The sequence below is a fragment of the Schistocerca serialis genome, chromosome 5 (assembly GCF_023864345.2).
Source record: "Schistocerca serialis cubense isolate TAMUIC-IGC-003099 chromosome 5, iqSchSeri2.2, whole genome shotgun sequence".
In the NCBI taxonomy this organism is placed as follows: Eukaryota; Metazoa; Arthropoda; class Insecta; order Orthoptera; family Acrididae; genus Schistocerca; species Schistocerca serialis.
The window spans coordinates 816,362,425-816,434,513 of record NC_064642.1 but is presented as its reverse complement, the minus strand read 5'-3'; positions in this window follow the sequence as shown (position 1 = coordinate 816,434,513).

Below are 72,089 nucleotides of genomic sequence, written 5' to 3'. Positions count from 1 at the left end.
CAAAGTACTGAATTATTTCTCAGCGCAACTTACCCTGCAACAGCATTAAGTGCTATTCAGACTGTTTCTGGCAACTCTGTACATTCACGTTTCATCACCGGCCAGTAGACGGGATGCAACGATATCTTTGTTGGCTTCCAATACTTGCAAACTTCTCTTTATCAGTCGCAATCCAATAGATTCACACATTCTGATAGTACAAATTTTCTTCCATTCTGCGTAATGCTTTTGGAACGCAAACAATGTTCTTTGAAAGCTCTCAGTTTTTTAAACAATTCTCTGCATAAATAGACTTTCGCCTCGCTGAGGATTTGTGTCCATGATTTTAGTTTAAAGTGTCCCACTTTTGACACCTTGAAACAGTACGTAACACTGTAATTCCTTTACTAACAAAAAAATTTATTTCATTATATTTCATGAATCTCATATTTTATTTTTCAATTTCAGTATTGCTTAAATGTTTTGAAGGAATCATCATACATCATTTGTAACTGATGTTTTATCAGAAAGGTGCCTCAAAACCAACATGCATTAAATTTATGAATTTAAACTACAAAGAACACAGGTAAAACAAAACAAGTCGCCTGTAGTGAGAAGTTCGTAAAATAAATCAATCGTACTGTGCAGATGGAATCTGTTGCCTAATTGAAAAACGACTCAACTTAAACAAAAATCATTGAAACGAGTTCTGTAGGTTAGAAATATCTATAATACCAAAGATATGCGTAACTTTGTGTTACAAAATCAAAGTGGTTGTGCCAAACTTACACTAATGATGCGACAGGGAATCATTCCATCGTGTAACACTGGTTAAAAATGGATAAAGGTAAGAGGGTAGATGGACAAGCGTTAGCTCGCCCTCTCGGATAAATCCAACGAGTAAAACGATGTTAACCTGGTATGTAGTCTCTCTCTCTCTCTCTCTCTCACTCACTCACTCACTCACTCACTCACTCTCTCTATTTGTTTAGTCGATTCCCACTAACCATGACCCCATAAACTAAGGCACGCTAATTTCTTCTGTGCTGCATTTTCTCCTGCAGGCGTTCCAGTTTCGAATCCATTACTGCGATGACCCCGTCGATCCATCTTATCCTTGGCCGCCCATTTCTTCTGCCTCCGATCTTGCCCAGTATTACCGCCTTTTCCATCGAATGGTGTCTTCTAGTAATGACCCCAAAGTAGGACTGTTTTTTTTTTTTTTTTTTTTGTTTGTTTGTTTGTTTGAGAATTATACCGTCGAAGCAACAGTCTGGTATTATCTTCTGTATTCGTACTCTTTGCAGTCCATGAAACTCTTAAGAATTTTCTTCCAATGCCACAATTCAGAGGTATATATTCCACGCCGTCCAGCCTTCTTGCGACTCAGGTCTTACGTCCGTATATCACAATTTACTATAAGGTTTTTTGTTTTAAAGTTACGTCTCTACTCCTTAAAACACTGTCGATGCTGTACCTCCCCCATCCTCAAAGCAACAACGGTTTCTTGTTTTGGTGGCTGCATTCACCAACACAGAAAATACCTCCGTTTTTTCTCCTCCTGTATGCCATGCAGTGATATATGCAGTTGCACAATTTTCGTTTCCTTGACGTTCTCCCTCGGACCAGCAGGATGTTTAACTCTCTTTCACCTTCTGCAACCAGTATGGTGTCATCTACATATGTAAGATTACTTATATCAATCTCAGCTAATTGAATTCCAGTTTATTCTTCATCATGCCCAGCATTCCTCACAGTGTCCACTGTTGAGCCAACTGACTTTCATCCTTTCCTGTCGCAAGGTTGAACTCCCCTTGGTAGCGTTGCAGGCATGTGTCATTGTAGGGGGGGGGGGGGGAGAGGGTGTAGAGGTGGAGCAGGGAACAATGGAAGAGAATCATTCTACGGTTGGGGGGGGGGGGGGGGTGGGTTACCAACGAAGATGGGACCAAGATTTATACTGACCCACTCCTGACGAAGGTGCGTCTTAACAAGATAACATTAAAGGCCGGCAGTATGAATAAGCACCATCCACCCTGTACACAAGCAATTGACCAAAATAACTAAAATCTTACATGACATTTTAATTATTCTTCAAAAAAAGTGTTCAGATGTGTATGAAATCTTATGGGACTTAACTGCTAATGTCATCAGTCCCTAAGCTTGTACACTACATGTTGTTGTTGTTGTTGTTGTCTTTAGTCCTGAGACTGGTTTGATGCAGCTCTCCACGCTACTCTATCTTGTGCAAACTTCTTCATCTCCCAGTACTTACTCCAACCTAAATCCTTCTGAATCTACTTGGTGTATTCATCTCTTGGTCTCCCTCTACGATTTTTACCCTCCACGCTGACCTCCAACGTTAAATTTGTGATCCCTTGATGCCTCAGTACATGTCCTACCAACCAGACCCTTCTTATAATCAAGTTGTGCCACGAACTCCACCCCAATTCTATTCAATACCTCCTCATTAGTAATGTGATCTATCCATCTAATCTACAGCATTCTTCTGTAGCAACACATTTCGAAAGTAGCTATTCTCTTCTTGTCCAAACTATTTATCGTCCATGTTTCACTTCCATGCAAGGCTACACTCCATACAAATACTTTCAGAAACGACTTCCTGACACTTAAATTTATACTCGCTGTTAACAAATTTCTCTCCTTCAGAAACGCTTTCCTTGCCATTGCCAATCTACATTTTATATCCTCCCTACTTCGACCATCATCAGTTATATTGCTCCCCAAATAGCAAAAATCCTTTAATACTTTAAGTGTCTCATTTCCTAATCTAATTCCCTCAGCATCATCCGACTTAATTCGACTACATTCCATTATCCTCGTTTTGCTTTTGTTGATGTTCATCTTATATCTTCCTTTCAAGACGCTGTCCATTTCGTTCAGCTGCTATTCCGAGTATTTTGCGGTCTCTGACAGAAATACAATGTCATCAGCGAACCTCAAAGTTTTTATTTCTTCTTCATGGATTTTAATACCTACTCCGAATTTTTCTTTTGTTTCCTTTACTGCTTGCTCAATACACAGATTGAATAACATCAGGGAGAGGCTGCACCCCTGTGCCACTCCTTTCCCAACAGCTTCTTCGCTTTCATGCCCCTCGACTCTTATAACTGCCATCTGGTTTCTGTACAAATTGTAAATAGCCTTTCGCTCCCTGTATTTTACCCCTGCCACCTTCAGAATTTGAAAGGGAATACTCCAGTCAACATTGTCAAAAGCCCTCTCTAAGTCTGCAAATGCTAGAAACGTAGGTTTGCCTCTCGTTAATTTATTTTCTAAGATAAGTCGTAGCGTCAGTATTCCCTCACGTGTTCCAACATTTCTACGGAATCCGAACTGATCTTCCCCGAGGTCGGCTTCTACCAGTTTTTCCATTCGTCTGTAAAGAATTCGCGTTAGTATTTTGCAGCTGTGACTTATTAAACTGATAGTTCGGTAATTTTCTCATCTGTCAACACCTGCCTTCTTTGGGATTGGAATTATTATATTCTTCTTGAGGTCTGAGGGTATTTCGCCTGTCTCATACGTCTTGCTCACCAGATGGTAGTTTTGTCAGGACTGGCTCTCGCAAGGCCGTCAGTAGTTCTAATGGAATGTTGTCTAATCCCGGGGCCTTATTTCTACTCAGGTGTTTCAGTGCTCTGTCAAATTCTTCACGCAGTATCGTATCTCCCATTTCATCTTCATCTACATCTTCTTCCATTTCCATAATATTGTCCTCAAGTACATCACCTTTGTATAGACCTTATATATACTCCTACCACATCTCTGCTTTCCCTTCTTTGCTTAGAACTGGGTTTCCATCTGAGCTCTTGATATTCATACAAGTAGTTCTCTTTTCTCCAAAGGTCTCTTTAATTTTCCTGTAGGCAGTATATATCTTACCCCCAGTGAGATAAGCCTCTACAGCCTTACATTTGTCCTCTAGCCATCCGTGCTTAGCCATTTTGCACTTCGTGTCGATCTCATTTTTGAGACGTTTGTATTCCTTCTTGCGTGGTTCATTTACTGCATTTTTATATTTTCTCTTCATCAACTAAATTCAATATGTCTTCTGTTACCCAAGGATTTCTACTAGCCCTCGTCTTTTTACCTACTTGATCCTCTTCTGCCTTCACTATTTCATCCCTCAGAGCTACCCATTCTTCGTCTACTGTATTTCTTTCCCCCATTCGTGACAATCGTTCCCTTATGCTCTCCCTGAAACTCTGTACAACCTGTGGTTTAGTCAGTTTATCCAGGTCCCATCTCCTTAAATTCCCACCTTTTTGCAGTTTCTTCAGTTTTAATCTACAGTTCATAACCAACAGATTGTGGTCAGAGTCCACATCTGCCCCTGGTAATGTCTTACAATTTAAAACCTGGTTCCTAAATCTCTGTCTTACCGTTATATAATCTATATGATACCTTCTAGTATCTCCAGGATTCTTCCATGTGCACAACTTTCTTTTATGATTCTTGAACCAAGTGTTAGTATGATTAAGTTATGCTCTGTGCAACATTCTACCAGACGGCTTCCTCTTTCATTTCTTACCCCCAATCCATACTCACCTACTATGTTTCCTTCTCTCCCTTTTCCTACTCTCGAATTCCAATCACCCATGACTATTAAATTTTTCGTCTCCCTTCACTACCTGAATAATTTCTTTTATCTCATCACACATTTCATCAATTTCTTCTTCATCTGCAGAGCTAGTTGGCATATAAACTTGTACTACTGTAGTAGGCGTGGGCTTCGTGTCTATCTTGGCCACAATAATGCGTTCACTATGCTGTTTGTAGTAGCTTACCCGCAATCCACCGAGCGAGGTGGCGCAGTGGTTAGCACACTGGACTCGCATTCGGGAGGACGACGGTTCAATCCCGTCTCCGGCCATCCTGATTTAGGTTTTCCGTGATTTCCCTAAATCGTTTCAGGCAAATGCCGGGATGGTTCCTTTCAAAGGGCACGGCCGATTTCCTTCCCAATCCTTCCCTAACCCGAGCTTGCGCTCCGTCTCTAATGACCTCGTTGTCGACGGGACGTTAAACACTAACCACCACCACCACCACCACCCGCAATCCTATTTTTTTATTCAGTATTAAACCTACCCCTATTTGATTTTGTGTTTATAACCGTGTAGTCACCTGACCAGAAGTCTTGTTCCTCCTGCCACCGAACTTCACTAATTTCCACTATATCTAACTTTAACCTATCCATTTCCCTTGTTAAATTTTCTAACCTACCTGCCCGATTAAGGGATCTGACATTCCACGCTCCGATCCGTAGAACGCCAGTTTTCTTTCTCCTGATAACGACGTCCTCTTGAGTAGTCCCCGCCCGGAGATCCGAATGGGGGACTATTCTACCTCCTGAATATTTTACCCAAGAGGACGCCATCATCATTTAACCATACAGTAAAGCTGCGTGCCCTACACGCTGCGTAACCTAAATTATCCCAAGTACAAACCCACACACCCATGCCCGAGGGAGGACTCGAACCTCCGCCGGGAACAGCCGCACAGTCTATGACTCCAGCGCCTGAGGCCGCCCGGGATTAACCGAAGCTGAATGTATAAAACATTTGATGAGCCCAGGAAGATCATAAACGCTTATGCAAACGTTTGTGGAGGATGCAGTGTCTGTCGAACGTTCGCCAAAAGAAGTCCATTCGTAAACGGTCGGCGGAATTGGGAGTTCTAAACTCTACATTACAAAATCATATCAGGAATGATTATAAGCTAAAGGCATTTAAACCTTCGTTTGCAAACGAACTGCATGGTAACAACATCCGAATAGTCATTAGGCTTGTGTGGGTGAATTCTTGATGTCTTAGCAACTCTTCCTTCAAGTGACAGATTGTTTTTCTTTGACAAGTGTGCAATATGTCGCAGTGCAAGAGACAGAAAGGTTTCTGGAGTAAAGAAAACCCATATTTTTATGACGAACTAGAACACAACCCAACACATGTCCTGACGTTGGCTGCAATGTCTGCAACCCACTTGGTAGCTCTATATTTCTTCACCTCTTCTGTGAACCACACTGCTTATGTCACCATGCAACGCGATTGGTTTATTCCGCATCTGCAAGATCGGGAACTGCTCGGGCGTATGTGGTTTCAGCAGGATAGGGCACCAGTCCATTCTGTTATCGCTGTTAGAGAATGCTTCAATGAGATATTTTATTATAAACGGACTGGATGTTGTTCTGTCCACTCGCTTGTACCTTTGGAGTGGCCGCTTCGAAGTTGTGATCTGTCATCCTGTGAGCAATGCATTTTAAGGGGTTCATAAAATGGAAAGTTTCTGTCACACGTTGCGAGACAGATGTACTTAAGAATTTTGTTCGGCGAACGTTTACTGCCTTCATGCCAGAAATTTGGAGGAGAATTTCGCATCTTACATGTAAGAGAATCACACTGTGTTGTGAAAACGGTGGCGTACACAGACACTCCGGAATAAATAATTAAGAACAGTCACACAACCTCAAAGATGTCCTCTGTCATGTTGCCATATGAACACAGTGTCAACATCTAAGTATATACGGACACACCATAGGGGGTAATGCGACTTTGTGATCACTCATTGGTCTTCTGGGTAATCCACGTTCCAAAATTCGAATCTCAATGACGGCTCGGAAGTTCTTAATTGCCGAGAACATAAAACAAATTTTTCCACAAATTATTAGTAAAAAGGATTTTTCTTCACTTGTGAAGATTTCCAATCACACATTAACCATTTGGAATTAACATCGTCCCTCACGTATGCTTAAAAATAATATTTGACCGGGGAAAACATCTGAAAACCTATCACGAGCTTCTAGAATCCATTGCACGCAGAGTCGCCGCTGTATTGCTTTCCAAATGTGGACCAACAGGCTTTTAAGCAATTGATCATTATGTTTTTTCTCATAAGTGTGTAAAAGATTTTACCAATTGTTGAATGGCAGTTTATTCTGGCTATAGTAACGCATTATTAATCTGTGTCGCCTACCAGGATAACTGTCTAGGCCTGTACAGCACACGTCTTGGAGACTCATTCAAACCCCAGACAGGTGAGCCCAATGTTGCGCCGCTACTGCCGCTGTTAATCAACGGACGACCGCCTTCAGTAACATGAAATGTATTCGCAGTAGCGATTATGGGCAACCATCAGCTGTATAATGGAATGATTGTAATTGTCGTTGTACGGAAATTACTACAGATCAGAACAAAGCAGACTAGCAGGTGGGCATTATCTGAAGCTAATTCCACAGGTTCGAATACTGTAATGCGCTGGTGTCCCCCTCATACCGCAGCACTGCAGTTACTGCAACTGTCAGCCTGTGTCCCAGCTCGAGGTAGTTCCTGCTTATACGTATATAGGACGAAATTAGGCCTCCCTCGTGTGTGTGTGTGTGTGTGTGTGTGTGTGTGTGTGTGTGTGCTAAGAGATTCCTCCTGCTTATTTTTCGTTCAAATTCCATGAGCCGTGAACAACAGCTACGTCTCCTATCCCTAGTCTCAACAACTGGTTTATCTCGCAGTGTGTTTGCCGTTTCAACATGACATTGCCTTATCTGCCCGCCTATGAACGCCTAATGCTATTAGTTTTCTTTGGCTACGTGGTCTATAGCTGGGCTCGTGATATGGCTTACCGCCACACACTGCCTTTGCTATTTCATCATGGAACTGCTTCATCTGCCATCTTGGAACGTCGTAGACGGCTGGTTTGCTTTCGGCATTTTCCCAGAGTAGCTTATGATTCTTTTCTTTGTTGTTCCTGCTGCCTCTTTTCCTCTTTCATTGACTAAGCGTATCAAACTTAGTGAACTGAACGATGCTTTATCGAAAATTGTATCAATAATATGTGACAACTTTGCTTCTTATGCTACACGCAGTTTGTACAACAGAAATGAGTAGTGGTTGCTTCTGTGAGGGCGCGCTCGCACGCGATCGTACTGGCGCCACTTCTGCGCGCGTTCCATCGATTCTAGCCCTCGTCGTATCATCTTTGCTTGGTTGAGTGTTACCTTTGGGGCTGTGTAGTAAGGAGTGGTGTATGGAAGACGGATCTGGACGGGTGTGCCTGATTACCCTGCGTAATGACCGATGCAGAGAGTTGAAACCGTTGACCGTTAGTCTGTAGGTGCCCTCCTTTACCTGCAGCGTTTACCGTTGCTTCGGGTGAGCTGAGAGGGCAAAAAGCGGCTCTCGTCGCATGTATCGTGGTTACGAAATACATCAGTTAATTGTGGTGGCCTAAATACGCCGAGGTGTACTGAACCTCTTGTTAGCAGCTACCAGCAGGAGGGCAGTATTATCCAGTCCATACTTGGAGTCCTGAAGCTATTGTCCTCCTTCGCATTTATGTGAAATCATGTACGAAGACTATTCAGTAACTGCTCTACTTAAAGACTGTTAATTCTCGTGCGGTGCTAGCTGGCCAGGTATCCGGTTCTTTTATGCCTTTCAGTAACACCTTTTGGACCTGTGTGTGTCAGTCTGGAGGTTTCTGTAAGTGCCAAGCTAGTATTTTGCAATGGTAATCTGGTTCCTGAAATCACTGTTATCATTATTCGATACTACTGAGTGTGATTTTTCTTTGTTGTAGACGTTATGGCCTTCTTTCAAATGACTTTGTACATTTTTCCTTGTTATTTCTAGGAAGGTTAACTTGCAATGTTTATGAGCGGGGCGCTCCTGTGCTAAAGTTTTAATAGTTGGTATACTTGCGAATAATTTTAATTGTCCGTTTAAATACTACTGTGTATATTAATTTCTGTCAAACGTGTCTGCTGTTTGTCGTTTGGTACATGTCGACAGCTTTGTATAGGCAGCTGTTGTGCTGGTCCGATGCAGGAACGCGTCTTCCATCTGCTTCGGCGGCTTTCCCGTCAACGCACGAGGCCTAGGTGTTGGCAGGTCACACACGCTTCTGCGGATTTCTCATTTCCACCTCAAGCTGAGCAGTTTATTGCCATTCTTTTGGTATCATGACTTTGGTCATTTTGAGAAAGTAATTTGGTCAGTGTTTCTGTTGTTGTAAGATCATTGTAATTCACATGGTTCAAATGGCTCTGAGCACTATGCGACTTAACCAACATTATAGGTACTTGTGTCCAACGTTTGCCTCGGAGCAGGTCTTGAGCATACTGTTGCAGTGGAGAAATGGTTCAGATAGCTCTGAGCATTATAGGACTTAACTGCTGAGGTCATCAGTTCCCTAGAACTTAGAACTACTTAAACCTAACTATGTACATTACACACATCCATGCCCGAGACAGAATTCGAACCTGCTACCGTAGCTGTCGCGCGGCTCCTGACTGTAGCGCCTACAGCCGCTCTGCCACCCCGGCCGGCTGCAGTGGAGATGTACGCATTTTAACGCCCTTTATTTGATGTTTGTTGAACTTAAATTCAAGTCCTGCTGTGGGGTTAGTCCAAAGTTGTGCTGTTAGACGCGCAGACGCAGCCCTGCCGCCCGTTTATTTCATCGATTGTTCGTAATCGGTGCGTGTGAATTCCTAAGGAACCAAACTGCTTAGGTCATCGGCCCCTAGACTTAAACTCTACTTAAACTAACTTACGCTAAGAACAACACACACACCCATGCCCGAGGGAGGACTCGAACCTCCGGCGGGAGGGGCCGCGCACTGCGTGACATGACGCCTCAAACCGCGCGGCCACTCCACGCGCCTTTGTAATCGGGCCATCACTGTGTTGCACCGTTCACATGTTCTTAAACTACCACTTGTAATTATAAGTATAGTGCAAATGTCATTATGCATTGCGATATTACTTTAGAAACCTCAATTATCTGTATTAATTTAACGAGATTCTTGGTAACTGTTGGTTGGCTTATGAGAGAATTGCTATTAATTTTTTATTTTTATTTATTTATTTATTTTTTTCTTGAGGTGAATGATAAATGACGCACGGAGTTGGCCCACCCTTGCACATGTTTTCCTTAAGTTAATCCCGATCCTTGCTCTGAGTCTCAAAAATATCACACGACACGAACAAGACATCCAGCCGTGGGCCAGAGAGAAACAAGAGAAACAGTAAGCGTACAAGAATCCTTTTCAGCACCGGTTCTGTGCGTAATTTACCACCTGTCCATATAAACCGTAAATCTCTTTCCAGATTCTTTGCAGCATCATGACGTCTCAAGATTCTTACTTGAATGGAGACGAACTGTGGCTCACTTACTTGTGGGAAGGTTTTCTCTGCAAACGCCGGCGCTGTTGATAAGAACATCGACCCCTCCTAAATTCTCTTTGATCCATTTGAAGGCCCATAGAACATTCTCCTCGCAGGTGACGTCACATTGCAACGGATAGAGCGTACCCGGAGCGTCCTTCAGTTCTCGAGCCTGCAAGAAATAAACGACAGATTTGTCGAATCTGCACGAGACAGAAGAAAAAAAATCATTAGGAGATAGATCAAGTGTATCATTTAACAAAATTCCAATCTACACAAGTGAGTGTCGTAACTACATGAACAAAGGAGCTGTTGCCAAGAAGGATGATAAAATTTTTGTTTCTCTCCCCAGACCCTCGGAATTCGCGAAGACAGGTAGCCTCACTTAACTTGATCATATGTGTAAAGAAACTTACCATAGTCATTCAATGTTAAGCTTTTACCACTGACTAATCGAATTAAAGCACCAAACAGGTAACAACCAAAAACTTACATTTTCATAATTCTTCAAAGAACTTAAAGCAAATCGGTATGAGAAATAAACAATTTTTAGGACTTCAGTTGGTTATGTGTTCACTGTTGTACTTAGTGCACCAGAGACTAAAAGACCAGCTCTTCACCTGAACAGTAACCACAATTCAGATAGGATATCTCGCCGGCAGCTGTGACCGAACGGTTCTAGGCGCTTCATTCAGGATCCGCGTGACCGCTATGGTCGCAGGTTCGAATACTGCATCGGCCATGGATGTGTGTTATGTCCTTCGGTTAGTTAGGTTTAAGCAGTTCTAAGTTCTAGGGGCCTGATGAACTCAAATGTTAAGTGCCATAGTCCTCAGAGCCATTTGAACCATTTTTCAAATAGGATATCGACTATGTCAGGTGTGCCGCTCTACTGGAAGCCACATGCCCTGCTCTTAATCTATTGATGGTGGAAATCTTCCGCTTTAGACTAGAATTGTGGGGAAACAAGAGTGATGTGGTATGTGCTGTTAGATACTTCGGCCCCAGGTAGTCTGAAGTTGATGGCGCAACATAACGACTCTCTTTCAGGAATCTATTCATAACCTTCCATAAAAGGAAGACGTATGGACAACTTATTACAAAATATAACAACGTAGCAACATATCAGTATCACGTGCAGTTCCTGATTTTGTTCTGTTCATTGTGAATGCATTATAAAAGAAAGACAGACACAGCCATAACACAAAAACAGACATAAAGCGAAGTAGCAACGGAAGTAATAGTGGGTTCTTCACTGAGGGACACCGCTAATAAATATGGACTAAATTTCATGACACTATCACTTTCTCTGTCGAACAATGAAAACTGGTTACCCCAATCTAGCTACATCTACTGTTTACAACTACACTGATGGGAAAAATCGCAATATCAAAAAGTGATTAATGTAGAGTAATGAAATTTACGGAATGCATTTGTCTAGTTAACATATTTAGTCGATTAACATTAAGAGGTCATAGGTTAATGTAAGCGCGAGATAAACCATTCTAAATGTGAAATTCTTGTACACTGATAACCCGTGTAGCCACCAGACTGTCGAATGCAAGCATGCAAACGCGCATCCATTGTGTTACACAGGTGCTGGACGTCAGTTTGTGGGAAGGAGTTCCATGCCTATTGCAGTTGGTCGGTCAATAAGGGGCGGTTAATGCTGTTGGTGGATGACTCTGGAGTTTTTGTTCGATGACGTCCCATATGTGCTCGATTGGAGACAGATTCGCTGCTCCAATTGGACAAGGCAACATGTCGAGTCTTTGCAGAGCACGTAAGAGTAAAACAGCGGTATGTGGGCGAATATTATCCTGTTGGAAAACAACCCTGGTCTGTTATTCACGAATGGCGGCACAACAAGTCGAATCACCAGACTGACGAACAAATTTGCACCCAGGATGCGTGGGCTGTTCACGAGAGAGCTCTTGCTGTCGTACGAAATATCACCCCACACCATAATTCCAAGTATAGGTCCATGTGTCAAGCATGCAGACAGGATGGTTGCAGGCCTTCAGCTGGATTCCTTCTTACCAACACACTAAGGCAGAACCAACATTCATCAGAAAACACAACAGACCTCCACTCAGCCCTCCAACGAGCTCTCGCTTGATACCACTGAATTCGCAAACGGCAGTAGTTTAGGGTCAGTGGAGTTCACGCTATAAAATGTCTGGCTCGGAGCTGTCCTTGGGGTAATCCATTTGTAACGGTCTGTTGTGTCACCGTGGTTCAAAATGCTGCTCAAATGACTGCTGAAGATGCAGTGCGATGTGTCGGAGCCATACTCCCAAACAGATGGTGTTCCCTCTCGGTAGTGCCCCGTGATCGTCCAGAGCCCGGTCTTCTTGCGACCGTACATTCCCGTAACCACCGCTCCCAGCAATCATGTGCTGTGGTTATATCCCTGCAAGTCCTTCTGCAATATTGCAGAAAGAACCTCCAGCTCCTCGTAGCCCTATTACAGGACCTCGTTCAAACACAGTGAGGTGTTGATAATGGCGTCTTTGTCCCTGTAAGGGCAACGTTGACTAACATCAACTCACCGCGTATAATCTCAAAGATAACTAACCATTACGACCGCACGTATTTGAAGCCAACCCATTTTGGCTTCTCATAATGGTACTACTAGCGCAAATCTTAAGTGACAAGGGCGAATTGTGAATCGACATCATCTTTAATATGAAGACACACGCTTACCATCTTTCGTTTACGTCGCAAAACTCCTTGGTGTTGAGATTTCCGTCAGTGTATAGGACCACCTCTTCATCTGAGTAATAATCGCAATTTGAATAGGATTTTAATTATATCCGTTTTATTGGAATCTAAGTGGGTGCTCTTAACCCATTAATGGTGAAAATTTTCTTCCCCTTCAGACTAGAATCTTGGGGAAGCAGGGCTGTTGTGATACGTGCTAATAGATGGTTCTGTACCCAGATTCGTTGAAGCTGATGTAGCAACATAACGTTCACCATTCTGCCGTTGTCTCAGCTAACTGCAGTTGGTATTTGTCATAGTGAAGATGAAGTATTAAAGTCTGTAGCAGTTGTTGCTCCTGTCGGGCAATCAGAGCAGCGCGATATTCACTGAGTCTTCGATTTATGGAATTCTTGCGATGTAGCAAGATATCTTAGGAGGTCCTGCGCTAAATAGTTCGCAGTTTTTTCTCCAAACAGACCTGACAACGGGCAAGAGAGTAATTATGGAATCGGTACATATCAAGAGTCTGCCGACTTGTTTCATATTGTATGATCTGTCAGAAAGGAGGTAACATAGGTGTTAGCCCGGATTTTTCTGTGGGTCCCAGACAGAAGCGGCACATATTTATCTTTGCAAAGTACACAGCTTCTACAAGGATGCCTCATGTCGTCGAGCCCCCTGTGAACAACTATTTGCCAAGCTTTCCAAAATCAGTATCATTTGGACATGGTTGAGTCTCAAGTCGCTTGTATATATCGCCGCTTTGCTAACTTCATTATCTTGTACTGAATAACGAACGCGAACTGGGATATCTATTGCTTGACATCAAATTACCCCAGTTCAGGGTATATTCATATTGGATATATGTATACCAGGAACGTACAGGAAAAGACTATGTACAGCCCGAGCATGTTGCTATGAACTGGAGCCAAGTGGACTGTCTAAAGCAGAATCTTCGCCAGTTCGGTGCAGGGCTTACCTGAAGAATCCACGAGCTACGGAGACTCGTACAGTTATCCCAGTGTCCACCAAAGACCAGAAGCGGCCAAGAGGGAAGAGAGGGCATGTGGAACACATTTTGTTGAGTGTGACTCGAAATTCGCCAAGATCTCCAGATAAAAATTCGTAATCTGAAAACCCAATAACTGAAACCGATGTAATATCAAATATGGGACGTGAGGTTCCTGAAGTGTTAGTTGTCATCTGCCGGAGCGAGAGCTTCAAATAACTTTCACATAACACTATAATCTCCGTTCAACAGTAAAGGGAATGTATATGGCAAAGTTGGGACAGAAACTCTCCTCGTTGTTGGGTGCGCAAAATTATTAGGTTAGGTGAAATGCAAATAAAACGTAACTGCTAGTACACACAGACGAAAGTAACTAACGGTGGTCCAGTTAGCCTGATAACTGCATGCTTGCACAAGGTGTCAGCATTAGACGCGCCGTTCTTAAAGTCATTCAGCATAGCCTAAATAGAATTACACGGATGCAGCTCAACTATACCTTAGCAGAAAGGGGCTACTTTCATACAGCTAGTACAAACCAGGAAATGTTCACTTACATTATCGACTGTGAGAACAAGCATTCTTGTAAAGTAATGTTAAACCGCTCATCAGATAACTGCTCCGAAAAATTAGTTTCGCAACAATCACGTGAGAGATACAGTTTAGTGCTGCTGACAACAAGTAAAGTAGATCATCCTGAGTCCGCCGACAAAGAGACAGTGATTGGCGAACATGGTTAGCGATGTTGGTCACCAAGAGAAAACATTCCAGAATCATAGACGAGTTGTGGCTGATGTTCAAACTCACTATAGATCTCTACGTAGCTAATAAAAATACGATGATGCCCTGTTTTGGTTAAATAGTAAGCCTACATTTTGAAATTGCTGCAAATTGAATTTTGTTACACCCTTGCTAAGGAACAAATACAGTATCACTTAATACAGTCTCTGACTTATTGGCTCTCCATGCTCTTGCACTGTTTTGCATGATACAGTCGTAGGTCTTCTCATTCGTTGTCAGTTCCCGTCAAAGTTTACAGTATATTGATCACGTAGACTCTACCGACAAGATTTTCGGTTTGGAGGGAAATGATCGATTCAGTAATTCAGTTTGCAGTAACTGCACAGCTCACTCTTGTTTTCACATCATGCAGGGGCTCTTGACGTAATTGCTGAAAATTTAACAGAACTCCATGGTCGGTTATTCTTAGAGTTCATGTTTCCAACCTATTAGTCACGTGGAATGTACCGCTGTTAATATTCCAAGTAAGAAATGTTATTTCCAGCGCATGACATACATTGTCCCTCCAAATTTCTCTCCGATAAACTACCGTAGTTAAACTGTAAGGTCATAAAACAAAACATCGGTTCTTTGTAATACAAATATTACATAGCTTACCAGAGATGTATGACGCGTGCTTTTTACGAAGTTCAAGCCCGATTACGGTTTGGAAATTGTAGTATATTCCTAACAGTTCTATAAAATGATCGTCGGCAGCTGAAAATGCATACGAAGAAACAGCGACATCTCACGAAGAAATAAACACCACTATCAGTAGCCAGAGGAGGTGTAACAGTCTTATCGCAGCTTATCACTGCTCCTTGTAACGTTCTTCTTGCAAACTGAAGTCATGGTCCAATCAATGTTAGGTTGTACTGCTCATGTGCAGGATGCTATGACCGTTTCACCTTGAGACCACCTCTTTCCACTATTAAGGTGTTCATATGTAGCATCAGTCTACTTCCCTCCAGAACACACAGTTTCATTGATTTCGGTCTGTGCACGTTTCATGGTATTCATTCGTAATATTTCGTAATATTTCTAGATTTCGCAATTTTACATATTCCATATAGGTAAGAAAAGGGGGTCGCTACACTTTCACCTCCGTAATTACAACTACTTTTCAAGATCATCCAACCACCCGCTTCCCCCATCCGAAATACAAACACATGGATCATTGTATATAGGAAATGTCTTAGGATTTTTGGTAGGTTAGCGATTACTAAATGTTTTTGTACTAAATCTGAAGTACCTTTTGCATATACGTTCACACCAAGAAAATAACTCATTCCTTATTTTTTATAGGTGTACTTTTAATAATTCCCAATTTAATTTTTAGCTTATAACATAGACCTGCATCTTCATCATCTATTTCTTTCTCCAGCATGTAACTTGACAAATACAGAGAAATACTTTCTGGAATTCTAATACATACAAAATTTTCTTCCTGTAAAATACTAATTTTGTGGTTTCAACTATTAGCTCCGTTTCTTTCTGCAGTTCCTCTAGGCGAGAAGATTCGAAGATTTTAATTATTCCTCTTATTTTTTCCATTATACTTTTGGTAATGCATACTACATCTTCCAGTGTGTGTGCCGGCATCTCCTCGGCTCCACATTCTTGGGGGAATTCAGTATAGAACTTCAGTGGTAGGACAACCTTCGTTCTGGAGCACATTAACTGATATCAAATTGATATGCAAATTAAGTCGTGACAGTTCACTTATTTATGACATAAGCCTCTTGTTCTGCTAGGTGGTTTTTCATGTAATCTCTCCCCCTTCCCCACCCTCTCCCTATTGTTCTGTTAATTGCTTTATGGGGGCTGATTTATGACTCCCTGAGGGTAATTCATCCTTCTGAGAAATCTCTCACACCTCCCCCTCCTCGTCCTCCACCCCTCCAGGAAATCCCCTCAGGATACAAACACTTTCGATATCTAACTAAGGGATTAATAAATTAAATTGAACAATTAATTAACCTCTCCTCCTCTGGGAAAACTACCAGCTGCCTTTCCCTCCCCCAGATCCCTTCGCCTCCCCCATCTGGAATTAGGAGAAATAGACTTAGTTGATTGTCCACTTGACAGGAATCGATTGGGGCGTATCGAATATTTTTAAATAATTTATGGCAGGCAAGGGAGTATGTGTGACATAGTTATTTATTCCTTTAAAGAATCTGTCGGGAAATTTACTGTAGTGTATGTAATACTGGTTCTTTAAACAGTTTCTGGATGACAAGGCAGTATGGAATTTTTAAACATTTATGGCGCTATTTTATTGAGGTCATACATTGAATACTGTCATGAAACACTCATCACACATAGGGGCAGATTGTCCTGAAGATTTATGACGAAAAAGCTCTCGAACACGTCACTGAATGTGGGACCAATCTCACTGCACAGTGCGTGCCACAAGTCAGGAACCGTCGCAACTGTGAGACCGCACTAATCCTCTGCAAACAAAGGATCAGACAGTGGCATGCCTTTCAAAATTGATACCAGACTCATTTCTTGCCTCTCTCTCCCTCCTCCCCCCCCCCCCTCTCTCCCACAGCGTTTGTTTCAAGTATTACTTTCTGTTTATGTGAACTAAAATATGAAAGCACACGCAGACCAAGATGTCCTCCCCCGACCCCATCTCATCCATCCCTCGATGGCCCCCACACCTACCTGGCGCTGGTGGTCGCTATATCTACTTGTCCTGACACTTCCATAGCTAGGGAAACCGGTAACAGATGGAACAAAAGCATTTGAGACGGAGTTGTTAGTGTGTGTTGTGTGCCGCACTAATCCCTTCTTTCTCCTGAAAAGACTTGTGGATACCCGGAAAACACCCAGCTGTGGATTTCTTGGAAGTATTCCCTTACTCTACTGGATTGATTTACTAATTAATTAAATCAATACCATTCATGTGCTGCCAGTTTTACCTTGTACCCGATTGGTCGATACTAGGAATGCTACATTTGGTGCGATTCGACCACATAAGTGCCCGGTTTCCAAACTCTCCTGGAGTTTTCTTCCCTTACCTCATGTTGGTGGATACTGGGACAGTTGGGTCATTTGGTAGGAAATCCACTACTCTGGAGGTAGCTGAAAATTTCAAATTTCTGCTGAATTGCGTGCTACGACCTTAAACAATGTGTGGAGGAGTTCAATCGGTATGTATGCGCATAATACCACTATCAGGAACAATAAATTTTTCAGTCGGGAATTTAATAATGTGGTTGGGTTTTTGGTGCACTATATAATCCCTAAGTTGGTTTTCTCAGCCCACAGCGAAATGAAGAAGGAGAAGGAATGGTCTACCATGTGGCAGGACAGTAACAACAACGAATACCATCTTTCCACTGAGGGACAGAGTCCACTGGACGCTACTGAGGAGCAGTATATATATCACATAGTTAAACCGTGTTCCTATCTGCAGTAGCAGTTACCACAGTTAGGTCTCGGAGATCGCTGGAACAGTAGCAAATCCGACGCTCTCACGTCGGGAAGTCCACACGCAGCGCCCCAGGCCAGAAACCGCGCAGCACTTGTTGCCGCTGTGTACGTACATCTCAGCTACCGCGCCATGTCAGCAGCCTGACTCGGCCCACCAGACAGGAATGCCCAGCTGTGGAGGCGTCTGGCGAGGATTGGAAAGGCAGTAATTTGGAATTTATCAATACCTCCAGCGCCACTTGTTAGTGATTGATATTGAATCTTTTCAAATATGAACATAAAAATGGGATAATAGAATGAATACGATCATGAAGGCTGCCCAACACATACTGAGTACTAGTTGGTTATCCACCCACCTAGAGGGTGACACGGTTTACCCCAGATGACTGGTTCATGAGGCTTAGCGATGATTTGCACCTGAATCCAGAAATGTCAATTCATTTTGACCACCGGCTACCTCTGCCAAACACCCAGAATTCAGGCAGAGTCGTCCTAAGAGACCAGTCACATATTTATCAGTGTAATTACAATTAAATATTACAATGACATTTGACAATGAACAAAGTATTGGAAATGGCTCCTGTTGTCGGCTTTGGCTCTGGAAATATCAGTGTCTATACAATTCTTATGAGTCGAAATGATTTTCCACATAAAACGTTTCATCCCCTTATGGCAATCAAAGCCTTTAAATTGAAATTTTCCGAATCAGTTCTGTACCTCCCTTAAAACCAGACTTAGTTTCTTTCGTTGGACATGTCGGAACACTGACCACAGTAATCTTACACCCTAAAACATACACATCTGTGATTGTAGTTTACATGTAGTTTACATGTGTACATGTGTGGTGCGAATGTGGACATCAGAAAAAATTATTTGATGTACAGACTCGCACCAGTCGGCTGTCATTTCGCACTGCAGAGTAGCAAGCGCCCCCCCTTCCCCACCTCTTCCCCCCCTCCCCGTCCCTTCGCCACATCATCGTTATCACATACCTTTTGTGGAATAAAGGGTCTAGTTACAATTAAATAAATCCTCGTACCTTTTCTATAAAGGGCATTCAAATGAAACCCGGTTACTTGTGTAAAGAAACGGTAACGATTTTAATAACTCAAAAATGTAGTTATACACAGCAAACACACTCAAAAATAGTCGCCAAACTATTGGCACATTTACCCCAATCGATTACATCCTTGAAGAAGCTGTCGGATCCAGGCCTGGACCCAGTCACGTATTTCGTCGTCCGTTGCGAATCGATGTCCGCGAATAGCTTGTTTTAGAGGTCCAGACACATGAAACCCACACCGTGAAAGGTCGGGACTGTAAGGAGGAGGATCCAGCGTTTCCCACCGAAACTGCTGCAATGTCGTCTTCACCGCATTGGCCGTGTGTGGGCGGGCATTATCATACTGGAGGATAAACGCCATTGGAAAACATGCCTCGGCATTTCGACTAAATGTTTCGTCTAAGGTTCTATAACGTGGCTTGATAATGCTGGGCATTGATGGTGATTCGCTGTTCCAGGAACTAGACTAGCAGTAAGCCCTTGTGGTCACATAAGGACATCATGACCTTACCAGAACTGTTGTTCACGGCCTTTGATTTCCTTGGAGGTGCTTGCTCTGACGCTTTCCGGTTCAAAATGGTGACACCATGTTTCGTCACCTGTGACAACACGCGAAAGAAAGCCGTATTTCGTATATTGATAACGTTACAGATGACTCAAAGACAGCGCCATTCCAGTACTGCGCTGTTCGGCGGTCTCTTGGTGGGGAACGCATTGCGCACAGATTTTTGGAAAGTTCAAGTGTTGATGCATTATGCTGTGGGCGGTGCCCACGCTAATACCCAGTGACCGATAGAACTCGTCCACGGTGATTCTGCAGTTGTCCAACAACAAAGCATTCACTTCCGTAACCGTTTCCGGTGTGATGACACGGTGAGCCTGTCCAAGACGAGCGTCGTCTTCCAGTGACTCGCGCCACTCAACGAATCGTTTGCGCCGTTCCACGACACTTGAACGACTCATCTTACACAACCTCCATTTGTCGATAGATTTTGGTAGTGGACGATAATGTTTGTGACCACCTTCTCTTTGGCGAGTACCCACGCTGGCACTATGCAACATCAAACGGTGACCACGCGTCAGTCTCTCTGCCAATAGATGGCACCACCATACCCGCAGTTATACGGTGCCACATCACGTGTAAGGGAAAGGCAGACGCACTGACCAGGTTTCATTTGAATAAACCTCATATTTCCTCGTCTTCGCCACTTCCATGAAACCGTTTCGTACTTTTGATATATGTAAATCAAACCAACACAGTGGCGTGTTATGTATTCGGACCGCCATGCTGAAGTTCGTGTTAGTGCATTTGAACCTTATATCATGTTTAAACGCATAACAATCGTAGACCCAACACCCAGATCATACAAATTTCTCGACTAAGACATCATTGCGAGTGCTGTATACTACAGTGCGTCCAATCGGGGTTAATTTTCAAGGGCCAAGTAAACCGGTAGAAAGATGTTTGCATACAATAATGTTATCGCAAAAGTGTTTGGTATCGGCTCTAAGCACACTTTCCCTTGCGAAACACTGCACCTGTTTAACACTTTGGAGGAGATACACGCCGAGACAGATCTGATGCAGCTGGCAAAAATTAGTTTGTTATGAAAAAAAAAAAAAAAAAAAAAGAACCCAGCGTACAGTATGCTTCGTATAATTTCAATATTGATCGAAGTAATTGTATTCTCGCACATGTAACAAACAAAATCTTTATATGACGCTGTAACAGGTTCTTCTTTTTCCGAAACAAAACTTATTGCTGCCCGTGGTGGCCGAGCGGTTCTAGGCGCTTCAGTCCGGATCCGCGCGACTGCTGCGGTCGCAGGTTCGAATCCTGCCTCGGGCATGGATGTATGTGATGTCCTTAAGTTAGTTAGGTTTAAGTAGTTCTAAATTCTAGGCGACTGATGACCTAAGATTTTAAGTCCCGTAGTTCTCAGAGCCATTTGAACCAAAACTTATTTTTGCCAGCAAAATCAGTTCCGTCTCGAGGTGTTCCGCCTCGAAAGTGTTAAACTGGTGCAGTTTTTTGCAATAGAAAATTAAATATCGAACAGTTTCACGATAACATTATGGTGCGCAAACGTGTCTCTACCCGTTTACTCGGCTCTTGGAAATTAACGCCGAATAGAGGTACTATAGTATATTGGACTCACAATGATGTCTTGGGCAAGAAATTTGTATGATCTGGGTGTTAGGTGTACGATAGTTATGCGTGTAAACATGATATAATGCTGAAATCCGCTAACACAAACTCCAACATGGGGGTCCGAACGTGTAAGACGCCACTGTGATAGCCGGATATACAAGTACAAAAAATACGAAAGGGTTTCGTGGAAGTGGCGAAATCTAGAAAATAAAAAAGTTGCGGAAGCTTTTTAATTGTAATTACATCCTTTATTCCTCGACAAAGATGTGATAATGACAATGTGGCGTGGGATGGGGGGAGGGGAGAGGGAGTCTGCTATTTGGCACAACGACGCCCAACTGGTGCGAGCGTGGACATATAATTTTTTCTGTCGCTATACAACTATAAATGATAGTGCTGCTTGAACGTAAAGTTACTGTGGCTTATATTTCAACATGTCACCAGACTTTAGTGGGAAGTGCTCAGACTACTATGCACGTAAGAAAATTACATATGTGCAATTGTAAAGGCATGATAGATTTGACATCGGTAATTGTAATTTCAATTCACGGAAGAGAGTATAGCCGACATAGGGAGGTGATAGACTCAACTCGTAAACAGTTACATAATACAGCAAATGCAGGGGTTCAACTGGATCTGATATAGTGTACAAACAGGGCGGGCAATATGGCTGCAACAAAATGGATCACAGAACGTCCTCTCATTGGCTCCCCTAAGCAGATTCTGGCATGTTCTTTGTGGCACTATCGACAGCGTCGTATATTACAGTACACCAACACATATCGGTGATGACTTTCTAATCATTTCATCACTGGGAGCACTGTTGATCATCACATATTGCCGGAGGCCTGTGTTTTACAACACCTGTTTGAGAGAGTCTTGGAGAGGATGCAGCACTTCCCAGAAACGCTGACTCAAAATACCTACAGTCTATTCCAGAATCTGACTGGCGAGGAGACTTCAAATCAAATAATTTTTTAGAAATGAGGAGAATCGGGACACCTAGTCTGTGTGTGTGTGGACAAAATGTTTCATTTCACCGATTGCTGTAAGGGACAGGAAAGGTTTTATGAGGAAAATTATGTCCACTCATAACAGTGGTATATTTTGTGGACTGGCAAGACAGCCAATCCACTAGGACGGGAGGCCGAAGGGCACGCGTTTAAACTCACGCAGGCTGGCGTGAGGTCTGAAAAATGATAAGGAATTGAGACTAGCAAAAACGGTACGTAGCTTCTGGAATACTTAACTTTAATCCATAATTGGTGAACATCGGTCTGACGGTACATGCATCACAAGATAAATAGCAATTGATAATGGCGCCTTGCTAGGTCGTAGCAAATGACGTAGCTGAAGGCTATGCTAACTATCGTCTCGGCAAATGAGAGCGTAATTTGTCAGTGAACCATCGCTAGCAAAGTCGGCTGTACAACTGGGGCGAGTGCTAGGAAGTCTCTCTAGACCTGCCGTGTGGCGGCGCTCGGTCTGCAATCACTTATAGTGGCGACACGCGGGTCCGATGTATACTAACGGACCGGGGCCGATTTAAAGGCTACCACCTAGCAAGTGTGGTGTCTGGCGGTGACACCACCTTATAGATATTGAAATTTCCAGAGCCGAAGCCGTCAACAGGAGCCATTCCCAATACTTTGTTCATTGGCAAATATTATCAGACTGGTACGATGATCGTAATATTTAATTGTAATTACACTGATAAATATGTGGCTAGGACGAGTCTGCTAGCTGTCCAGTTGTTTGGCAGAGGTAGCCAGTGACAGGAACTAACTGACATTTCTGGTTTAAGGCGCAAGCCGTCGCTAAGCCTCACAAGCCAGTCCGGCGAGATAAAATCATGCCGCACTCTTGGAGGGTGAACAGCGAACTAATACTCAGTATGTGCTGGGCAGCCTTCGTGATCATATTTGAGAAAATTCAGTATCAATCAAAGACAAGTGTGGCCACTAGAGACATTGATAAAGTCCAAATTCCTACCATTTCAGTCGTCCCTAGGCGCCTCCACACCTGGACATTCCTGTCTGGTATGCCAAGTCTGGCTGCAGACCTGGAGCGATCGCTGAGACGCGCGTACACGGCGGTAGCCAGTGCTGCGTGAGTCTCTGGCCTGCTGGGGCACTGCGTGTGGACATCCGAACATGAGGGCGCGCCGGCTTAACGCTTGTTTCAGCGATCTCCGACATCTAACCGTGACAACTGCCACTATGAAGTGGAACGTGGTTCAACTATGTGATATATACTGCTCCTCAGTAACGTCCAGTGGTAGACCGTGTCTCCTACTTCTTCGTGCCGGTGTAGCTGAGAGAACCAACTTAGGGATTGGAATGCAGTATTTGGTGTTACGGAGAGTACTCTTTGTCACTGGTCCGTTACCTAGCTTGCATAATCTGTCGCCCAGAGCGAAGAGTGAAAGAACGGATCCGTAACGCTATCGAGCGAAATAATAAATCTCCTTTGGACAGAAAAGTTCCTGTCCGCAAATCAGCGCATATGTAGAATGCACCGCTCGTGAAAAATTCAACTTGTCCTTTTCTTGTATGATAACCTGCGAACCATTGATGAAAGGCAACAGGCAAATTCAATTTTTTTATATTTCCAGAATGCATTCCAAACATTGCCACACAGCGCTGTGTTGTGATTTAATGAAGGTCCGACGGTATGGACCAGTACCTAGTACGTTGTTCCAGAGGGCAAATGAGACGAGGTTATTATATGGAGTATGCCAGGGACGAGTGATGGAACCTGTCTTATTCTATATATATGGCTAAACGATGTGATGGATAAGGCAACTGTTTGCTGACTACACTGCAGTGTAAGGGACAGTGTTTTCGTAGAGTGTGTTAGAGGCTACAGGATGAGTCGGAGATCATTTCAATTTGGTATGATGAATGACAGCTTCCTACAAATGTCGAAAAGTGTCTGTTAATGCGGATGAGTACGAAAAACACTCCTGTATTGATGGGTACATTAGTAGTGTTGTGCTGAAGGACAAAGGCATGGCGATTATCCAGGCTGTAACATCTGTAAGTGCGGACATTCTTATACATGAGACCTTTATGTGTACACACATCAGCGTGCTGGTTGTTGTTTGTCTGCGTGGAACAGTCTTCCTACAAACACATCAGAAACTTTAGGAGCTGAGGCTTTCTGCATGATCATACTGCACCACTAGGAGGATTATGCCTGTCAGTATACACTAAGCGTTTTGCGACCACACGTCCGCACTTCACACCCGACTTATTGCCCAGGAGGAAGACGGTCATTCACTGTTTTCTCTTGCAACATCTACTTAGAGATACTAACCAACTAAAAGATATGACTTGTAATGACTACGACTTTTAGACTGCAGTGACATAAATAAAGATGTAACATTCTTCCGTACGCTGTCCTCAGCCACCAGTAGAAATACCTGCACTTACAAAAAGCAAGTCCCTCTAACTAAGGGCTTACGTTCAAAGGACGTCATTTTTCCAAGTAGAGAAGGAATTAGAATATTTCTTCAAAATATAAGAGGTATTAGAGACAAAATTAGAGAACTGCTTGTAGATTATTGGTATATCGGAGCACCACTTAAATAATTTAACACTTCAGAGGCTTCATTTACCAGGACACAGATTGGCTGGATGTTTTTCAAGGAGTTCCCTGCGGGGTGGAGGAGTGGCTATGTATGTAAAAAACAGTATTCCATGTGAGTCCATAGACGTATCACAGCACTACACTGAACACATATTTGAATGTTGTGCAGGGGCAGTTGAATTTAGTGACACTATACTGCAAATTGTGGTTGTTTTTAGGTCCCCTAACTCTGGCTTCAGATTATTTCTGCTCAAGCTAGACAGGGTTTTTGGTTAACTTTGTAGGAAGTACCAGAAATTAATTACATGTGGTGACTTCAATATAAATTTTGTGTATGATGGTGCAAGAAAAAGGATGTTGATAGTCTCCTAAATTCGTATATTCTGATGCAGGCGGTGTTTTTTTTTTTTTTTTCAACTACGTTGCAGGGGAACAGTAGCACAGCCATAGGCAATATTTTTATTCATTCTTCATAACTAGATGGGCATTCTGTTAGTAAAAGGGTGAATGGCCTTTCAGACGATGATGCACAAATTTTAACACTAAAGGGCTTTTGTACTCAAACAAAAGTCACGTATACTTACAAACAATGTGGGAAAGATAATCCAACAGCAATAGACAGTTTCTTAAACCTCGTTAAGGAACAAGAGAGGCAGGATGTTTATTGTGCCGATAAAATAGATCACAAATGTGATGCTTTCCTTAACAGATTTCTCATGCTCTTTGAGAGCTGTTTTCCATTGGAACGTTCTAAACGTGGTACTATCAGTAAAAGGCTGCCCGGGTGGCTGACTGGTATGATAAGGATATCATGTAGAACAAAGCGGGATTCGTATCAAAATGCTAGAAGCAGTCACTATCAAGCTGCAGTAGCCCATTACAAACAGTAGTGTAAGGTGGTTAAAAATGTCATTAGGAAGGCAAAAACTATGTGGTATGCAAATAGAATAGCTAATTCACAGGATAAAATTAAAACCATATGGTCGGTTATGAAGCAAGTGCCTGGTCAGCAGCACAAGGTCGACGATGTAAAGTCAGTTCGTAGTAAAAATATTTCTGTTACTGATAAATCAGATATATGTACAGCATTTAACAATCATTTTCTGAGAATTGCTGATGAATTAAATAAAAATCATGTAATTTTCTTGACAAATGTCTTTCCGAGATTGGTGTCTGAAACACTCCTCTGTGATATAGACAAGAGGGATATTGAGTCAATAATTAAATCGCTGAAGACTAAGGTCTTTCATGGTTATGATGGAGTGTCTAGCAGAATATTACAGAACCGTGCTGCACATGTTAGCCCTGTATTTAGCCATATTTGTAATTTTTCCTTTAGGAATGGATAGTTTCCTGAGCCACAAAAGCACTGAGTAGTAAAGCCACTTTAGATAAAGGGAGGAAGGGATAATGTAGATAATTTTAGACTTATTTCTATGCCATCAGTGTTTGTAAAAGTTATTGATTTGCTATCAAATGTACAGTTAGGCTTTAGAAGTCGTTTAACAACTGAAAATGCTAATTCTCATTTCTCTGTGACGTACTGGATGGGTTCAACACAAGCTTTCGAACGCTAGGCACATTATTTTATTTAACTAAGGCGTTTGATTGTGTTGATCACAAAATATTGCTGCAGAATTTGGACCATTACGGAATATGGGGAGAAGCTCACACTTGGTTCACCTCTTTCTTTAGCAACAAACAGGAAAAGGTTATTATTCACAATGTTGAGAATGGCTGTGATGTGGGGTTTTAGCGGGGTACGCTCAGGTGGGGGGTGCCCCACTTATGAGTGTTGGGGCAACTCCTGTTCCTTATTTATATAAATGACATGCCATCTAGTAAAACGGGTAGCTCAAAACATTTCTGTTTGCTGATGACTCTAGCTTGGTAGTAAAGGATGTTGTGTGCAACACTGGAACGGTTTCACATAGTGCAGTTTATGACCTAAGTTCATGGTTTGTAGAAAATAAACTAACGCTAAATCACAGGAAGACCCAGTTTTTAATGTTTCTGACACACAATTCAACAAAACCCGACGTTTTAATTTTACAAAATGGGCATATGATTACTGAAACGGAGCACTTCAAATTGCTAGGTGTTCAGATAGTTAGTAAACTGTGATGGAAACCCCACGTTCAAGATCTTGTTCAGAGACTTAAAGCTGCCATTTTTACTATTCGAACGGTATCTGAAGTGAGTGATCGTTCGACACGAAAATTAGTGTACTTTGCTTATATTCATTCGCTTATGTCGTATGGTATTACATTTTGGTGTAACTCTTCCCATCTTAAAAGGATATTTTTGGCTCTGAAACGAGTGGTTCGGGCAGTAAGTGGTGTAAGTTCACGAACTTCTTGTCGACCCCTGTTCACGAGTCTGGGTATTTTAACATTGGCCTCTCTCTCTCTCTCTCTCTCTGTCTCTCTCTCTCTCTGTTATGTTAATCGAGGATCTAGAAACGACGGAGAGGCTCCGTCCCCACCGCAGCCGCAGTGGTCCACAACCCCACGACGACTACCGCAGTCCACATCACCCCTCCGCCGCCCCACACCGAACCCAGGGTTATTGTGCGGGTCGGACCCTGGTGGACCCCCCAGGGAACGTCTCACACCAGACGAGTGTAGCCCTTACGTTTGCGTGGTAGAGTAATGGTGGTGTACACGTACGTAGAGAACTTGTTTGAGCAGCAGTCGCCGACGGTGTAGCTGAGGCGGAATAAGGGGAACCAGGACGCATTTGCCGAGGCAGATGGAAAACTGCCTAAAAACCATCCACAGACTGGCCGGCTCACCGGACCTCGAGACAAATCCGCTGGGCGGATTCGTGCCGGGGACCGGAGCTCCACCGCGCCTGATTAGCCGAGCGGTCTCAGGCGCTGCAGTCATGGACTGTGCGGCTGGTCCTGGCGGAGGTTCGAGTCCTCCCTCCGGCATGGATGTGTGTGTTTGTCCTAAGGATAATTTAGGTTAAGTAGTGTGTAAGCTTAGGGACTGATGACCTTAGCAGTTATGTCTCATAAGATTTCACACACACACACACACACACACACACACACACACACACCGGCGCTCCTTCCCACCCGGAAAGCCATGCGTTAGACCGCACGGCCAACCGGTCGGGCTTACATATTCCTTACTGTCATTTCTTGTTAACAGTATTAGCTTATTCCAAGGAATAAGCAGCATTCACTCAGTTAATACTCGGCAGAAATCAAACCTGCGTTTGGATCGGACTTCCCTGACTCTTGTGCAGAAAGGTGTGCAGTATACTGTTGCATCCATTTTCAAGAAGCTACCACTCGAATTAAAACATCTTAGCAGTAATACACGCGCATTCAAATCGAAACTGAAGAGTTTCCTCATGGGTCACTCCTTCTATTCTGTCGAGGAATTCCTTGAAAAATTAAGGTGATTCTTGTTGTTTTGTTGATCGCGTTTACTTAAACTTATGGACCGACTTTTCTGATTCATAAACGTTTGATTTTTGTCTGTTATTACCCTTATGTTGTAATTTCATATACTGACATATTCCATGCCCTTGGACATTAGCTCCTCAGTTTGGTCCTACGGAACTTGATATGTAAATAAAAATAAAATAAATTACACCCGTTACGCTCTGTAAGTCTACGTGTAACAATGCAAAGCTATATGAAATGAAACGAGCAAGTAGTGTCGGCAGTAGCGAAGGCGATTTATCGATTTAAATTTATTGTAAGAATTCTGATGAAAAGTTTGCTCAGATATGAAGGAGACCGCGAATAGACTAATTGTGCGACCCATTCTTGAGTAGTACTCCGGTACTTTGGATCTCCAGAAGTGCGGATTAAAGGAAGATATCGAAGCAACTCAGAGACGGTCTGTTTGACTTGTTACTATACACTCGAGAAACACTCAAATATAGCAAAGATGCTTCGTGAAAATAAATGGGAATCCGTGGAGGGATGACGCTTTCATTTCCGTAAACACTACTGAGAAAACCTGGACTTACCTTAATGTTGCGTTTGGCTTCTATATTCACATTAGTGAAATCCTTCAGTAAAGTCTTATTCTGTTTGCTTGCCGACATTAGATAACGTGTTTTGAATCTCTGTGAACATGACAAGTTCAGACAATAGCGTTTACAGTATTACAGTCCTACAGTCGGAGTCACTTGTTAGCAGCAAGAACTGTTAATACATTTTGCAAAAAACAACGTACCGTTTGTGGAAACGGTGATGAGCACTTGTTCATCAAATACCGCTCATAGGTATGAAACCAACATTACTAAGCTCACAAGTAAACCAAGTGAAAATATAGCACTTGTTTCAGGTTTTACTATAACCGTTAGTATTGCCCATAGCAGCACTGGTGATGCACAAGTGGTCGAGGGGTATCGTCTTTGATTCGAACTTGGGACCGAAGACGTTTTCGTTACTAAACACGAAACTGTTTAAATATTGATTAATAACCAGCATTGGCGGCCGAGGACTTCCGGCATAAGAATCACCCTCATTCTGGCAACGATATTGTCAAAGAGGGCGGTGCAGCGGACGGAGCTTCAGGGCACTCTCTTGACCTCGGGTTAGGAAACTGCTCCTAAGGGCGAAAGAATCAACAATATCAAATATCCAAGGTCATGGAACGTGCCAGTAGATGAAACTACAACAGAAAAGTAATAACAGATAAAGATCAAATGTTTATGAACCAGAAAAAAGTCAGTCCTTAAGCTTACGTAAACGCAATCAACAATGCAGAAGGCAACGGAAATCACTGCAATAAACACACATAACGTGTATCCACAAGATATATGGCCTGTAACTGAAAAAGTTTCATGATGATCTCTCCATTGGAAAAAGATTCCGGAATAGTCCACCATTCGGATCTCTGGGAGGGGACGGCCAAAGGGGAGGTGACCATGAGAAGGCGGTTAGATAACCAACGAAAGGATAACGTTCTACGAGTCGGGACATGGGTCTGTCAGGAGCTTGAACGTGGTCGGCGAACTAGAAAATCTAAAAAGATAAATTCTAAGGCTCGTTATAGACATAGTAGAGGCCAGTGAAGTGAAATGGATAGAAGAAACGGATTTATTGTCAGATGAGTATAGGGTAATATCGCACGGCATCAAATGGCTTAGCGGGAGTAGGATTCATTACGAATAGATGGTAGGACGGAGAATGTGTTACTGTGAACAGTTCTCTGACAGGGTTGTTTCTATCCGAATCGGCAGCAAACCAACACCAACGATAGTTCATGTGTAAACGCCGACTTCGCAAACTGAGTATTATGAGATGGAGGAAGTAAATGAGGATATTGAGCGGGTAATACAGTACGAATAGAGAGATAAACATGTAATAGTAATCAGGGACTAGAATACAGTTTTAAGGGAAGGAGAATATGGGCTTGAGAAAAGGAATGAGGGAGGGGACAGACTGATTCAGTTCTGTAACAAATTTAAGCTAGTAATAGTGAATATTCTGTACAAGAATCGCAAGAGGACGAGGTATACTTGCAAAAGTCTGTGTGATAAGGGAATATTTCAGTTAGATACCGTCATACACATACAGAGATTCCGAAATCAGATACTCGTTTGTGAGGCGTACCCAGGAGCAGATATAAAGTCAGATCAGAATGTAGTAGTGATGAAGAGTAGGCTGAAGTGTAAGATTTTAGTCACGAAGAACCAATACGCAAAGAAGTGGGATACGCAAGTACTAAGGAACGACAAGATACGCTCGAAGTTCTCTAAGGCTGTAGATATAGCAATAAGGAATAGCTCAGTAGGCAGTACAGTTGAAGAGGTATGGACATTTCCAAAAAGGGGCATCAGAGAAGTTGGAAAGGAAACATTGGTACAAAGAAAATAGCTCCGAAGAAACCATACTTCTGTTGATCGGTGAAAGAAGGAAGTATAGAAGTGTTCAGGGAAATTCAGGAATACAGAAATGCAAGTTGCTGAGGAATGAAATAAATAGGAAGCGCAGGGAAGCTAAGACAAAATGGCCGGATGAAAAATGTGAAGAAATCGAAAAAAATGAAGGTCGGTAGGACTGACTCAACATATAGGAAAATCGTAACAGCCTACGGTGAAATAAATAGCAAGGGTGGTAACATTAAGAGTGCAACAGGAGTTCCACTGCCAAATGCAGAGGAGAGAGCAGATAGTTGGAAAGAGTACATTGAAGGCCACTATGAAGGGGAAGATGTATCTGTTGTGATAGAAAAAGGAACAGTAGTGGATTTAGAAGAGATAGGAAATCCAGTATTAAAGTCAGAATTCAAGACAGCTTTGGAGGAACGGATAGATAACATTCCAGGAGAATTTCCAAAATCCTTGGCGGAAGTGGGAACAAAACGACTATTCAGGTTGGTGTGTAGGATTTATGAGTAGTCTGGTGATATACCATTTTACTTTCGGAAGAATATCGTCCACATGGTTCCGAAGACTGCAAGAGCTGACAAGCGCTAGAATTATCGCACATTCAGCTTAACAGCTCATGGCTTAAGAAAAGATAAAGTCACCAGAGAGGCAATGCTGACATGTTGCTTGAAAATGGAACCAAGACTAAAGAAAAATCAAGCTACATTCATAGGAATTGTAGACCTGGAAGAAGCTTTAGAGAATGTAAAATGGTGCAAGATGTTCGAAATTCTGAGAAAAATAGGGGTAAGCTATAGGGAGGGATGGTTAATATACAATGCGTACAAGACCCAGGAGGGAATAATAAGACTGGACGACCAAGAACGGAGTGCTCGGATTAAAAAGAGTGTAAGTCAGGGATGCAGCCTTTCGCCTCTACTGTACCATCGAAGAAGCAATGATGGAAATAAAAGAAATGTTCAGGAGATGGATTAAAATTCAAGGTGAAGGGATATCAATGATAAGATTTGCTGATGACATTGCTATCTTGAGTGGAAGTGAAGAAGAACTACTTGATCTGCTGAACTGAATTAATAGTCTAATGAGTACAGAATATGGATTGAGAGTAAATCTAAGAAAGACGAAAGTAATGAGAAGAAGCAGAAATGAGAACAGCGAGCAACCTAAAATCAGGACCGATGGTCATGAAGTAGATGAAGTTAATGGATTCTGCTTCCTGGGCAACAATATATCCAGTGTCGGACGGGGCAAGATGGACATCAAAAGCAGACTATCACTGGCAATAAGGGCCTCAGCTCAATTTGTGGAAGGAATTTCTGAGAGGGTACATTTCGTGCGCAACATCGTGTGGTTGTGAAGCATGGGCTGTGGGAAAAACGGAAACGAAGAGAATCGAAACATTTGAGATGTGGAGCTACGGACGAATGTTGAAAATTAAGTTAAATGATAAGGCAATGAAGACGAATTTCTGCACAGAATCGGAGAGCAAATGGATATGTGGAAAACATTCACATGGTGAAGGGACAGGACGATAGGACATCTAAAACATCAGGGAATGACTTCCATAATACTAGATGGAGATGTAGAGGAGACAAACTGCAGAGGAGGACAGAGATTTGAATACATTCAGGAAATAACTGAGGACGTCGGTTGCAAGTGCTACTCTGAGATGATGAGTTTGGCACAGGAGAGGAATTCGTGGCACTCGGCATCAAACCAGTCAGAAGACTGATGACTCATAAAAAGTAGCGTTTGAGGATGACCTATGAAGGCTGAAAACCAGTTACGATTGTGTCATAAAAAAGTGATGGAGTTAAAAATAGAAAAAAGTAATACCTTACTCTTAATACATCACATTCATTTCTATATGGCACTGAAACCAACGCTATTTCTGTTTCAGAATTTCTGGGACAGATTTTGAACCTGTCCAGTTTTGAGATGCTGTACCGAGGCTGCTGGTTAATTGATTACCTGGACCCTGTCGATCCTCTTGTCGAGGCCGACGACCTTGAGCCCCCTCCTGAGCAGCGCCCGTGCGGTGGCGGCGCCGATGCCGGAGTTGGCGCCCGTCACCAGGGCGACGCGACCTGCGTACCGCTCCATCCTGACAGCAAGTGGCGCGCCTCAGCGGCTGTTCGCCTCCAGAGGACAGGCGGCCCGCGTAGGTCCGGCAGGGCAGCTCGTTATCGCCCGATCGCAGTCCATATCCCTCTCTGCCGGCGCGCAAACAGATCTGTCTGTCCGATGGACGACTTCAGTGGAACGCTTCAACGAGTAGCTTCTAGAACCTGTAACAGGTAGAAGAGCAGTTTTTGCCTTATTCAAATCGACATTCGGTTTGACCGCAAATGTATGTAAATAAATAAATACGTAGCAGCATTTGTTCCAAACAATTTCTTTGCTGACGACCGGTCTGTAAAGCTACACAACGTCGACGGAGTAAAGTACACATTCGAAATGAAGGCAACGTTCTACGAGGGGCATTCAACAAGTAATGTAACATAGTTTTTTCTCTGTCCCTTTCTGTTGAAAACATCAAGAATCTGGAATATCACGCTTCAGCTTCTGTAGTTATAAAAAGTTTCGATATGTGCCGGCGCTAAATGTCGCCTTCCAAATGGCATCTGTAATGCAGGAGCGTTCAAAGCACAGCGCTGTCATTAAGTTTCATTTGGTGGAAATCCAGAGTATGGCAGATATTCATAAGTGCTTGCAGAATGTCTACCGAGGGCTGGGATGACGTGTGTCATCACTGCAACAGAGTCGCGCTAACCTGACCGATCTCCCTCGTGCCGGTTCGTTGCACAGGGCTGTGAATCTTGCAGTGTTGGAACGTGTGAACACTTTCATTCGAGGTGACTGACGGATCACAAACAGACACCTCGCTCCAGAGCTGGACATCTCTGTTCGTAGTGTGGACACTCTGAAGTTCTCCCTGCTGCCATCATGAAACTGAATGATCGACTTCAGCGTGTTCGTTGCCACGAAAATGTGAACGACTGTCTCCTTCTCCATAACAACACCACACCCCACACATGTCTGCGTATCCAAGAGGATCTCACAACACTTCACTGGAATGGGCTTCCTCATTCACCCTACAGCCTGGATCTCGCCCTTTCCGAGTTCCATGTCTCTGGTCGAAAGAAGAATAGACTCCGCAGGAATCAGTACGTGGATGATGCTACAAGACGTTGGCTCCGACGTGGACCAGCAGGTGGTACCATGCGGGCATACAAGTCAGCGTGGTAGGGAGGCGTAAGGCCCTCTCATCGGACGGAGATTATGCTGAAAAATAGAGTTTCGTATCCAAAAGAGAGGGAAACAATATCCTGCACTGGAATGGCAAATCAAACCAAACTGCCTTCAGAAATATCTGTTGCATTACACACTGAACGTCCCTCATATTATTATTTCTTCAAATAGCTTCAGGCATTGGTCCACACAACCAAGTACTAAATGTGTAAACACGAAAAAAATTAAACTGCAAACCCCTTGGGTACAGGTTTTCTCGGCAGGTATGTTGACTTTTCAGGGATATCAGAAGAACGATCATTTGAAGGCGAAATATTCATATGGACATATTCTCGAATAGTTTCCGAGATAGTATAGTTTCATATTCAGCTTCAGTGCTGTTCAGTAAAATATCGGGTTTACACATGTACAGATATATAACAGGTAGTAAATGTTACAACATATTTTACAAAGTGTCAATTGAAAAATATCATTTTTTTGTAACAGATTCACTTTAAGCCCTTCGATATTCAGTTGACAGATGCGCAGAGATGGTCCAATTCTACGAGCTTGTGGGTCCTGAATAGGACCGCACGTGTCCTTCGTCATTCTTTGACCGAGAGGTCTTTTCAGACAGTTCGGTCTCATCTTATCGTTGTTGCTTTCTTAGCACCACCCAGGGGTCACGTGTAGGGTATTTAAAGGTTATACCTACGGACGTGAAGCAACGCAGTACCAAGTGTTGCCATACTGTAGTACACCAAAGTACCTGGGATTAACACCAGATAGAACTCTGTCTTTCAAGCAGCATTTATCAAATATGGCTGCTAAAGTTAAAACTAGAAATAATATTCTTCAGAAGCTTGTTGGTACATCATGGGGAGCCAATACTAACGTCCTGAGATCTACAGCATTAGCTCTGTCATATTCTGTTGCTGAATATTGCTGCCCAACCTGGATCAACAGTGTTCACACTAAGAAGATAGACGTGCAACTCAATCAGGCAATGCGATTAATCACAGGATGTATTCGGAGCACAAACACGCTGTGGCTGCCGGTTCTAAGCAATATCCCACCTCCAGCCCTAACAAGATCAGAAGCTCTCCTAAAGACGTGGAAAAACATTCAGCAGAACCCCCAGCTCCCCATCCATCAAGATATTGTACAAGGAACACACCAACGCTTGAAATCGAGGAAACCACCATGGCGCACAGCACTCGACCTTGAAGGATCTGCTTTCAACATTAACAGTTCATGGAAACTCCAGTGGGATCAGTCTTCAGTAGCCAATAAACATCTAGTCGAGGACCCTTCCAAGCAGACGCAAGGATTTGATCTTCCAAGGCGTCAGTGGAGGATCATTAACCGCATTCGAACTGGACAAGGCAGATGTGGCTATCTACTGCACAAATAAATAAATACGTAGCAGCATTTGTTCCAAACAATTTCTTTGCTGACGACCGGTCTGTAAAGCTACACAACGTCGACGGAGTAAAGTACACATTCGAAATGAAGGCAACGTTCTACGAGGGGCATTCAACAAGTGTGTAACATAGTTTTTTCTCTGTCCCTTTCTGTTGAAAACATCAAGAATCTGGAATATCACGCTTCAGCTTCTGTAGTTATAAAAAGTTTCGATATGTGCCGGCGCTAAATGTCGCCTTCCAAATGGGATGGGTTGGCTCTGCAAATTGTGACTGTGGTGCCCCCTCACAGACGATTCATCACATTGTTGCTGACTGCCCTCATCGTACTTTCGGAGGAACTTTAATGGACATTCATCGTACATCGGATGAAGCAGTCAAGTGGATTGAAGAACTAGACATAGAGCTGTAAAATTGTACGAACTTGTGATTGTACATTTTAGTCCTGAAAATATTGTATATAAATGTAAATCAATGTACACATCATACGATAAATAAATAAATAACTTTAAGACCTCTTATGCATGTCACATTACAAGTGTTTTATAGTTGCCAATAAATTCTAGAGTATCCCACCGCAGCTTCATTGCGTATGCGGAATCTTTGGAGGACATGTACTGTTGGTTGTGCGAGTGCTTCTGTACGTTCCCTAATGAGAGCAGCAGCTTCAGTGATTACACCAAGCAGTTCATCTGTCGTATTCACGTTTCGTTTCTACACCCCACATTTCATCTAACACCATAAACAAAGACAATTCCCAATATACTTGAATCTTTACCATTTCCTATGGGACACTAAAAAGTGGTTCTTGTAAAACTAATCTGTACGTACTTTACTTCTTCTGTTTCGTCTTCTACTTCTTCTTCATCTTAGTCGTTTCCTATTTCTCTGTAATGCAGGTTTAGGCAACGTTGCTTTTTGTTCGTCATTCCTGTCACGTACTCGTGACAGTTGTTTTAAATAGTAAATATTATAGTTCTTACGCTAGGAACATCGCGTCAGGGAGGCATTTTCAAACCTTTCGTTTTCCTTAAATGCGCACTTGATTTGCCGTCTTAAATATAACTTTCCCTTTGTTTCTTCATTTAAGATTACGTAGAGTAGATGCTGATTTAGGTTTTCCGTGATTTCCCTAAATCGCTCCAGGCAAATGCCGGGATGGTTCCTTTGAAAGGGAACGGCCGACTTCCTTCCCCGCCTTCCCTAATCCGATGAGACCAATGACCTTGCTGTTTGGTCTCTTCTCCCAAACAAATCAACCCCAACCCAAGAATAGATGCCTATGATATAAAAATATGCTTTTGTAAGCTAATTAAATCCTCCTTTACTGTATTTGCGTCGATAGCTGATGAAGCTAGAACCTCTGCTACTGATTCTTACTCGGCACATTTTCAACTTCCAAATCATATGCACACTGTTTTTAGTGTTCACGTTTGCAGAAAACTTACCCACGTCTCCTTCGTTAGCCTATAAACGTGTGTCTCCTCAACGGCCGTTCAGCGGATGTCGCTGCTCTATGCGCCTCCGCAGCAGGCGCCTCCTTCCTGCACCCATGCTGACTGCCGTTCATAGGCGACGGAGGATGGGATTCGCACGCCAGAATCGCAACTGAACGTCCACTGAGCGCCGACAGGTGGCCTTCCCAGGTGAATCACGTTTTCTGCTTCATCGTACAGATTGCCGTTGACGCGTACGGCCCTGCAACGTTCGCCGGCAGCTTCGAAGCTGGATGTGCGAGCGTCATGGTCTGGGCATCGTTTTCGTGGCATTCCGTGGATGACATTATTCGCGATCGTAAAATGGATCAACACAAGTATGCATCTATCGCTGAGCCCATGACCACTCCTACATGCAGTCTGGATTTTACTCGGCACGACTGCATCTACCAGCAAGACAATGCAAAACATCACACAGCTCGGAGTGTACACGTGAAATTCGAAGAGCACCTGCATGAGGTTTTCTTTCTCCCATGGTCTCTTCCTATTTGAGATCAGTCAAGTTCTGTGGGGCCACCTCGATCGGGCTGTTCGCGCCGTTGATCCTCATGGAAAGTACACAGGACAGCTGGCCACGCCACTGGACTAGACACGGCTCCACGTCCTTGTCCGTACCTTCCAGAGCTCACTGACTGGCTACCTGCAAGTCTGCGTTACAGATGGTGGTTGTTGAGCCTTCTGACACGTGTTCACATAAATGTGACTGGATCGTATATAGTGAACAGTATGATATTTGTGTCATTCAGAGTTAGGCTTTACAATAAAGTTAAAAAATGAAAGAAAAAGGTGATAAGTATACACATATATTATCGTGAAAGATACCTTTGGCGATAACTAACTTACAGATTCGATGATTCAGAGAAATTAGAACTTAATGGAGTGAGAAGTAATACATTCCATCGAGATTTAGGTTTCAGTGATTTCCCGAAATCGCTCCAGAGAAATGTCGGGGTAGTTCCTTCGAAAGGGCACGGCCGATTTCGTTCCCCACCCTTAACAGAATACGAGCTTTTGCTCCATCTCTAATGACCTCGATATGGACGGGGCGTTAAATCCAATCTTCCTTTTTTCATTTTGTTTTCTCTTTTTTATGTTTTACACACTCCAGTAAAATGGAGACTGTCATCTTCAAGTGCAATTTGCATTTGCCTTAACTGCAAGTCTTTGAAACCTATCTCAATACGGGAGGGATATTAGTGTGAGTGTGTGCTGTTGTATGGGAGTTGAGTAAAAACAAGGAAACACCGCAAAAAATGCAGGCGTGAACATAAATTCAGATCCTAGCGAAGGCGGCAGTGTGCGCCGTTCTATTTCGCCACGAGCGCCATCTGTGCAACGATCACATTACGTTGAAAATGTCAGTTGTAGACAAAAGAGTTTTCTGCTTGGTTGTGACAGCATTATGTCGGACTTAAGCGTTTTCCGCGGCTGTTGCGCGTAATAGTATATTTAACAGACTGTGTGTGTCAGTTGTTCACATTTCTTTTGGTTATACTCGTCGAATACTCACTGGTGATTGTAGCAGTTACGCGGACCGATCAATTCCACAACATTGTATCCAGTCGCTGCAGACGTCCTTCAAGATACTTCTACATTAATTATCTCTTCTGTGTACAGTTCGAAGAAATCGACTTGCGTTCCAGCAAGCAAGCTGCTGGCTCATTACTGACTGAAAACATGTGGCAGCACATCTCTGCAGGGGAGCACGCAGAAACGAACTTTTATTGCAAAGTTCAAGCGTTATTGGCCATTGTCGATTACTGCATTCGCTATGATATCGCCCCATGATAGCAGAACAGTACTCATCTTCTATAGCAGCGGAATAAAGATGCCCTTCAGTTTCACAATCAGCTTCATCCCATTAAGCTATAAGTATGTTTAATAACCTCTATCGTGTGCCTGAATATCGTGTGATAATACAGGCCAAGAGTTTCACCAAACAGAATGTGATGCTCTCCTGATCACAGAAAATGTTTCGGAACAGCTCATATATGCCTGTTTCTCCACTTTAAAGTTGGGTTGCATCACAAAAATTCAGCTAACAAACCCAGTAATAACCCAGAATAATTTAACAAGTGTGATGTTTTCGGCTATGGAAGCCACATCCACAAACTGACCAAAAAGACAGAAACTCGTTAAAAAACCATCGAGAGTATTCGTATTTGTCCAAAATAGAAAACAGTCACTGTCATCCTGTCTCAAGAAAGACCTGCGAAGTTACATCCTCACAACATAACACAATCTATGGAGAAAGATGAAAACTATCACATTTCATGTATCGGTGACGAAAATAATACAACATCTTTCAATTAGAGAACATATCGAAAGATATGCCAAGAAATTTTAGGTCGTACAGATCAGATGAGGTTGAGATCCACATTCGTGGATGGTCTTGCATTGAAATTCAGTGCAACAGGAAGTAAACCAGAATATCAAATTGGGTGTGACGGTTATCAAAAAATTTGTATCAAGTACTGAGGACAACAGAGAAAACAAAGAACTCAGCATTTGTTTTGCTAGATTTTGCGAAGAATACTTTTCTCAATTATCTGCTTTCCTAGCTGAGTACCATCTGTAAATAATTTAGCGTTACACATGTGTGTGTCGTTGTGGAGATCAGTCGAAGACTGCTTCGTGCAGTCCTCTGCACTAGTCTGTTCTGTGTAAAGCTCTTCAGCTCTACGTAACTGCCGAAATTTACATAAATTTCAACCTGATTACTGTACTCTAGCCCTGGTCTTCTACTGTACTTTTAACTCTCCACACTTCCTCCATTTCGAAACTGTCATTCCTCGATTCCTTTTGGCGTGTCTTATCAAAATGAAATTTGCTTGTTATATTTGCACATTGCCAACCTTCAGTTACTTACGTGTCGCTTATTCGCGACGAACTTTTGTTGTTATCGCAGAACCCACTGACAAACTTTCACTGCAGCGTCTGTTACGGTAGTTTCTCTGCTTGAGTTATTTAGGACGTGAATAACCTAAGCCAACCAAGGGAAAGAGAGCTGAGACGTTAGGCATTCTTTTACAAATTCCGAAGGAAAACAGAGCCTGCGCTTTCCTTCTTTTCTGTTCGAGGCTGTGACAGAGAAAGGTGTCCTTTCTTACGGTGTAAAATGGTGTACCGTTGAGACCGACAACTGTGCGGCTGGTCCCGGCCGAGGTTCGAGTCCTCCCTCGGGCATGGGTGTGTGTGTGTTTGTCCTTAAGATAATTTAGGTTAAGTAGTGTGTAAGCTTTGGATTGGATTGGATTGTTTGGGGTAAGAGACCAAACAGCGAGGTCATTGGTCTCATCGGATTAGGGAAGGAAGTCGGCCGTGCCCTTTCAAAGGAACCATCCCAGCATTTGCCTGGAGCGATTTAGGGAAATCACGGAAAACCTAAATCAGGATGGCCGGACGCGGGATCGAACCGTCGTCCTCCCGAATGCGAGTCCAGTGTGCTACCACTGCGCCACCTCGCTCGGTTGTAAGCTTTGGAACTGATGACCTTAGCAGTTAAGTCCCATAAGATTACACACACATTTGAACATTTGAGGCCGACTGTATATACGTGAAGGGCGTTCAGTATGTAAAGCAACCATTTTTTTTTTCCTGAGAGCGTATTATGGATTCAAATACGCCATACTATTCCCCACAGCCATTGCCTAAAATATCCTATTTTTCAACATTACCTCCGTTCAGTGTGACAGCCTTATGCCACCCTACTGGGAGGGCCTGTAGTCTCGCATGGTACCATTCTACTGGCCAACGTCTGAGCCACCGTCTAGCTGTAACAGTAAGCTCACCATCACCCACGTTCAGCTTCCCGGAGACTGCATCCTTTACTGGACAAACAGATGGAAGGCTGAAGGTGCGAAATGTTAGCACATGACTTTGAGTAAGTCAGCACTACCAAAAGAGACACACAGCTGTGCAGCCTGGCGTCTGATTGTGACTCATCGGTCACTTAGAAACAGAGAGTCCACACATTGCAACACTGCAGGAGTGACAACTGTGTGCGGCCGGCCGGCAGGCTGGCTGTCAGGCAGATTTACGCGACCTCGTTGCGACGACGACAGACACATCGCCCAGTGACCCACCGTGATTTTGTTCACTGCCAGATCTCCGTAGACATTCTGCAAGCGGCCTGAATATCTGTGATACTCCAGTTTTCCGCCAGAAGAAACTCAGTGACAGCTCTCTGCTTGTAATGCACATCCGTTACAGGCGCCATTTCGAAGGTTACGTATAGCGCCGCCGCCTGTCGGAATTCCATGAAACTGGAGGGCGTGAAGCAGGAATATATCACGATGCCTCACAATAAAATATGCATCTTTTAACAAAAATGGTGGAGCAAAAAAAAAAAAAAACAAAAAAAATGCTTTTCATTACTTATTGACTGCCCCTCGTATATGACGAGAAGACTGTGAGAGTTGTAATATCCACGCCTATATTTTATGCAGAATAACATTCACGACAACACTGTGTGTAGAAAGTGAATGAACATGCTCGTGATATTAATAAAAAGGACTTCGTCGTTAATAAAATAATAAATAATTATTGTCAATAGCATAATTTAATATTTTGTAAAAAACTTTATCTTAGACAATACTTATAGAAAAACATAAAGGAAAACTCTTTGTTATCTATGACTCTTCTAGAATAATCCTTCTTCTTGTCCGAAGTGTTGTACTGATAGGATGTGACTGATGTCTGGTAACACAGAGGTCAGTAAAAAACCGTATTATGTTGCTAATTCAATATTTGGTAAAAACAGTTTATGTGTTACTGAAATAAATCTTCTGTGATTGGAGTTTTACTTCAGTTTGATTCTCGTCATATGCAAATGTTAAGTTTTCTGATCAGCTACAAAGCAGCGCAACCATTGGAGCTATTGATCTACTGCGTGGTTTATTGGTAAACGCTGAATAATAAGCGATTAACACTAACAAGGGAACCTCCCCATCGCACCCCCCCCCCCCCCCTCAGATTTCGTTATAAGTTGGCACAGTGGATAGGCCTTGAAAAACTGAACACAGATCAATCGAGAAAACAGGAAGAAGTTGTGTGGAACTATGAAAAAATAAGCAAAATATACAAACTGAGTAGTCCAAGCGAAGATAGCCAACAACAAGCACAGTTCTGACCTCAGGAGCGCCGTGGTCCCGTGGTTAGCGTGAGCAACAGCGGAACGAGAGGTTCTTGGTTCAAATCTCCCTAGAGCGAAAAATTTTTCTTTATTTTCGCAAAGTTATGATCTATCCATTTGTTCATTGACGTCTCTGTTCACTGTAATAAGTTTAGTGTTTGTGTTTTTCGACCGCACCGCAAAACCGTGCGATTAGTAGACGAAAGGACGTGACTCTTCAATGAGAACCGAAAACATTTGATCGCAAGGTCATAGGTCAACCGATTCCTCCACAGGAAAACACGTCTGATATATTCTATACGACACAGGTCACGGTATGTGCGTCACATGACAGGAATATTTTGTCCACCCACATAACTTGTACACTTGGCGAATGGGTAAAAACATTCTCTTACGTTGCCCGATATAGGTTTTCTTGTGGATATGATAATTACTCCCAAAATAGTGATGAAAACATAAGAGTTTGTCACATAAACTGCAACAAATGAATCCAACAGTTTCACAGTCGCTCACTTTTCCTTGTGCTCTGTCAAAACATATGTTTTTAACGTTTTCAAATTTTTCCGCGTGTAGACTGACAAATACTGCATATGTCCAAGCAAATCTGAACATGTCCTGGAATTTTGGAGAGCGAAGTTGATTATGTGTGAGTGCCTGAACTTTGATAATTGTCTGAAAATAAAAAATTAAAATTTTCGCTCGAAGGAAGACTTGAACCAAGGATCTCTAGCTCGGCAGCTGCTCACGCTAACCACGGGACCATGGCGCTCCTGACTTCAGTTTGTCCCAGATGTTGCATATCATTCACATGGATTACTCAGTTTGTATATTTTGTTTAATTTTTCAGAGTTCTACACAACTTCTTCCTGTTTTCTCGATTGATCTGTGCTCAGTTTTTCAAGGCCTATCCACTGTGCCAACTTATAACTAAATCTGAGGGGGGTGCGATGGGGAGGTTCCCTTGTAAGAAATATTTTCAAATGTTAATACATATAGTGAAGGTACAAAAAGGTTTAATATATATTATTTTTTAGTATTAAAACAGGGGTTGGAGCAGAATTGATAACTCATTGCCTTACATTAGCCGCCATACTGCAGCGATAGTTTTTAATTGACTTTATATACAGACATAAATGTTGTTGCTCATAATAGCGATAATATATCTGTATTGGTGGCCCAGAACCTAATCTGAGGTATAAATTCCAATTAGACTGTGAATAATCTCTAAATATAGTGAACTTCCATTAAAGGAAATAGCATCTTATGTGATACAAATTCTTATAAGCTGATGTATGAAGATTGATTATTTCTTAAAAACTTTAATGAAATATTTTTACATGAAAAAACACATTAGTGTTGTGTGCGTGAGGTTTTGTGCGACAAAACTGATCATTTTGCTTAGGGAAAAGTGTTGCCGCCTCGAATAACAGTAGCGTTAAATTCGATAAACGATCTGTAACTAGTAAAAAGAGTATTATGCAATAGCACTCAAAATTACTAAAAATCATTACTCTTGTTTAGTTCATATTACACATCATACATTTGGCTTGTTTGCTGGAATGTATATGATTACTTTTGTGCGTGAACTTAGTGCCATTTACAATGCTTGGCAGACAACATTGCTACACATTCCCAGGTGGAGATTTGTTTAACAAAATAACCATCACTAACCGAGAAAAGCTGTTATTGAATAAAACCTCATGTTACATTAATAATAAGTAACTAGTTTTATTGCAATCTTGCTGAAATTGTACAACACGTAGTCAAATCACAGAGTAAGCAATATATGAAAGCAGCAGTGGGTTTGTGTGTGTGAAGCCCTTGTGTGATATTAGAGATCCTCTTATACGACTATTCTGCATCAGAGATGACCATTGTTTTCTTTAGTAACTATTTGGCGAGAAATGTTGGGCTGTCGACGTGATAAATAGAGTTTAAGTGTCACCTGAATAAATCTTCTTTGGTTGGAATTTTATTTCATTTTAATTCTCATCATATATAAATGTTAAGTTTTCTGATCAGGTACAAAGGAGCGCATTCTACAGAATGCCATGGGAGAGTGCCTTTCTGCGGTTATAGTTCACTTTTCCAGTTTTCGTTTATAAACTGCGTTTAATTAGCCATCAGGATAAGCAAGTCGGTATTTCATCCACCACATGCGTTCTGCATCGTCTATTCCTTTCAAAACTTTGTGAAATAACTGGTCTTTCTATGCTGTGCTGAGACGAGGAATTGTTTCAACTAACCTTAATTAGAATCTTATAGGTTAAAACGTGCCCATTGCTGAAAAAAAAAATACTGATATTGTCTAAATTTTCATAACTGAGTATTCTGCGGGCCGAGCTTTCGGCATGTAACGTGAACATTTTCGAAGTTCCATGTTTCCTTCTGCACAATGTCGTTCTGGCGTAACCACAAGCGCCAGAACGGAGCTGAAGAACGCAAGAGAAGAGAAGGCGGTGAAACAACGTCAGCCAGTGGTGCGCTGATTAGGACCGCACCACGACAGCAGCGGCCGCTACAGGAGGAGACCATAAGCGCCGTTCCTGCCAACCTTGGCCGCTCAGTATTCGGACAGCATGAGCACGGCCCAGCAGAGACTGTTATGATACCAGTGAAGTGTGATCCATGTCAACTGCTCGCATTAACACTGTATATAGCAAAGGTCACTTATTTGCATATCGCCCCTCGCTTGCGACCACTTATTGTAAATACAAGTTAAGTTTTGTCATTCTTCTTATTTGTAATAATAACTATTAATGTAATTTTGCTTGAATTGTTGTACAACATTCCGAGAACGCACCATCCTTTAGGCATTCTATGCGAGACGAATGGGCAGGACCCCACAAATGTCTATCATTCTCGGACACCCACTGCGCCGAACTGGCTGAAGTCACACGATATCTTAATTTAATTTGGTCGTAATTTCTTTTTTGTGTGCAAAGGAAATTCTAACGCAAACTTGAGAATGGCCGATGAGGGATAAATTTTAAATATATGTCTTCTCATAAATTTTAATTACAGGGTAGTTGGGGTTAATGAGCGCAGGAATATTGGATGGTGTGCTGGAATGCACGTTAGGGAGAAGTTTAGCTTAGTAGTTGACTCCAGGCTACATTTATTCATGAAACAGAATGAAATACTCTACTCCTGTAAACACTTGTAATGTAGAAAGTCCTTTCACTATCGATCAGTGAGGGGTGTCTGCTTTAACTATTTTAGTCAACAGTATTCCAGAAGGATTAGGTCAAGTGAAAAATTCAAACTGGACACTCAAATGAAACAAAAATCCAGACACTTAAAGAGAGCAGACGACAAGTTCACCATCTCTAGGGCAGACGATCTGCGAAAACTGGCTTGAAGCCGACAATAGAAAGACATCTGGAAACTTAATAAGGATCGCGATGCAAGAAGTAAATCATGACTGGATGAGGAACAAGGCCTTCCCTTACTGAATCTAGTTAAAGGACCAGATATGTATCACTCACGAAGTGTCCAAAAAGTGCTTCCGACAAATGAATTAAAAATCTCAGATACTTCCTAACGTGGAAATACTTACTATCTCACAAGTAAAATCACATTTCTAGTGAGCACAGCAGTGGCAGTCACACTAAACAGACCCCGAACAGCGTCTGCTGACTCTGAACAACTTTCAGCCTGTAGCAACTCCGAGGATAGAGACAGATAAAACCTGGGAGGTGGCGAACTGACCAGTCGACAAAGCGACTCTGCAGTGGTGCCGAGCGTCTCCTCCAATCAGGAGACAGCAGACACAGCACCTGGTTTCTCATTTCAGTATTTCCTAAGCATAAAAAATTGAAGCAATCGTTTTTCTTGCGCAGCGATCTTTAAGAAACCAACCGTGAAGCCACTCGTTAAGAATGAACAAGCAGACCGAGCTTCCCCCCTCTGCTCGCACCCGCTAGACTGCCGACACAACGTAGCCTCCGGGAAAAGATCCTACGGCCATTCCAAGGTCCAAGACGGGACCGAAGAGGACAATCTAAATTTATCGATGTGCGTACGTTCGTATTTACACAGACATTCTCACAACCAAGCAATCATCCATGTTTAGGAAAGGTGGGTAAGGGTACGAAATATGTTGAATTTCGAGCGTAATAAAACAGAGAATAAAAGTCATATCCGTCCCCAGTGTGAATTCTTCTCCTGGTATGATAAAAAAATCTAAGAAAATGCAAGCAGAAAAGAGACAGTCTGCAGAACATAACAAAGTTACTGCACCCTTCTTACGTAAAACATTTGTCTTCCCGAGATACAACAATAATTATAAAGGTCAAGGGAAATCTAAAATGGTTATCTCTGATACGCACCTTTCATCAATTAAATTAAGTACAAATTTTGTAGTTAAGCAGAAGTGAACACTCCTGATAGTAATGAAACAAAATATTGTCATTGTAGTATATACTTTTTTCGTATACTTGATGCACCAAAGATAACGATTAGCGTCCTGTCTTTGAGCACGCGTCATACATCTACATCATATTCCTCAAGCCACAAAACGGCATGGAAGGTAATTCCGGTGCCACTAAAAGATCAGCCATTCCTTGTTACACGAACGAATAACGTGTGTGTCGGCTTCTTCTAGTTTATAAATACAAGCTCATTTCTTATCATTCTATGTTTCACAGATGGCGAAATGTTATGTGTTGCATGACACTTGTAACTTCATCTACGTTAATTAAACAGGACAACGACCAATTCTCTATCATTGTGGACCATCTTGATTCATTAATGCTGTCACGTACTGAGCCTTGGTAATTACAACATTAGCTAAGTAACTGCACATGCCACCTGGGGAAAATTTTTGTGGATCACTAGGCTATACTGGAAACCACTTCATAATCCTTTGCAATAATATCGTTGGTGTGATAAATAATCGGATCTCGAGTATTAAGATTTGTTTGATCTTGTCTATATAGATTATCTCCATCGACTTAGTGATTTTACACGTTTAATGCGTCCTTCATGCGACCATGATGAAGTTGCCAAAAGAATAATCTTCTGTTTTTTGGTATATACAATTCTACCCCAAAGAAGAGCATGAGATGGGTGCTCAGATTTATAAAATAGTTAAGATAGTACACGTAAAGTACATACCTGTAAGTTAGCTATTGAGAGTATCCTTAAGCTTCACCTTCTTAGAGTAATTCTATTGAAATGTTAGCTGTGTGTGTTTCATTTACATCGCATCCACACACCATTTAATATCACGTTTTTGTATTTTGTATTACTTTCACATATTAGCTGTTGACGTTCACTTACATCACGACAACAGTGAGGCCATAGCTTTGACTAAGTCATGTGCATTTTCATCCTTGTGAGGATTTACATTTGCCTATTATGCAAGAGCTTTTTCAGTCTAAGTATTTTCCACAACTTCTGCTGTTAATTGTACATAATTTAAATCATATTACAATCATGACTTCGAATGGGTAACATCTTTCAAGTATCATTCCTGGGAACATCTTACATTTTACTAGATCAGTGTTAAACGTATTACTAATGTTGTTAATCAATACCATAGAATACAATTACCCTCACAGACACTGATAATTTCAGGAGGAACATGTTGAAATTTATCAAGACTATTTATTAAAGAAATTTTCTGCTATTTAGTGGATAGCGAAATATTTTATTTCTGATTGTACTTGCGAATAAGTACGACTTCCTAGCAGTAGAGGTTGCGAAAAGCGATCAGCTTGGAATGTGATCTTCTGTTTAGTTCATAAAAAAGTTTGAAGCCTGCTCTCCCTTTTTAAGAGTGTCTGATGAAAGTTGTCCATTATACTTGGATATTTGCCAAATTCTATAGATTAGGTTTGTTTCATCTCAGTTATCTGCAAGGGATTATTTCTCTCACCTTTGGACCCACTGATTGTCTTTCGTTATGTGATCTGCTGTAATAGTGTCCATGATAAGGTTAATAAGAACAAGAAAGCAACAGCCAACGAGGTAATCAGGTCCAAAGTCATTGGACATATAAAAGCAGAACATCAATGAAGTTTTCTTATTCATCTTCCCATGACTATGGTAGGGATAGGATGTTCTGTCTTATAGCGTGAAATAATGTGTTGTTGAAAGTGCCTGCATTTACACATGCTGAGAATATATATGACACATTGAAACTATTGCTGCTTTGCTGCTTTCACATCCACACACAAACAGGTGTGTGTCTTTACACACACACACACACACACACCCTATGATAATCGGGTATTCATTGGACAAATATATTATACTAGAACTGACATGTGATTACATTTACACGCAATGTGGGTGCATAGATCCTGAGAAATCAGTACCCAGAATAGCCACCTCAGCCCGTAATAACAGCCTTGATACGACTTGGCATTGAGTCAAACAGAGCTTGGATGGCGTGTAGAGGTACAGCTGCCCATGCAGCTTCAACACGATACCACAATTCATCAAGAGTAGTGACTGGCGTATTGTGACGGGCCAGCTGCTCGGCCACCATTGACCAGACGTTTCCAATTGGTAAGAGATCTGGAGAATGGGCTGGCCAGGGCAGCAGTCGAACATTCTCTGTATACAGAAAGGCCCGTACAGGACCTGCAACATGCGGTCGTGTATTATCCTGCTGAAATGTAGGGTATCACAGGGATCGAATGAAGAGTAGAGCCACGGGTCGTAACACATCTGAAATGTAACGTCCACTGTTCAAAGTGCCGTCAATGCGAACAAGAGGTGACAGAGACGTGTAACCAATGGCACCCCATATCATCACGCCGTGTGATCCGCCAGTATGGCGATGACGAATACACGCTTCCAATGTGCGTTCACCGCGATGTCGCCAAGCACTGATGAGACCATCATGATGCTGTAAACAGAACGTGGATTAATCCGAAAAAAATGACGTTTTGCCATTCGTCGTTGAGTACACCATCGCCGGCGCTCTTGTCTGTGATGCAGCGTCAAGGGTAACCGCAGCCATGGTCTCTGAGCTGATAGTCCATGCTGCTGCAAACGTCGTCGAACTGTTCGTGCAGATGGTTGTTGTTTTTCAAACGTCCCCATCTGTTGACTCATGGATCGAGACGTGCCTGCCCAATCCGGTACAGCCATGTGGATAAGATGCCTGTCATCTCGACTGCTAATGATTCGAGGCCGTAGGGATCCAGCACGGCGTTCCGTATTACCCCCCTGAACCCACCGATTCCATATTCTGCTAACAGACATTGGATCTCGACCAACGCGAGCAGCAATGTCGCGATACCATAAACCGCAATCGCGATATACTACAATCCGACCTTTATCAAAGTCGGAAACATGATGGTACGCATTCTTCGTCCTAACACGAGGCATCACAACAACGTTTCACCAGGCAACGACTGTCAACTGCTGTTTGTGTATGAGAAATCGGTTGGAAACTTTCCTCATGTCAGCACGTTGTAGGTATCGCCACCGGCGCCACTCTTGTGAGAATGCTCTGAAAAGCTAGTCATTTGCATATCACAGCATCTTCTTCCTGTCGGCTAAATTTCACGTCTGTAGCACGTCATCTTTGTGGTGTAGAAATTTTAATGGTCAATAGTATATATATTTGTGTGTGTGTGTGTGTGTGTGTGTGTGTGAATCAGCAATAGTTGGTAGGTGTCAGACATTTTATTAAGAACAAATCTCTCCTGGGCATATCTAACCATTATGCACTACAAAATGCTGGCAGTGTGCAGGCCATGTTGGTTGGTGCAAATTTGTCTGCCTCAGGGCAGAGTGACTCTCAATGAATACGATTCTTTGAAATAGCTTGCGTTCTGTTTATGAAATGGCTTTATCTTGCGGTTGGCTTCAGCAAGTCGGTATTTCATTCACCGTATAAGCTGTACCTGACATCACTTCAAATATCCGTCGAAAATCTGATTTTTGTAGGGGTGTGCTAAGGACAACATGTGATACATGTTACTTTAGGTGACGTCACTATGGGGAATTTTGTGTATATGATGCACGATAATATTCAAAGTAATAAATCTTATACGTTTTATTTCAAATCCATACCAATGTTAAATAAAGCACAGTTTTTGTGAGTCAACATGTGTTGCTAAACAAGCTTTCTTCGAAGCCTTGAGTGGAAGTAACAAGTTAAATACTCTCGTGGTCAATTCAATGTATATTTCATTCAGAACTAGTTGCCCATAATGAATATTCAGAAATACAATACTTTTTGTTTTATTAAGCTACTTTATTGAGAGGGCAGCTGCGTCAATCTCATTACACGTTTTGTGGTATTACAAGCTCGCCACAGTTAGACAATCATATTATCTATTAACGCACAACTACTACTCATATCTTACTAATCAGAGGAAAGCTAGATCCTAGAAACACTCAATCTGTTTCAGTAAAAGGAAAAGTTAACCAGCAGTAGATATTTTAAATCGCTCCCTTTGTCAGAAAAATTCTAGGACAAGGTTTTTTGTTTCTGAGTTTGCAATACTAAAAAGGACAAATGTTGTTTTTATGTCACCTGGCATGTGTCCATTCCTGAAATGATCTCGGCCATGTTACCGTACAAACTAACGATGTGACAGTGGTGTGCTTAGCAACACACTGTTTGGGTTTTTGGCGCATTATTTACGCCAACACAATGGATACTGATCATGAGCAAAGAGTGAGTGTAAAGTTCTGCATCAAGCTCTGGAAAACCTCTAGTGAAACTGGGCAACAAATGCAGGCGAGGCACTTTCAAGAACATAAAGGGTTTCGTTAAGACAGAGATTCGAATCAAGACGAACACGATCTGGTCGCCCGTCTACAGCACATAGCGATGCAAACGAGGAGCGTGTAAGGCTTTTATTCCAAGCGACTTGCAGCTGTGCGTGGGACATCAGGATAACTCAATTTGAATCTTGATGTGTCTTGAGATTTTATGCGAAGATTTAGGCAAACGGAAAATTACTGCAAACTCGTAACTCAAACACTAACAGACGAACAGAAAGAGGGAAGACGAAGAGATTCTGCTGAAGTACTGGATGGAGTCATTCCACATTTCTGTCAAAAATTATTGTTAGTGATTAAGTTTGGTGATACCGGTAGCAAACAACAATCTTCGAGAACAAAGACAATGTTGAACACATTCCTTGATACTAAAGGATTAGTTCGCCTCTAGTATGTTCCTCCAGGTCAAGCAGTGAACAAAACTGGTTACATCGAAGTCTTGAAAGGTTTGCGACAAGCAATTCGACATCGCTGCCGTAATTTGCGGCATTCACAAGATTACTTCTTACTGCATGACAACGCAAGACACCTCACTGCTTCATCTGTTATCGAGTATCTGTTCTGTCATTCTATTATTGACATCCCACATCCACCATATTCGCCCGATCTCTCGCCTTCAAATTTTTTCCTTGTTTCCACGAATGAAGAGGTGACTGAATGGAAAGTTGCATCAAGATATCGCAGACATCCTATAAGCTTTGAGAAATGAACTTAGAAGCACCACAACTGAAAATTTCCCTGCTTGCTTCCAAGACCTCCAGCAACGTTAGTAACCGCTGGTAGGTAGCCACGGGGACTACTTAGTTCGGAGCTAGGATCATGACTTGCCAAGCACAGTTTTCTATTCTTTAAAAACCCTGTCCTGAAGCTTTTCTGACAAACTGACTATTTCAAACATCAAATATGAAATACAGTGTTCGTTTTTAGTGTCGGGGTCTGAGAATCGCCACTGAGAGTAGCCCGACCTCAGTATAATAACTGAGAAATATTCATTTTCGCATGAGGGCAAAATTTATGCAGGACTTAACCAACACCAACTGTTGCAATTTAAAGTACAAGAGAAATATTGACTATACAGAAATCATACAGTCTCTAATAAAATGAAAACATTTAATTGCAAGACAGATCTTTGTTTCAGTGAATATAAAAATATATCAGCTCAACAATTGTTCTTTTGGATAACATTCCCTAAGCTTCAAAGTCTTTTAAATGTCTCTAACTATAATTAACGTCTGCACAAAATTTGTGTTGAGGAACACTTTTCAAATAATGTTTGCTTTGGTCCTCATTACAGGTAATTTTTTAATAGACAGTCAATTCTCAGACCAAATTCTATAAACATGGTACCCTGCTAAACATTCACTTTTCACAACATCATCCACATTACTATTGACGTTCATAGTTTTCCCTCAATCAAAATAAAGCTGATAACTATTCAGTGTACTCAGCCTCAGCAAATTCACTGTACGCTAGCATTCTGTGATGACTGCTAGTTCTTCTCATACTTCTGATGGCTTGATTTTTCATTTCTCATGCATTTATTCACTGTCAAATTTTACAGTCTTGCATCGCCTATTTTGATATTTTTTCTTTCTATCTTTTTGCTTGAAATCTTCTTGTCTTGCATATCCTCTTCTTCGTTTATAACGTTAACATCGGTGTCTATTCTTAAAACTCTGTTCGTCTCTGCATGGTCAAACAGCATTCTTCTACTCGTTACGATAATTCTATGCTCTACATAAAATCTTGTGACTTTCGTCACAAAGAAACTCCCTCACTTTCCTCGAAACTATCACTCTTTCTCACTGGTTGAATTTCTTGTCCTTTCTGTTCGTCATTAGGTTACCGAGCCCCATCAGCGACTGACCCCAACCATTTTTCGGTTCCTCCTTATCAAAATTTTGCACAGATAATTTTCCTGCTAGGCGAAGGCGATCTCTATACTTGTAAACTGCATACAGTCCAAAGGGCTTGTAACATTAGAATATCCAAAATACTTCAATTTAATTTACACTTAAACACAGAATAACAAAAGAACTAGTGGTATAACTTATATCACATTGTCGTTACATATTTAATGAACCACTGAAAATGCACTTCGTTTGTTGGCGGAGAAAATGTCCATTACAGTATCACCATGGAATGAGGAAAGAAGCGATCAGCAGGCATTTGTACTTAACAGAGGAGATATAAAGCAAACAGAAGAAACTGACTCGCAAATATTTCTTTACGCACTGCCTTGCTTCTTGAATGCCTTTTACACAAGAAGAATCTATTTGATGATTTCTGTAAGGGATGTCTGACACGATAACTGTTTGCTACCTCACTATACTCACATTCACTGCCAGAGTTTCAAATGTCTGTTTCAGTTTGTTCCTGTAAACATCATACGCATCACCAAGTATTGGAATCTATTGATTTTTTGATGCATTGCGTTTCATTAAAATTTAGCACATACAGCAACCATGATTTGCTTGTAATGTATGTCATTCTCTTTGCGTGGTTGTCTGAACATAGGCTGTTTTATTATGATCCATAACAGAAGCCTTTATTTCGGTTCCAATATATTGGCTAATTGCAGGCACTTTTTCTTTAGTTGGTTGCTGAAGCACATTTCACTGTAAGACATATAGTCAGTCTCATGACATAATTGGAGCTATTGGTTTTTTTTCTGAAGTAGGGCATTAATATTTACTGTGAGATAGAGACTGATTTCTTGTGATATTTCTTCTTTTATTTATTTACTGCGGTTATTTATACATTGCGAAGTGTCAGAAGCGCTTGTTATTCGTTGAGTCACTCGAGAATGGCATTCAAATTGAATCGACGAATAGTTTAAGAAAGCATTTAACTACCGTACTTTTTCTTGTGCTTTCAAACACTTGCGGACCGACGAAACGGACGACTCGTTACAATTTTATCTTATGTAGCGTATTTGTTTCTGTCTTCTATTCCACCAGGAAAATTATTCTTACACCACATAGCTATGTAGTCTGTGTTTTGATAGCTTAGTAGTTTGTCTGCTGGATTAGTTTCGCATCAGGAATATGTTGGTACCGAAATAGTTTTTACATTCACTGTATGCATTCCGTGTATTTCGAGTAGCAAAAGTGAGACGTGTGTATCAACAAACCAATAGTTCAAAGAACGTTCATCGCAGTCTTCCTCCAAATTTTTTCTATTTTTATTTCAGCGACAGAGACACTTTTGTGAACTTTACGCCGTGCTATGGTCCATTCATACGTTCCACCGCTGTTCGGACGCAACATATCGGCTCAAGAGGCGTTGGCCTTTTCATCTCTCTATTAGGTTGCCAGTTCGGAAGTCATATATGAAAAGCTACATTACCTCTCCTCCGAAGGTTCTGATCGCATTCAGTTGATGCTGTATCTGTAGGGTGAGGATAGCAGAACAGGTTTACGAAAATGACCTCACTCAAAGTTATGAATATGGTGAGATCAGTGCAGCTGGCGTACACAACGAATAACAAAGGTCAAGCAGAGCCAGGATTAACAGAGCTAAAATCATTTTGTGCCGACCTATGACCCAGTTCTGCACTAGGGGATATTCATGGCTGCATACACAGGATAAAATCGCAATTTTGGTATGATCTTGGCAAGATGCAGTACAATTAATTAAACTGACGTTAAAGAGCCAACACTTTCCATGTCTATAGGGAATAAAATTTGTACTCTTACATTAACGCGTACGTATTATGCACACTGAACCATACAGCAATCCATACCTGAAAATAATGGGAGACAAACCTATTCCCTGAGAGCTTGCCATTTACTGACAGTTTAAAGTGTTATAACTGCCTTTCTTGAAGTGGCTACCCCGTGTATCAACGGAAGATGGAAGTGAGAAATTCGTATAGAGCACGTATACAATATTCCTAAAGAAACTACGAGTAGAAAGGTAGGGTACTCTTGGAAGGCGTAAGGAGAATCACAGAGAATATATTACAAATCTCCCAATCATCAGACTGAAGGCGCAGATTTATATCGGTACGAACGCGAAATCTTCAGATATGTACTCATCTGCTACATGGAAGTAAGCTTCGTATGAGAAAGTGGATTATGAGAGTTCTTCGCAAACTTCCATCAATGTTTTATCCAATGGAGTCCCAAACATCTTATGGCTGATATATACCCCCATATAAGTTGTTCACAAGTGTGGACAAATTTCCAGCCCATGATTTTACCCATAGTCATTGGAGATATGGTGTTACACCTCATTACACACATTTATCGAACACACTCTAAAAAATATAAAATTAAATTGAGCTTCTCAGCATCTTATGAAGTCTGTCATTGTGAAGCGAACGTGGTATAGTAAACTAAGCTAAAATATGCGCCACTGTCGGAGGTACGTGTTTATCCTATTTATGGCACTGTACTGAGTTTTTCAAGTGCCTTAGAGTATCTTGAACGAACATCGTAGTGGTTGGTGGTAATACAGCTGCATATGGTGATCAATTACAAATAATGTATCCTGTGGCAGCAAGGATACACACACACACACACACACACACACACACACACACATATATATATATATATATATATATATATATATATATATATATATATATACACCTTTCCATGATCGATTTTTGGGGTACTAGTCCCATCTTCACAATCGCCTGAAGTACAAATCGAATCGATGTTGTATATTCTTTCTCTGAATAAAATTTCACTGAGGCTGTCTACGAAATGAGAAGTGTACTATACCCACGTCTATAAGACTACATAAAATGGCCCAGCCGTGAGGTGACAATGTATTTGGTGCTGTGGACGAGGTGCTTACGTGTTTGGCATTCGGTTGACAGCAGGCTGTGTTGTTTTATTTTAAATAGCTATCTTTGATTAGTTTCCACAATGCAAAGCGTATATTATTGATTGCTATTCAATACAGGAAAATGAACTTCTTAGAAAGTGTGTTCGTGAACTATCATTTTACAATAACACACTTAAAGAACTAGACAACAGTTGACGAAAAACAAAAGATTTATTTTTTGTATATAAATGAGAAAAAGATTGGTAATGAAAGTTCAAAACTGAACAAAAATAAAGTCGAACACAAGAACAAAGAACAAAACTGTGCAAATAACTCGAAGAGAAGAAAAAACTCGAAACAAACAAGAACTATTGGAACAAATAAATCTTTTCCTCAGTTTCTGGATGCAGCAACCGAAGCATGGCTGCTGAGATCCTCGGTTGCCCCCTCCTCCACTTCTTTACGAGCTTTTTCATTATCAGCAGCGTCTACCTAGGCAAACAGCATAGCTACAGTTGTGACAAAATCAGTCTTTACCTAGGACTTACATAATAAAATAATAGTAGCATAGTATATCCAGACATTGTGACGAACAAACAGTTAATACGGAATACCATTCTTGTTATTACGCGTGTAGTGCAAAGAAGAGATGAGACAATAAGAAGATTTAACGATATCCATAACAGCTGATAGCAAATAAATGATACACTTTTACATGTCGTCTCCGGTCTGTCACAATTTATAAACTAGTAAGCTGGGGTATTTAGCAAACGATGTTGTGGCAGAGTGAATGGAGCCACAGGCAACCTTTAGAGGCAATCTAACTGTCACAGAGCACCGGACAAAATATAACATGGTGCGTCTAAGTGCTGATAAGAAACGCTTAGTCCTGTTCTCCACAAGAAGACCAGACCTGAGGGACAGACAACAAATCAGTAACAGACAGATACAGGGGACCAACCACGTCAAATACCTAGGTGTATTATTAGACAATAAATTTATATTCAACTTACACGCACAAGTTAAGAAAGAGAAGACGATCAGACTAATTGATGCCCTACATCCCTTACTAGACAGCGAAAACCTGAAAGTCAAATAAAAAATAATACGTTATAAGGCACTCACGATTAAGGCCAAGACATACAGAAGTTCGTTTTGGGGCACAGTACTCCTGACAAATATACTCAAGTCATATGAAAGAGATGCTTAAGACACATTTTCAAATAACTCCGATGGTCTAGAGCCAGAGACCTACATATTGAACTTAATGAAGTCATGATAGGTTAGTTGGTTGAACAAAACAGCATTAAACTGCTTGAGAAAATTGAAAATCTTAGACCAGCCTCACAACATTTGTAATATACGAGCACAGTCAATTGCCAAAGATGGCCTCATGTACGAGTTCCACGAGCAATGATAGAAGATTTCGAGTTGTAGCAGCAGAGTATAATCAAATCCAGGACAGGAGCACAACGTCCTGTTAACGTCAGAGAAGCGCTAAAATGATACTAAGAAGTCCAGCCTTCAAAGAACACCGTACGGCTGCTAACCGTTAAAAAATATAAAAGAGAAGTAAATTGTTTACAAACAAGGGTCTTCGTCTATCGCACAATGTGCAATGGGATACCGCTGAAGATCTCTCTATTAACAACGGGACTTTAACTAGATACACACTGATACGATTTCTGGCAGGTTATTAATTAAGTTGCCTTTTCAATGTAATTTTTTGCTTGTAAGTCAGTCTGATGTGGGTGTTTTTACTGCTATCGAATTATCTGTTCTGAATTTGTTGATGTTAATCTAAAACGGAAAGTTCAACTGCTTGCGAGCAGTCTTGTACCTGGGAATTACCCAACTCGGTGGTTTACTTTTATTCAATGAAGATTTGTGTGTCAGTTACAAGCATCGTTTGATTTCAGCTGTTACGAGTCCTCCGAAATTACCCATTTCCTCTCCTTCTCTAGTGCATATTTGCTTATTCAGTGCATTTTGCGGTTTCTGGGCACCCAACATAACTTAATGTAAATAAGTGATATTGTGCTGCGCGTCAGCGTATGAGGGAATCTGTTGCAGTGAAATGTTGGAATAGCGAGCGAAAACACAACTCACTGCCTGCCGGCGTATAGTGTAAAGTGCCACTGTATGCAGCTGCCTCACTGGTGAAGCCTGCTACCTGGCTGAGGCGTGCCTCATTCCAGCCAGCGGGACGAAGTAAGGTGCTCGTTGGCGTCCTGATTAGGCACTTCCCTCTGATACACGTATTCCTGCTAAAGGGAGCTAATTTGGTCAGTGTGGTGGGGTTTGTTGTTTGGGTACTTCCTACAGCTGAAAGCAAAAGGAAATTTCTCAGGAGATGATTTATTTATGAACAAGAAAATAGGAGTGCTGCCGAACAACTTAGTAGCCAGATGAACATGAGTAGCCAGATAAACATCAGTCCTACACCCACATGATGTTAGTACGATAGGCTGCTAGTTTGTACATCATTATAAGGTGGAAATAAATAAAGTTTAAATAGAAAAACATATTCATTGCATGTAAGGAGAAATCAAGTAATTGTGATGCAAGGCAGGAATTCGAGAGCAGGACAATATAAAATATAACAGAGCACCATGAGCTATGGGCAAGTAATTATATAGAAAGGCGCCTAGAAAAATGTGCACAGAAATCAGTTGAATTTGGTTTTTTTTTTTTTTAAAGTGAAAGGAATCTAGAAACCTGGAGATACCAGAAGACTTCAGAAGACTATCGAGTGTTTCAAAGGGAGCTTTAGGCAACCACTGATTCAGAAAGGGAGATGTATTCCAAAAGATGACGAACGGTTGGTTTCGAGAGATGTGATCATGAGAGCTGCATAGGATCAAATGAAGGAAAAGACAACTCATCAGTAAAGAATTTTATTCACGAAAGAAGAAAATACCTAAATACAGGAAATTAAGCCAGCAGATGTGAATACACAGGTTTAAAAATAATGGAGAAGAAACTCTAAACTTGACTGGGGGAATAATAGACGTCCCACACAGGAAAATTAAGAAATCTTTGGAGAAAACTCAACCACATAAATCAATACCTAGGGCTCAGATAGCAAGACAGTATGAAGCAAGAGAGGAATTACTGAAACTGGGATACAGTGTACGGACAGATTCAACAAAGAGTACCAGCTTGAAGTAATTATTATCGAAAGGAAAGAGGAATTAGACGAGGGTATGAAGGAACACATTATACTGTGAAAGGAATTTCACAGACCACTGAAAGACATATGTCGAAGAAGGACACCTAGAGTAGACAAAACTTCTTTACTGTTATTGGGATCATTGTGAGAAGCAAGAAAAAAAAAAGAGTTCACCAGACATGTAACACGAGCAAGGTTGGATACATACTCTCAGTCTTCAGAAATATGTAATGATCCCACTTCGAAAGTGGAAAAATTCCAAAGGAGTGTGAATGTTAATGGAATGGTTGGAAACACGAAATTATGATTAGACTGGCAAAAGATGAGGTTAGGTTCAAGAGGGATGTAGAGATGCACGAACCACTACTGTCTCAATTCTACAACTTGGGAGATCCACTGAAGCAAAGCAAACGGACATTCATACCTGCTGCATTTCTGAAGGTAACAAGGATGAAATGCGAGTCACGAATTAGACAGGCTTTTAGTCTATTGCACATGCTATTCAGTGTCGACATTCAGCAAGCAATACGGAAAGGAAACCGAAACTTGGAATGAATATTTTAGTTCTGGAAGAAAAAAAAAAAAATAAAACTTTTGTTTACTCGATGACGATGCAATTATATTAGAGACGGTACTTTACTTGAATTATCAGCTGAAAGAAATGGGTAACCAATTGAAAATATGTTGTTAGCTGAATGTTAAAAAAGCGAAAGTAAGGTAGTAAAATGCAGTAGAATAAAATCGAAATTGTGAGCTATGGAGGGAAATGGATTAGGAAATGACATTGAAAGTATCAAAAGAGTTTCGCTACTTGGGTGGAAAATTTCAGATGGATGCTTAAGTGCAGAAGATGTAAAACTGTGAACGCCAATAGCTAAATTCAATGTCACATGGTCTTTTCTGAAGGTATTTGTCTACAGTCTATCCTTGTACATGAATGAAACGTGAACTGTAAGCAGTTCAGGGCAGAAAAGAGCAGATGGTTTTGAAGGGAAGTGTTCCAGAAGAGCGCTGAAGACGAAGTGGACCTATGGCGTGGCTTACATGGGGCAACTCAATCGAGCTGGGGAGAAAAATATTTTTATGACAGAAAGTGAATAAAAGGTGGAATCTGTTGATAGGATGCGTCATGAAGCCTCAGGGGGTTATCAAGTTGGTGAAAAAGGACTGAGGGAGTGTGTGTGGACGTGGAACGTGGGATGTTTGTAAAATTCTGCTGATAGATGGAGACTTGAACATGTTAAGTGGACTCACATGAATGACGCTTGCCATAGTTATGAAGAAACCAAGAGGCTCTCACTCGATGGACTACTGTGGCGAGCTGCATAATGCCATTATTCAGACCGGAGACAGCAAGAGCAACGGTTGTGCCTCGGGTTGATATTCTAATAGTTGCCTGTTCCGTGCGTACCAAGCGTTATAGCTGTACTGATGCTATTCACAGCAAAATAGTGGATGAGGCTAAACAGACGGATCCTTACACGAAAAATATTCCGTCATGGTATATTCTGGTAGCAGTGGCGACTGAACTTATGTAACATAAGAGTTGTCCTTGTACCTTCGCATGCAGTAGCTTTATTAATCTTCTGACATTCAACACACTTCATCATACCATTCTTCTTTAAACTCGTCGTTGTTAATTCTTATTGTCATATCACATGATAAAACGTTCACCGTTATTTTGTGTGTTAGGTTATCCGCATTCTTTGGTGTAACATTCAGTGAATTATCACTCTGTCACAGCAGAATGGCTCAGTATCATTGTTCGTCATAAATATTTCAATGAATCTTACATCTGCTCCCGACATGTCCTTAGATGTAACTTTGGATGAAACGAAAGTCCTCGTTACCAAGCTCACTGCGTTAATGTCATAATTCCGTCGGTTCCTAAAACATGCGTTACATTGGATGTCAAATTCTGGTGGGTATCAGTCACTATAGTGATGTAATTGTTTTTGACTGTTTTATCGATGATATTCTACTTCATATCATGTTCATCTGTGGTATTCAGGCGACATCTCATTCTGCCTCCCGGTTTCATATCCTATTACACTAACACACCCTACTATGGCGCCCAGTTCAGGTAATAAGTTTTCTTACGTCGCTTATACATGTGAGTACATCGCAATCTTTTCCTTTGATAAAGATACGCCTTCGCTTTAATATTTCTGTTTGGTGCGTAATCGAGCAGACGAACCGATGCTACTGCGGTCAATGTTTACATTACTGTCCAGCAGGTAGGTAATTTCCTCTGTTCTTTCCAGCAAATAGCTAAGGATGCAATCTCGTTGAAGCAAGAGGTACTTGAGATGACTTGAAACTAGTGGAACAGTTCATCTCTGAAGGAGTCGACTTCGGCGAAGTCTTACATCTCCGGAAGAAACAAACCAGATAGAGACCATATTCCAAAGAAAACTACAATGTGTAGAAGTTGTGAGTTGGCTAAGACACAGTACTCGAAATCAGTACGTGCCCTTTTAAATGTTCACCGACTATCCAGATTTAGATTGTTCACGTTTCCATAACTTACGTAAAACATTGATCGTCATAGATGCGTTGAAAGTGAGTCAATCGATTTGAGTATTCGTCATTTCCCAATCAGAAATCACGCTACGTAAGTAACGTCTTTGTCGCGGAATAAAAGTTAACTGCTTATCTTACACCATTACCTCGAACCTGCCGTGTAGACGGAAGGATGTGACTCCAGCCAGCAGTGACATACTGTCACTTGTGACTCGCAAGAACTATGGTCTACAACTGGCACGACTCAAGTCGTTGCAGGGTGCCACGTAACCATACCGAACCCGAGACAATTTTGCAGTGGAAGCTTATAATCTCTAGTGATACCATCGCGTTAGACCTTGGATTCAGTTTAGTGTCTAGTAATTGAAGGACGTGAGTACACTCTAAATAACCAAGTGATGTACATATATAGACTAACAAATTACTACAGTTTCAGTTAAACTGAATTATTTATGTAAGAGAAAGGGCTTCACAAATTGAGGGAGTCAACAGTACGCTGTTCCTCCTCCGGGCTTTATACCAGCAGTTTTTCGACGTGGCACAGATTACTGCTGTTACTGGATGTGCTCCCGGCATCGTGGCATATTCTGCCAATAGGAGTGTTTGCTGGATCAGAATCTCGAACTGGACGGAGGACAACACGGATAACACTACGAACGTTCTGAATTGGGGAGAGATCCGACGAACTTGACGGCCATGGTAGGATCTGACAAGCAAGAAGGGAGGCAGTATAAACTCTCGTCTTGCTGAAATATAAGTCCTGCATAGCAACAAAGCGTTGCATGGAATATCGTCGACGTACTGCTGTACTGTAAAGGTGCCGCGAATGGAATCCAAGTGGTTCCAGTTGTGAAAAAGAATGGCGCCCCAGACCGTCACTCCTGACTGTCAGACTGTACGGAGGGCGGCACCAGGGGCTTCCTGAGACACGTCTTCTTTGGTCACCGGTGCTCAACTCGAAGAGAGCTTCTTCGCTGAAGACAATTCTACTCGTGTCAAAGAGATACTTAGCTGAAAACGCATATATACGCCCCAGACATCGGTGAGATACCAATTTGAATGTCGCCAGATGTATGGACCGACAACCAGAAATACTGCTTAGTCCGCCTTTTCCTTTCATAGAAGGACTCGGTTGGTTGTCATCCGTGGCAATCTTACAAAACTGCGGTGCGTCGAAGGTATTCTGCACCCCGTTTTATTGCCCTTTATGACAAACCGTCCTCGGATTAAATTTCAGCAAGATAATGCTTTTCCACACAGGGCGAGATTTTCTGCTGATTGTCTTCGTTCTTGCCGAACCTTAACCTCACCAGCAAATTCGCCGGATCTCTTTCCAATTGAAAACGTCTGCAACATTGTGGAAGGGAACCTGCAACCAACTGAGGATTTTGACCATCTAACGCGCCAGTTGGACAGAATGTGGCACGATACCTCAGGAGGACATCAGACAATCATGTCAATCAATGCCAAGGCCACCAACTGCTTGGAGAAGGTCCACAGGTGTACCAACGCGTTTCTGACTTGCTCAGTTTGTTAAGATCATCCAATTTTTTTGAACGCATAATCATTTGTTTGTCTGTACCTGTACACCTGAACATCACGTCTACCGATATCCTTCCCATTCTGATAATTCGTTTGTGGTGCGTCGTTCTTTTGTCTTAGTGTGTAATATAGGATTGTAATATAGTGAACCTGTAGTTTAGTCCTTCATGTAAACGAGACAGTCGACTACATTTTATAGTCGTGACAGGTAACCGGATTGTGAGAGGTTCGCGAAAATTATCGTCCGACAGGTTGGCTGTTTCTGCAATGCAGACAGTCTGAGATGTATTTGTCTTTTCGTCGCTCCAAACTGAGTGGCCATTTATTCCTGCTAGCTCTTCATTGTACTAATAACAATAACTTACCTCAGAGGGATCCTCCTTCGGCAGATCAACGAATTCCACCTCTGCTTTTTTGCAAACAGTCTCGGCGTTCACAGTCAGTTTACAGGCGTCGTTCTCGAGCGGTGGAATATCTTCTAGCAGATTGGTCACGTCGAAACGCCCAATGACGCGTACCTGTGAATGGTTTGACTTCATCATCACTGACTCAGCTGTAAAGGCAAGCTTCTAACCTACAGAGCACATTAGATACTGACTTAACTTTCTGAAATGGGTTATACGAGATCTCTATGTGTAGGTTGTAATAAAGATGAAGAACAGTGCTACAGATGTCTGTTAAAAAGTAAGATAGAGGTAGAGAACTATGAGGTACAGGAATTTAATGGGGGGGGGGAACATTTTTATGGGGCAGACTGATCAGGAAGGCTAACGTGAATGTTCGTAAGGCAAGGAGGAATAGTTAATTGGGCGCTTGAAAGTAAGAATTGTTAAGAGATGGTCAGGTTCGAACATAAGAAGCAGGTTATTGCCTATGCAGTGCTTCGTGCATACCATGATACAAAATGATCACGAAGAAGAATGAAACTTTCTAAAAGAATGATGATCTAAAAACATCAGACATTGTCTATATGGCATGTAATGTTTTTGATGGTTTTTGTTTACTTCTTACAATAGGACACATAAAGACGTACAGCAACTACGTAGCAAAACATACACTCAACTCTAAACAAGGGAGCTTGCTAAAGAAAATGTCGATATATATGTTTTTTATTACTACTCTGAATCATGTAGTAAAGTTAAGTAATACATCCAATTATCGTGATATCGTTTTGAATTAAATGCAGTATATTTGTCAGTTGTCCAGATAACTAATTTCATTTACAATAAAAGTGTTTTGTCAAGTATAAAACGCTCATACGCCTTTCACATTCATGTGTCATATACCAGAACTTGTATAATTGGTCTGAAGTTGTTAAAGCTTTATGTTTTAATTCACTCCAATAACGTTACATCCGCTTCCCCCCAACAGATGTTGTTCTTCTACTTAACTGATGTCTGTTATACGTATGATTTCATATTTTTAACCTCCAATAAATAGAATTACTTCCTAATGAATTACTAGTATTCTTCTTGTTGAGTCATATATTTCTCATCAATGATTTCTGTGACGTTACGTATCACACATTTGTATTCATGCAGTGGTAACACTTTTATATCTAGAATTGTTACTGTGTTATCACGTGGAACTATTTTGCGCGCCTTTGTGTACGTCACTCTAAAAAATGGTTCAAATGGCTCTGAGCACTATGGGACTTAACATCTATGGTCATCAGTCCCCTAGAACTTAGAACTACTTAAACCTAACTAACCTAAGGACAGCACACAACACCCAGCCATCACGAGCCAGAGAAAATCCCTGACCCGCCGGGAATCGAACCCGGGAATACGTCACTCTCTTCGGTCAAATCATCCCAGCTAATAAGTGCGAGGAGCGTTTTTAGCCGTACAGAATCTGTCCCAGATCGAGTCATTCAATAAAGTAATCGACTTCCTTAGGATTTCAGATAATCAGGGCAACACCATCAACCACAGAGTAGTAAATTTCAAAAAGATATAATCCGACGTATCCCTAACAGCACAGCTGTGGCGAGGCAACATAACATGTAGAAAGTACGTGCAGTGGCAGCCGCAATGACGGGAGTATGGTGATTGAGACGTAACGTACCAGCGTTGACGAGGTCACTAGAAAACTTTGCCTAGATATGGGAAAGGATGATGGGTGAAAGAGCATGTGTTCTTTTCGATTGGATGCATCTCGACTATGTTTTATAACAGGACCATCGAAACCCGTAACACAGTTTGCACAAATTTCCATTTCGTACTAAATTATTCATTTACTCTGATTAAGTACCTGAAGTAAAAGGTGGTCAGAGGTAATCCTCTTTTGTGACTAAGAAGCGCAGTCTTTTGGTAAATACTACTATGTAAGTCGTATTTCGCACATTCATTGTTTTCGGATTACATGGTTATGACGTTTGAAGTGGGACATACTTGCAGATAGACGACGAGCTAAAGGGAAGGAGCTCTTCACTATTATTCCAAAAATCCTATCTTCGTCGAGGATGTAGAGCATATATTATTACCACCAGCTTACAAATCTCGCAATGATCATCATTCAAAGATAAGGGAAATTAAAGCTCGTACTAAGCTGTTGAGACAGTTGTTTTTCTCTCGTGCGATCCACGAGTGGAACACAGGTGGTGGTTAAATATGGCTTTGGCGCGAATAGTGCCCTCCGCCACACACCGCTTGGTGGCTAGCGGAGTTATATGTAGATGTAAATGTAGAGGTAGAGTTTGCCTCTAAGATGTTGCTCAGCCTGCGACAGAAGGTGATCCAAAACATTGTTACAGCCTTATTTTAAATAATTTAGCATCGAAAGCAGCCTACTATTGCTAGTTCCAATCAAAATTCTTGCTTCATTTCTTTTTATGAATTGCTGTCCAATAAAGACGTCGTAATATTATAGTAATTATGTATAACTTCGGTATTAACAATGATTGATAGCGGTGTGGACCTAGTTGCGTTAATAATGAAGCAACCGGTGTCACTCTCCCGCGGCCCACAACTCGAAATCGCACTGCGTGTGTAACGCCTTCGTCGCAAACTGAAAGTCAGCTTCTAATCTTACACGTTTGCCTCGAACTTACGACACCGATGGACAGATGAGAGTCTGGCCAGCAGTAGAGCTCGACCAGCTGCGACTCTCCAAGGGTGTCGTCTATATTCGGTGCTTCTCAACTTCTTTTAGACCGACATCTCACGCTAGTGGCATTCCGAAGTCATGGCAATTTTACATCTGAAGCTTACTGCATCTCAGCAAAATTAAGTTGTATCTGAAGTTTACTTTAACGTCTTCTAACCAATGGACGTTAGTATTTCTGGATTGTAATAAAATGTAAACGTGACTCTCGAGTGCATTTTGCTGTCCTGAAGGCATGTCTGGAGCGTGAGAGATCGAAATAAATCAATAAATTTCGCAGAGTGGGTGATTCTGCAATGCATGCAGTCAGAGGTGTAACTGGCTTTCTTCCGCTGTCAACCTGTCAGGCCCTTTCTTCCTACTAACTATTCATGGTAGTAATGCTACTGACTTACCTCTGTACGGCCCTCCTGCGGAGCATCGAACAACTCTGTCTCTGGTTTCTGCGGTAAAGTTTCAGGTTGAGCACTCCGATCGCAAGTGTCGCCCTCAAAACGTGGAATCTCTCTAGCCACCTCTTCCTCTCCAAAGTCCCAAGTAAAATCAACCTGTGGGAGGTATGAGTTATCATCACTGATTCATCTAGAATAGCATGTGTCTAAAGGACAGCAAAGTTAAGACGTCTTTCTCAGCATTCTTAAATGGATTACATATTAAGTAACTAAGCCTTCACTGCAGACAGTAATGAAAGTGAAATACAGTGTTTTTAATGTATGTTATAATTGTGAAGATATGGGGAGGTTAGAAAAAAAGAAGCAGACCATTGCATATACAGTGGGATAGGGCGCGTGGTGATATAAAATGATTCGGCCATACAAAAGAGTGACACCAAGCAAGACTATGATGATACAAGAAACATGACGCATCCTTTTTTAGCCGTATGATAGGTGGCGTCTTCGATAGTTTTCGGTTACGACTTGCAATCTTACAGCAACTACGCCGGTAGATTTAAAAAAGGAAGATTACTAACGAAAATATAAGTATATTTTGATATTGCTACGCTGTATCTTCCGCCAGGATGAAATATTACGCCTGATTAACAATACATCATGTAGAGTTATTTACTCTATCTTTGTCAATGTCTTGATATATTGTTTTTTTACAATAAAAGTAATTAGTAACATACTTTACCTTAGGGTGTTGTAACAAGTTGAGGATAATGTTATTGGTCTGTAATAGAGTGAATGTCTCTCATTGCTCTTCTTCTAAATCTGAGTGTCAGCTGCGGTCTCTCATGCTTTGAAAGCACCTATGGAGCTTGAGTGATTCTCAGTAATACAATGAAGCGCCGACGAAACTGATATAGGCACGTGTATTGAAACACAGAGATATGTAAACAGGCAGAATACACCGCTGGAGTCCGCAACGCCTGTATAAGACAATAACTGTCTGGCGCTGTTGTTAGATCGGTTGCTGCTGCTACAACGGCAGGTTATCAAGATTTAACTTAGTTTGAATGTGGTGTTGTAGTCGGTAAACGAGTGATGGGACACGGCTTTTCCGAAGTAACGATGAAGTGGGGATTTTCTCGTACGATCATTTCATGAGTGCACCGTGAATATCAGGATTCCGGTAAAACATCAAATCCCAGACATGGATGTGGCCGGGAAAACATCCTGCAAGTACGAGAACAACAACGACTGAAGAGAATCGTCCAACGTGACAGAAGAGCAACCTCTCCGCAAATTACTGAAGATTTCAATGCTGAGCCATCAACAAGTGTCAGAGTGCGAACGGTTCAACGAAACATCATCGATATGGGCTTTCGAATCGGAAATCCCACTTGCATATCCTTGATGACTGCAGTATACAAAGCTTTAAGCATCGCCTGGGCTCGTCAACACCGACATTGGACTGTTGACGAGTGGAAATATGTTTCCTGGAAGGACGAGTCTCTATATTTAAATTAGATCGGGTGGATGGACGTGTTCGGTTATGGTGACAACCTCATGAATCCATGGACCCTGCATGTCAGCAGGGGACTGGTGGAGGCTCAGTAATGGTGTGAGGCGTGTGCAGCTGGAGACAGACATGAACATTATTGAGAGTTGCAATTTCTTGTTCAGAAGAGATCTCCATCCCCTCGAACTCTTACGGATTTATATACAGGCCTGCACGATTCATGCTGTCAGTTCCCTCCAACACTACTTCAGTCGTTAGTCGAGTGCGTGCCACGTCGTGTTGCGGTACTCTGGGTGCTTTTCAGGAGCCCTACATGATATAGGGTATGTGCACCAGTTTCTTTGGCTCTTCAGTGTATTACCTGGCAGTGGAGTATTCCACAGTGCATACCATCTGAGATACCATCTGTACATTCTTTCCTCACACCCTGTCTGGCCGTTCCCTACTGCTTCTTTATCATGGTAGTAATAATATTGACTTACGTCAATGGGATCCTCCCGTTTCTTCTCTCGCCTCTTCCGGCGGTTGCGAGGTTCTACAGGAAGGTTGCAGTTGTGGGCAACAGATGGAGGAATTTCTTCGGCCACATTTATCACCTTGAAGCGCCCAAATATACGAACCTGGGGGAGTTTTGTTTTTACCATCACTAATTTAGACAAGACGTCATGTATACAGCAGATATAAAGGTTTAGATATCTGAATTGTAATAATTAAACAGACTATATATTCAATAAGTGGCCCGTAATTGCAGTTTTAAGGAATTTTAGTACGGTGCTATTGATATGTGCTGAAAGTTAAGATATCGAATAAGGTAGAGAGCTAAAAGGTACTAGAGTGAAAAGACAAAGAAAGATATTTATGGAGCACACTTAGTAAATTATGTGTAGTTTGTTGCTACTAGTGCTAAGGCATCAACAAACAGTTAAATTACGTCACTACAGCAAATAAATTTGAAGTGCCAGTACACAATTAAATACGTAGGGAATTGCAAGTGAGAGTGCTTACTAACGAAAATGTAAATTTATGTTTATAATTGTCTTTGTTATCACACTAATTTCTCTTAGCTTATTCTTCCCATCGTCATTTCAATTTATGTTTTCTCTTCCTTCTCAACGCCTAATCAACCTCGAATTCCGATTCTGGAACATTACATTGGGTCTCTATGGCAGCACTGTTATCTTTTGTTTAAGCATCCCCGCCCTCTAATACCCTCTCTAACACCTCTGTGGTCTCTGTTCCGGTTATTTATTTTCTTATCAACTATTCTTAAAGTTTCTAAACTTCCTCCTGCATCGGCTCTAGGTAAGCGTCACATGGACTGGAACTGAAACACACGTTATATCGTTCTGCCATTGTGTGCATTTTTATACGGTGGATTCGTACTACTTCCTCAAATTATTGCACTCAAATTAAAGTCGTCTTTCGTCTTCCTTTTAAACTGAAGGCATACGCTTTTAGCAGTTTATGGAAGTGCTTAGCTTTATGCAAGGATATCCGAACTAACACTCCCTATGGCCGTAACCTGTCTACTGGAGACTGAGGTAGCACGTCGAAAGCTTTTGACAGTTTTGGTGCACTAAGTCACTGTTAACCTTCGTTTTTCATTTCGTGAAGGTGGACCGCCGAAGAACACTATTGCGTATGAAACGAGTGATATATTCCGAACCCCCGGCAGTTTTACAGAGGAAGCTTAGTGCACGAGTACTACTGCTGCTTTTCACCTTTGATTTACCTTAGGTTCTTGTAACCAGTGCACGATACTATTACTGGATTGTAATCAAATGCAATTCTTATTTAGTCCTTCATGTAAAAATGAAAGAGTGATCCGGCAGAGTAACAGATTCTGCAAAGCGTACAGTTTGCTACTTTATTTGGTCATTCTTCTCTCTCGTTCTTTCTTACCCTTTCTTCGAGATTACTTCACATGGTTGTATTGAAATTGACTTACCTCTGCATAGCCGTCCTTCAGCGTACAGTCCACACCGTTATCTCTATACTTGATGCGACTAGCTGATTCTGGGCTCCATTGGCAGGGAAATATCTCAAAGACAGAAGGCACTTGTGACACACTCCTCTTTTTCAAGCGGCCATAAGCCTGGAAGAGTGGGTTGCATATTTTTCTAACAGATGCGAACATTCTAAACACATGACTTACAAAACTGAAACAGATTTTATACAACATATGCAGTCCATAACTGTATCGTTTAAGAGATATGAAGTACGGTGCTAGTGACGGCGGTTATAAATTAAAACATCAAATAAGGCAGAGAACGAAGAGCTACAAGAATAAAACGTGAGGTAAGATTTTAACGGAAAACACTAGACAAAACTGTGGCACGGTAATATGGCTACTGCTAAGGCATCCTGTAATAGTTAACCTGGCGCTTGAAAGGAGAAAAATTGTATGTACAATGGTTTAGAATATGTGAAGCAAATGTGGATAGATATATTCAGTAAACACGTAGTGAAATATGACGGCCGGAATATGCCGGACTGAAGCTCGAGTACAAGACCTTTGCCTTTCTGTGAAGTTTGGAAGTCGGGAAATGAGGCACTGGTGGAAGTACACTTGTGAGGACAGGTCGTGTGTCGTTCTTGGTTAGTATAGTCGATGGAGCGCGTGCCCGCAAAAGGCAAATTCATTCTGCTGCCATCGTCCCACTGTGATCCTTATACTACTGACGAATGACATGTCATCTGAAGACTCGGAACATAAACACTGCAAGCCACTCTAGGTTTCAGAAAGCCTGCTACATTAAATATCACTTAAGCAACACACATCTGCGTACACTAAACGCATATCCTTATTGATGGCGTCATGAAAATAATGCTATGTCATATAGCTCTGGTTAAGGTCATGATGTCAGACTTTCCTCACCGATGCTTGCTGACAAGAGCATTGATAACGTAAATAATTGTAGACGTATTACAATCTACTGTGCACCTATTTTAATACCGCGTGGTCTGCGATGGTGTCACATGTCTGGGTTACATCTACTAAGGGAAATGAACTTAGCCATTAAAAGATATAAAGTTTTCCTAAATGTTTGAACCATTCATCAATTGCTACTCCTGAATATTCTCAAACGGAACGATGTTTAATCCTACCAGGCATGTTTTTACGGTTTGACCCACAAATCTGTAACAATATCGACAGAATGTAATTTTCGGTTGCCTTCATGCGTACTTCACTTTACTATTTACTAAAGACAGAATGCTGCTGTTCGCAGCGTTGCGACTGATTGCCACATTATGTACAGAAATTGCCTCCTAGTAGGAAGAACATAAGTACGCGGTCTTCTTTTCTCAAACCGTTAATGACTGCATCCTTGACTGAATGAAATTGTAATGTAATATACAGATATTGTATAAACACAGACTGTGTGATGGTTTTAATAATTAGTCTCTCCCTCCGCATGCACAACAAAATGCAAACATAGAAATTATGGGCAATATGTGACATATAGAAGTTTTGGTCGGTCCGGGATGCGTACGTGTACAGCCGAAATGTTTTCTTCGGTTCAGTTTACTAGCTTAATTTCAACCATTAGTGTTGTTACCGTTGTCACCAGTTATTACGAGTCCTTTTGTAAGCAGGTATAGCTATTACGCTGATCCGAAGATCATAGGAAAGTGAGCTGCTTGTGTTACGGGGGTGATGGATACGAAGACGTGTGGCTGCAATTGGGTTACGTGGCTCGATCCACACTTATTTCACTATCGCTGTAAATGCACTTATAAAACGATGGGGTCAGTGTGCACTGTAGGAAGAGCTGTCGTTTGGTGATGGCTTGATTATGACGAGTAGTTGAGAGAGTTCAGCCGAGTCCAGAAGCTGATACAGTGAGATTCTGTATGGTGCTGTACCAGTGATTATATTATCTGTAATGTAACTGGTCGTTGGCTTCATTGTGGGATTGTTCATACACCTTGGAGTTACTCAGTGCTCACCTTCTCCATGTCCACTTTACTGTAATCATAGACTTCCGTCGAACGTGCTTTCTTTGATTTCTGCCCCAAATCACGTGTCTTCTTCCTGCAGGGAAGACACAGACAGCACAAAATGCTGTAAAGCACCTGCGAAGACAAAAGAACATTAGAACACATGTGATTCAGAGTTTATGTATTCAGACAGCAAAATGACACCGCCTCATACTCTTGCTGTAGAGCAGTCAGTAAGTTACGAATTTTTTGTGGACTACCTTTCACATGGACTTGACCCTTTCCTTAATTTGTTTGAAAAATACCCTAAAACTACAAAATATCTAT